The sequence below is a fragment of the Lepidochelys kempii genome, chromosome 10 (assembly GCF_965140285.1).
Source record: "Lepidochelys kempii isolate rLepKem1 chromosome 10, rLepKem1.hap1, whole genome shotgun sequence".
In the NCBI taxonomy this organism is placed as follows: Eukaryota; Metazoa; Chordata; order Testudines; family Cheloniidae; genus Lepidochelys; species Lepidochelys kempii.
Genome location: NC_136389.1, coordinates 32923327 through 32983890, shown reverse-complemented (window position 1 = coordinate 32983890; position 60564 = coordinate 32923327). Strand labels below are relative to the sequence as shown.

Genomic DNA, 60564 nt, shown 5'->3' with positions numbered 1-60564 from the left:
AATCAGGCAGAATTCACCGGTCAATCTGGTGCTCTCTTTATTGTATTAGGGTTTGTATTTTGGAGTTAGTGTAGCCCAAGGCTAAAAATACAAGTTAGGAAGTCCTGGGTTTTATGTAAAGATCATGGGGCAGACTTTGCTATCAGTTACACCTGCCTAAATCTGAGTAACTCTACTGACTCCACTGGAGTTACTCTACATTGGGCAACTCCAGTCAAGTCCATTGAGTGACTCGAGATTTACCCTGGGCTAACTGCTGGCAGAATCTGGCCCAGACATGTTCCTTGTAGTGGCTGTCATCCAGGAGAATCCCTGAACACGCCACGCCAGAGAGGGACCCTTTCACCCATCCTTGTAATGCAGCCAGCTCTGGGATGACCAGCTTTTCAAAGCAATTATTACAGGGAGGTGGGGACAGGAGAGTGCAGGAAAGAGGGGGTCTAGGTGGGAGTCAAGAAGGTGCATTGGGGAGGGATGTGGGAGCTTGAGGGGAGGGGGAAAGGGTGCCTGCCAATTAATTATTATTATGCCACCTAAGGGATCTGATGGCATCAGGATCCTATTGAGCCTGGGGCTCCTAGATGCTACAAAATAATAACCCGGGGAAAAAAGCTGGGGCTTGGCAATTCCCTGCATGGCTCAGGGGGGTCATCCTGCCAGATGGCAGCCCAGAGAGGCATGGCCCAAGGGACCCCCCGTTCTCAGCCAGCCTGTGACATTTTGCTGGCTCAGCTGGCCAGAAGCTCCCTCAGGTTGCCAGTCTGATGAGGGCTGCAGAAACCAGGACCAGCAAGCCGTTTCTATAGAAGTGACCGGGGTGCCAGGCAGGCCCTGAGAACAGAGACTTTCCTGGATGCCAGGAAGGTAGAATTACCCTGACGTGCCAAGGACAGAAAAGCAAGGAGCATCTTTTTCCAGCTGACATGATGAGGGTCAGCTTAGGCAGGTGCCATATAATCCTTCCCACTGGAATCTGGTCATGCTGCTGGGGCAAACACTCTTGCTCTAATGGAGGGCATCCCGGGGTGTTTTACACAGTCTAAGTCTCCTGCCAGAGTGGGGGGATTTGCCTTTGCCAGCGGTTTGTATTTCATCCTTAGGAGCCGAGTAAAATCCTGGGTGCAAGAGAGACAGGCACGGAATCTCAAGAAGAATCCCTCGGTAACCAGCCACAGTTACCTCACGCTCTCAACAACTGGGCTCTCCTGCTTCCAAGAGCACATTCCTTTACTCCTGTACCAGGTGTCACTGTGCTTCTGATTTGCCCTGGTCCATGGCCAAACAGCACAGTGACTCACCCCATTCATCACCATCTCGCCACGTTTCTTAAGTTGTCCATCTTCTTTCAGATCTCAGCACGTTCCTTGGTATCCTAGCAACCAGCAGAAACTTTCAGAGGAGAACTCAGACCAGACCGATGCTCCCATAAGCCAATCACATGCCCATGGCCTTGACTTATTAACTTTGAGCCTATCACGGTGTGTTATTGTGGATCCCTAGGACGACTGGTCCTGGGAACTAACCTCACTGTACCAAGGCCACCTCAGTGCTCACAGCTGCTGGTCTCCCAAGATCAGAGACTGAACGAAAAATGAGCTTCTCTGTTACGTTCGCGGAGCTGGTGAACATTGCGATTGGCACGCCTGAGCTTGGCAACGTCAACTTCAATGCCCTGCATGTCCTGCTACACGGCCTGCTGGAGCACCTCCAGATCCAGGATATCAAGAAGGAGATCTCCAAGGAGGAGAGGGATTTTCTCCAGGCTGCCCCTAGCTTTACAGCGGAAGGCCAGGTCCAGGAGCAGGTCCCCCTGGAGAGGAAATCCAGCTCGCTCTTTCACCAGCTTCAGGAGAGGCTGACAAGGGTTGAAAGTCAGCTGATCCATCTGAATAATCCCCCTACCACAGCACAGCTGCTGGCCCGGAGCCAGCCCTTCAACAAGCCTGCTGAGGAAATGTGGCAAATGATGCAGTTGAAGAAGAAGATGGAACTGAACGAGGAAGGAATGACTAAGGTGAGACAGCCCTGCTTTGGGAAAGTTTCTGCTTCCCTTCCCTCAGGTCTGTCAGGGCCAGATCCTCACCGGGTGTAAATCATACTGCCTACAGCTCCTGCCACTGACATACCCAGGGCAGTGTCCTGACAAAGCCAACTAGAGGGGGTGTCTGGTTCACAGGAGCCCAGAGAGTGCAGTTGGGAATCATTAGGCCATGGACTCTGTGGGGAAATGTCTCCTAGGAATCTGATCAGCACTAATGCAGGTTAGTAACCTCTGAGCAGGTTACAGCCCAGTTTGGTCCAGTTCATAGAGGAAGGATCAAACTGAGTTAAAGAGCACTGGTTTGATGTGGTCTATTTCATAGCATGGGCAGGATAGGACTCCCTCAGACTGCTGTTAATCCACTCCAGGAAGAAGATGGGACACCCAGACCTGGGTTTCAGTCCCTGCTCCCCTGGAATAGGCTCTCGCTATGCCTGTCCCAGCAATAACTCACTTGGGGGCTCCTCTTACGTCCTAAGAAGTCCATTTCAGTTTTGCTTTTGACTTCACTGGCCTGTAACCCCTGAGAAAGGTCCCTCCTAGACCTTCCCCAGAGCACATTTCAGTGTTGATAGGCCATTACTGCGATCCAAGGTCCTCTACCCATCAACACACCATGCCCCTGGTAAGGCTCTGCACTGGACAAGGAAACCAGAGAGCCCACTTCTCTGCTGCCCCAAATCTTGTGATATCATTGATAGCAGGGTAAGGTGTGTATAAAACGCCACTGAATCAGAATGGTCTCACATCCTTCTGCACTGGTGGGAATGACTGCTCAAGGTGCAAGGCGATGGGGAATCAGGTCCCAAGACACATCATCTCCTGGCCTGAGCTAAAGATTCATACCAAGGGCAAGAGTGCAGTGTTAGCTTCCCTGGGAAGTGGTGGTCCACCCACTGCAGAAGAGCAGTGCATTTGGTCTTGAGTGACAGGTCGAAGAGGAGACTTGAGCATGTAGTTAATTGGCAGCCCCTACGTGCTTTGAGTGACATTACTGAAGGCAGAGCTGGAAAAGAACTAGGAGAAAGACGGTTCCTCTGGCACCTTCTCTTTATCCATCACTACTGTGTTATTTCATTATTAAGTACTATCAGTTTGTCCTGTCCTTCACAGATGTAGAGGGAGTCAGACCCTGACCCCGGGAGCTTATCTGTCACTCTCCAGGCAAGGAGGGACATTCTGCGTTATCTAAAACCTGATCCTTTTTAATTCTGTTCTCTGATGTTAAATCGACGGGCTTAACCCTGGAAGACCTCAATCATGTTAAAAGCCCACATCGTACCTAGAATACGTGTTGCAATTGCACAGGGAATTTCAGTTTGCTCAGAACGCCGCTTATTTTGCTGTTAAAGTGCAGTATGTCACCCTGATATGTGACCAGATAAAAACAGCATCATCTTCTAGCCATGACTGCTTAGTGCTTTCCTCTCCCCTCCGTCTTGCAGAGCCAGCTCGGCTCTGGGAGGGGTTGGAGTCCACACCTCCTCCTGCATCATCATCAGAGCCTGCGAGGACATAATTTACCTGCAAAATCCTCACTACTGTTGCTTCTGATGTGCAGAAGGAAGGAGCCCACTGTCACTCTCGGAGCCCACGGGGAGGACACAGGACTGGCAGAAAAGAAAATCTTTGTAGTTGTAAACGGAGCCCACTTGATCTGGCAATTGGGACCCCATGACGTAATTGTCACTGCGTCCCTCCCCGGAGCAGAACCGCATGCTAAGTTCTTCATTTACTGGCTCAGGAAGGGAGTTTGAAAACACAAGAGTCTAAGAGTCCCAGCATAGTCAGAGGAACCCCCCCCCCCCCTCAGAGCTCTGCACAGACAGAAAGCAGCACAACTAGCTCAGCTGCCGCGGCCCAGCCAGAATCCTCCATTCCCCGTCCTCCCATGGTCCTCTTGGCTTTTCGTCCAGGTAGCGAGTGCTGGTGTCCTTTCACCATCTGAGCAGGCAGTTTACCCCCGACCAGCAGTGTTGTTCCAGGAATGTTGGTCTGAACAGACAGGTTTCAGAGTAGCGGCCGCGTTAGTCTGTCTTCGCAATAAGAAAAGGAGGACTTGTCTGAGAGACGAACCAATTGATCTGAGCGTGAGCTTTCGTGAGCTACAGCCCACGTCCTCGGATGCATAGTCTAGGTCCAGTCCAGTTGCCTGGTTAGGGTGTAGCTGAGGCCGTGAAACAAGGGAAAGTTGTGAGCTCTCTAAGCGCCATCTCCTTGTCCTGTTCCTGGTCAGATGGAGAGGGGCTTTCCTTGGCCTTCTGCACATGATCTTGCCAGATTAGCGGCCAGGTTAGCAGTGGTGGGGGTGTCTGCCTCTGAGCCAGGTTAGTGGGGGACGGAGTGCCGGTGCCCCCTCATCCCACCTACAGCCCTTGATGTAATCCTTGGTCTGTCTCTGCAGTTCCCCTTGAGTATCATTCATTTCCCTTTTGGGAAGGGGTTTGTGGGGGTTATCTGGGGGATGAATCTGGGCTTTCCCAGAGGAAATGCATAAGAATTGTCCTGTATTCCCAACCAGTCCCATGGCTCATGGGTTGCCATGCCCCTAGCAGGAGGGACAGGCTGGCTGTAATGGGCTGTTCTGATGTTTCCTCACATGGGTCCGATGTGCTGTTGCAGGGTCATTCTCCTGCCTCCTTTCTCCACTGGGGACAAGATTCACTTCTGTCCACTTCTTCTCTGCGTGCAGCAGCACCTCCATGACTCTAACTCAGCTGCGAGGGTTTAGAAACAGCGTGAGCAGGAGCACACAGACAGTTGTGCCCTGAGCAGGGGGAGGAAGGCCACCTGGTAAGGCCACCTTGGCAGAGCGTGCACTTCCTCCCCATGGCTGACAGGTGATGCTGCTGTGCCAGGTGGGGCGAGAGAAAGGAGTAAAACAATGGGGCAGTAGGAGAACAAATAGCGCAGACCTACACTCCCCCTGCATATGGTACCAAAGTGTCAGCATCGCAGTCTGGCAGCTGGCAGGTGTCCCTTGTACGGGCACATGCCAGGCAGCAAATCACATCAGTTAATTGTCCCTCTGAAGGGGCACACAGCCAGTACACCAGCAACCACATATCATGGTGCTAAACATACTGCAAGCCACAACACTAATAATACTCTGCACTTCCATAGCACCTTTCACCTGAGGGCCTTGCTGTGCTTCAAAAATGCTAACTGACTACAACTCACAATACCCCTGTGAGGCACTGAAGGATGTGGAGCAAGGACCTTACCCACCATAGAAATGTAACCACCTCTGGGGTGGAACGTGACAGCTGCTTAACATCACACAGTACTTTAGGATGGACAGGAAATTAGATTCATTTGAACCTATAGGGGGAATTTATGGAGGCCAGAATGTAATTGCCATATTTAGTCATCTTGCCTTTTAAAATGATTATCCCAGCGTAAGTCCGTGTTGAATTAGTGGTATACTGGCCTTGCTGGCTGACAAATGTTCAGCTGTGTCTGTCAAGCTCCAGCCAGTTAGAAACCCACTTCCTGAGACTTTACATTTTGTTTCACTAAATCTCCTGTCAGATCAATCAGATGTAGCATTCCCATTCCCGTCTTCTCATAAATTGTTGTGTGGCGATGCAGCTGGGTTCCTTCCCAGAAGTGGCTGCATTTCAGTGGTAGGTGCAGTGATTTACACGTACACCATACTAGAGTTGGCATATCACTGGAAAGGCATCCTTTAGGGCACTCTAGTCTAGAAACATCTGATATTATGATGTTTTTAAATAAACATTTCAAGGACAAAATGGAAGCATTTTTGATAGCAGCACTAGATCATAGAATCATAGGGCTAGGAGGGAGCTTGAGTGGTCATCTCGTCTATTCCCCATGCTAAGGCACGATCAAGTAAACCTAGCCCATCTCTGATAGATGTTTGTCTCTCTAACCTGTTCTTAAAAACCTTCAGTGACAAGGCAAGGATGCCATGACCTTCCCAGGTGACCTGTTGCAGTGCTTAGCTGGCCTCCCTTTGTTTGGTGCTTCTCCCTCCCAAGTTAGGAATATGAGAAAGTTGTTTCTGTGTAAACAAAGAGGTTACCCAGCTGCTGCCCAAGGATCGAACACGGCGATTGGCACAGGTGCACAGGGATTGCTGTTGTGTCAGTTCCTTATTTGGGACAATTCTGCTTGCTGATACACCAATTCTGCTTGCTGCCCCCCTTCTGTTGATGTGCCAGCCTGATCCTGTTGCTTGCCTGTGTGTGGCAGTAGGGGACAAGCAGCATCAGGGCAGAGAAGGTTAGCGAGCCCTTAGGATGGGTTAATGCAACAGGTTCAGTGCTGGCTTGGGGCAGGTGATTGCTCAGATTTCTTATTTAATTTGTTTGAATCAGACCTAGAGGAGAGGGATACGTTTCTGGCTTCCCCTTGCCTGGCCAGATGGGACATTTGGGAGGAAAGCTCTCTGTGTGAACGGCCAACTGTGCGGGGCAATCAGCTGCTGCGTGTTGGGGTGGAACCTGCTTGCCTGTAAGCTGTAAATGCATTATGGCACAGAGGCTGCTGTTGCTAGAAGCTCCCAGGCATGGGACAGTCTGATCTCTTGCAGCTGCTGATAATCTGGCGCTGGGCTAGCTGCCCTCGTTACTTTTGAGTGCAGCCAACCTGTGGCTTGATTCCAAGAAGCTGAACACCCGCAGAGCCTACAGAGTCAATGGCAGTTATGGTGCAAGGTCAGGTCCTGGTAACCTCTCACTCCTGCGGAACCAATGGACTTGAGAGGTAACTAGCGTGCTCCATGTTTGTCATGTTGTTACCATGGGAATGCCTGGTCCTGCCCCTCCCTGGCAGCCCCTCTGCTCAGGCTTGGGACAGGAGCTGATAAAAAATGTTGTTGTTTTTTTAACCAAAAAATGGGGGTTTGAAGATGACAAAACTCTCTGCAGAAAAATGTCATTTTTAATCAACAGCTCTTTGTTTTCCAATGAAATTTCAAAAGGAAAAATTTAAAACTGAAAAAAAAATCCAAATTTTTCTAAATGTTTTGGGTTGAAATGACGAAAATCCACATTTTACTCTTTTTTTAAAAATTTTTTTCCAGTGGAAGGAAGGAAGAAAGAAGGGGGAGGCGCAGGAGAGATTTTAAAAATAACAGCGCAATTTTCACTTCCAACAATAGTATTAAAACCTTTTTGAAAATGTTCTCAAGAAGCATCATTCGCAGCCAGCTCTAGCCGCAGTCTCTCGGAGCAGGCTGGCTGTTGTTTGGAAATGTGCTAGCTTGTCTGTTTGAGCAATTGCTACTGACACAGAACTTTGCACCTAGTCTAGGCAGGGCAAATTGAGTTTAATTATTATTGATTTGTATTCCCCTAGCACCTAGGACCCCTTGTCATAGGCTGGGGCCTCACTGTGCTGGGCGTAGAACAGAAAGCCAGTCTCTGCCAGTACAAGACAAGAAGTAACAAGTGAGGAAGACAGGGGAGCACAAGGAGACCATGTGGCAATGGTCTCAGCACTGTGACAGCTGGCTGGGGCCAATCCAGGCTCCTCCCAGGGTTGACCTGAGCAGGGGGCGTGTTTGAAAACATGGCCTGTTTTCTTAGTCTGGATGTGGCCTTAAAGGGCTCTGCAAAGCCTTCCAACTGCAGCTTGCTGGGATGTTGCAAGGGCCAGTGAGGGAGCCACCCCACAGCATTGGTAGCCCAAGGTCTGTCCCTTGATGGTGCCATGGGGCATATCCACCCCAAAAGGGCATTCCCCAATTCACAGGCCAGCTGCGCACTCCAGTAGAGTGGGGGCAGTCCCCAGCATGCAGGGAGTTCTAGGAGGGATTATTGCCCCCCGCCCCATTGTACTGTGGGGAAGCACAATCCCTAGCTTCCAGGGCTCTCCGTGGGATGGGGCAACTCTGCATTGCACACTCGTCCTGGTGGGGACGGGGGATTGCCAAGCAGCGTCAGAACTGCTTGTGCACACACACCTGCCCCCTCCCTAGCATTGCCAATTTTCATAGAATATCAGAGTTGGAAGGGACCTGAAAGCAGGACCAATCCCCAATTTTTGCCCCAGATCCCTAAATGGCCCCCTCAGGGATTGAACTCACAACCCTGGGTTTAGCAGGCCAATGCTCAAACCACTGAGCTATCCCTCCCCCCATATTCCTGGACGTTTTATCACATGACATAATCTGTAATTGAAGATTAACCTTTAATTCCTGCAGACTCCAGGACAATCCTGGAGGGTTGGCAACCCTACCTCTCCCTGTGGCGTTCCTGTCAGGGCCTGAGAGACACTGTGTCAAGTGCTAGTTAGGCGCACAAGCCTGGACATGTCAAGATTGGCGCATGCTCAGCAGCTCAGCTCGCGAGTCCTGCTGTGGGGGCTCTGTTAACAGTGAACGATCTCCCAGGCACCCTGGCCGAGTCCGAGTCCGACGTGCTCCATTGTGTAGGAAGCGCTGGAATGCAGCGGGCAGTGTCTGCCTCTTGGAGAGATGGGCATTCCCCAAAGTTAACTGCCCCTGGGATCGAGCACTGTGGTGGACCTGGCACTGGGCCCTCTGGACCTGGCAGGGCAGCAAAGCAGTGAACTCCCGGAGAGCGCTCGGTTCTTCCTGTTCCTGATGTTTACATCTACGACGCAGGAGCCACCCAGCCTGCTATGGGGTCTGACAGGTCAGAATCAGAGCCTTGAATTGCAATTGGAAGTGAAGAGCGAGCCAGGCTGTATGCCGCCCTTGCACTACAATCAGGGCAGCCCCACACCCTGCTGCCTGCTGCCTGCTGGGTCAATCCCTTGGGGCCGTTGCTAGCTTGCACAACTTAACACAGCCTCCAGGCTGCTCTAAGTTAGGCTGGGGACCAGACCGATGTCCAGCCAGCCCTGGGCTGAGCTGTGCTGTACCGTCCTTGGTCATAGCCGAGGACTGGGGCCAGAGACAGCCTTGCCTTTGGATTGCCTGGGCCTGATTCTGATCTCACGGGCACTGGTTTCGCACTGGGTTACTCTGGGAGAGTTACTCCTGATTTACACCAGCGTGAGAGAAGAATCAGATCCCTGCCTCTAGTCACTGAGGGCTTGTCTGCATGGGAAGTTTTACCAGTGAATCAGTCCGTTATACCAGTCTGATCCTACATGGAGCTGCTCTTACATGAGCAGCTTTTTCAGTTTCACTTTAATCCCTTCCCAAGCAACATCCATTGGGTGGTCACAATCCAGGCCCCACTTCCCCACTCCTTGCAGGGGGGCTCTGCCCTTTGTGGGCCTCCTTAAGTCTCTCCAGCTGGGGGATCACAAGGAAAGTCACAAACCCCACACACACTCTGGGGGTGGCAAATCTACAGTGCTGCCAACAATCCAGCACACGTGCGATGGCTCTGGCTGAATCTGGGAGACAGGCTCAGCCTGTCTGTCTTACCAGAGAGTCCTCTGTACTCTCCTTGGGGCAGAGGGAAGGTTTCCTGTCTGGCAGTTTCCTCCACAGCTTCAGGAGTCACTCCTAGGGCAACCCCACTCCTTCCCCGCACTGACTGCAGCTTCCTCCCTTTTAAAGGTCTCCTCTCCTGCCTGTCCTGTGTGATTGACAAGGCCAGAGGGGTGGAGGAGCCCTGCTCCTAGGACCTCTCTGGCCCCTTCCTCCGCTGCGTGGGGTCTCTGCACCGCCCCTCACAGCTCTGTTGTAAAGTATCCAGGACCTGATTCTCCTCTGACCTACAGCAGTTCATACTCACCGTAATGTATGGGGCTGGACTCTCCCCCATGGAGCCATTTACACCTGTGCCAACCAGGGGTAACAGCACGGAAGGGTCTCGCTTGGTAGCATTTTAGACCCACATTGCATGAGTGTAAATGATGTCACAGAGCCTCAGCAAGGCTCAGCCCTCTTTGTTCTAGCTCCAGCAGGCTGACGGAAGAGAGCAAATCCCTTCTGGAAACTAGATTTGGGGATTGTTTTTAGGCAAAGCCTTCTGCTGGGTATTCTGTACATGAGAGACTGCTCTGCATGGACTGAGTCCTGAGAGACTCCCCAGGGGAGAACAGCCAAGAGGCTGCCACATCCATATAATCAATATCACTACTGCCAGAGATGGCTAACACCTCTTAGGGCACAGCACTGCTCTCCTAGGTGTCCTGGAAGAAGATGTAGGGTCTGATTCTCATTTGCATGAAGACCACTTCACACTGCTCTGCGCATGGTAAGGCCCCTTACAGTGTGAGGAAACCAATGACTAGAGAGGAAATGAGAACTGGGCTCATAGGAGCTGAACTGAATCAACCTGAGCGATGGAATGGATGCTTGCCTGATCACAGCCCGGCACCCCCAGGATAAAACTGGAAGCCAGATTTCCATCAGGGAGGCATGGCTATTCCAGCTGTACCTGAGGAGAGAACAGGCTGTAACAGAGTCAGGAGAGCCCTGCGCTCATTGAACCACTCTTCATCACTCTCCAACAGTTCTCACCACCTGATAGGTGCTGTTTGTAATAAGTACGTGGTGCCAGGTAAAGAAGCAGACCATTCCCAGAAGCCCCCGAGGATGTATTCTGCCCCAGTTTAACTGTGGCCACGCTTTAATTTCTGCAGGATGGACAATGTGACCTGGGAGTCTCCCACAGAGTTTGCCCCAGTTGCCCTTTAACACAGAGGTGTAATCCATGGAAACTACAGATCCCAGCATCCAATGCTGCATCTTGATCCCAGGAGAGGCTACTTGGCTCCAGATAGAACATTGTTTTCTGGGCCCCTGGACTCTCCACAGCTGCTCTCTGGGTTAAAGAAAAGGTTGGTTGGCTGTAGTCGGCTCTGTCGGCAGCAAGTCGGGTATGGCCCTCTGGCGCCAGGGTGGGCAGAGTGTGGGCTCCTGCGTCGTGCCAGGCTGACTGTCCATGCAGAGCACTCTTGGCTTGTTTCCAGTCCTGCCTGGTCCGCTTCGAGCTGGTGCTGACTCCTTCATTTCCCTGTCCTCTTCGCTTCTTCAGGCCATGAACACGCTGCAGGATCTGCTCACTAACATCTACTCCCTGCAAAGCACCGTCAACAGCTTCCAGGAAGAGCTGGGGGTCTTGAAGGATAACTTCCAACAAGTACGTACATCTGCCCATGGCAAAGGGACGGCTGGGGGTGCTGCCCTTGGAGAGCTCTCTTGGCAAAGGGGCGCCCTGGTGACTCAGGAGCACTGCACTGGCCTGCAGGGAATCTGGCTTCCCTGCCTGTGCTCCTGCTCCCCATAGCAAAGAAAAATGATGGGGGTGGGGGTTGGAGTGAGACCTGGGTGCTCTGATGGGGGGACACAGGAACAACAAGCCTCCCCACTGGACAAAATTAAGTAGCCATGAAATCCTGAGTCCAAGCACAGCCCTGAGATCACTGGTGTGCGCACTCTTGCTGCAGTGCTACCGACATCCTTCCAGGGCTGCTCCACAGGCCTCCTTTTAGACTTTGGTCCATGCTCTTCCTTGTCGAGCCAAGGCACAAGGCCTGGTCCCCCTTGACAGAGCTGGGTGCTGACACACAGCCGGAGGCTGCCCCCTGCTGGAATTGTTTTACATTCTTATTGTCTTTCAAGCAAGCCAGTTCCCCTTTTCTGCCTAAGCCCCTCTGCTTTGTTCCCTGCGGGACCCTTCCCTCCAAGGCCCTGTCCCCCAGCTCCCGTCCATCCAACCAGTGAAGCCAGGATACAGTGTCCTTGGCCAAAGGCATTCCTGAATTACCCAGAGGGGACCCGCTGAGTCTTAGAGAAAACTGCCTCTCCGTCAGAGGAGCTGAGCTGTTAATGTGAAGAGGCCAAGACTGGGCTCCCTGCCTGGCTCAGCCCCAGTGCAGCCCTTTTCCAGCCCTCTCACACTGTGTGTAACCAGAGATCAGTGAGCCACAGCTAGCCCCGGGCACGAGGCTCATGTGCAGTTAGTCAGGTATTCCCTTGCCACTCCAGAGCCAGGGCACAGGCTGGAGTGCGGAGCTGGCAGGACGCCGCTGGCCACTCATTCCCTCTGCACATCGCGCCATAGAATATCAGCGTTGGAAGGGACCTCAGGAGGTCATCTAGTCCAACCCCCTGCTTTGAAAGCCCAATTTTTGCCCCAGATCCCTAAATGGCCCCCTCAAGGATTGAACTCACAACCCTGGGTTTAGCAGGCCAATGCTCAAACCATTGAGCTATCCCTCCTCCACCGATGTGGTTTGTTTAACAGGTCGGCATGGATGAAATGAGAGAGCGGCTCACGCAGCTGGATCAGGAAAGGCAGCTCATCCAAGCCATCCTGGACAGGCTGGTGAGTGGGGAGATTTTGGGAGTCAGAGAGAACCTGCTGGCAAAGGGCTTTGGAGAAGGCTCACACACTCAGAGAGCTTAGCCAGGAGGAGCCAGGCAGGGCTGCCACAGCCAGCGAAGGTGCAGCGGAGCCTGCTTCAGCCTTACCGTGGGCATTGGCCCCTTCGTTTGGGAACCTCGGGAGATAAGCTTTTCACAGCCTTGTGCAGAGTGCGAGCTGCCCAACTCCCCTGGCCACTCCGCTCAGCCTTGCAGAGCACAGGGCTTAGTGATGCCGCACTTTTAGTGCCCTTTGCATAGACACCAGAGCGTGGCCTTTCTGAAGGGTTAATTACGCCGCTGAGTTCCACACCATGTGGTGCAGGTGACCAGTCCCACAGCACTATCCGTGCCCAGCGCAAGGGAGCAGCTCACAAACAACCCAGGGCTGCAAAGTCAATCCAAAGCAATCTTTAGAAACAATGGGCCAGATCCTTAGCTGGTGTATAAGGGTTCCACTGACTCTGGTGGAACGAGGATGATTTATGCCAGTGGACAATCTAGACCAACAAGTTCACCTCCCCTGGTGGAATCCATCTCCATTCCCTAACCAGGCGAGTGGCTGTATTTGTGATAGCATCTGTAACAAACAGCTCAACTAAAGAGCAAGCTAGGTGCAGTGTATAATATACACAGTCCCATGGGGAAGTCTTTACGCCTGGTCAGTCCAGACGCGTAGATGTCGCCAACTCAGTAGCCATGTTACCTCTGCGCTCGTTGGATGGGAAGCCGGGCTCTGTGCGGGTGAGCAGCTGGCAGCACAGCCAGGCCTCCATACCAAAGGCTGCCTGGTCAACATTCATGCTGCTGCTTCACACCGCCCACTGGCAGTGGGGGAACTGACTTGTCTTCAAGGTGTTTGGACCTGCGAGCACTGGCCTGGGCCCCGCTGCTGCTGTGCTCCGAGGCACGGCAGGTGCAGCCCGAGAGGAGGGCTGCTTGCAGTATTGGTGCACCCAGCCTCTCCAGTGCAGGTAGCTGTAAGTAGGGTGCCCACAGGAAGGGTGACGGAGGCTCCTGCTGCCTTCACACTCAGTGGGTGAGTGTGCAGAGTGTATCCTGTCCTCACTCCACCCTCTGCTCCTGAGAACGGCTTTGGCCTGGGGCCCTGGCCGCTGATCATCTGCAGTAACGTCCCCTGCTGCTCACAGGCTGTAGCAGCCGTACTCAGTCCGTGGCCCGGGAGCCACAAACGCCTCTTCTGGGCCTCACATTCTGCTCAGAATTTAGCAGCTCAGATCAACTCTCGCTTTGCCTGGGGCTCGGGGGAGGGCAGTTGCATTCAGCACAGCATTGTTCCCTGCACAGCCCCATGCATGGCAGCGGGTGGTGGGCGATCGGCCTGCCGGTTGAGGAGGTGCCGGCTGGGGGAGTGCTTGGAGAACTATGCAACGGAGGCTGGCCCTAGAGCAGGCTAAGGGTGCGCCCTGCTGTGTGGGTGCTATGTCCCAGCATGCCTCTCTGGTGTGACCCCTGCTTGTGCTTCCAAGCAGTAATGACCCCTACACATACCGTGAAAGGGTCTCAGGTTCCCCTCCCACTCCTCTCTGATCCTCCAACCGCATCCCTGAGCAGTGACATGCACCTTGGCCTCTCCCTGCCCCCAATGGACCACCCTCAGGCACCTTACAAGACCACTGGTTCCTAGGGCCAGTCCTCTCTCCAAACCACTTAAACTTGCAAAATGGAGCTGACAATCTCCTGGGAGCAGGCTGCCTAATGAGATCCCCGGCAGACAGGCTCTATCATGGTACTTCTGCACTTCCAGTCCCAAGTGGAACCTGAACTCCATGGCCATGTGCAAGGGAAAGATACTGTGGGGATGATGCCATTGCTGAATCTGCTGAGACGTTTGGGTCTGGCAGGGGGCAGGATTGGGTTTGTTCCTGCACGCCCTGTCCCAGATTGCCCATCCCTCGCTCTGATATAAAGTGCAAGGCCATTCCCCTCTGATGTCCAGCTCCTTTTCTCTTCCTCTGAATGCAGGACAAGATGCAGGCACAGCTGAGTTCTTTCCCCGAGCAGGTGGACATAGTGCAGTGGAGCTCTCTCTTTGATTCGCTTGCTGACAAGGTAGGTGCAGATTCCCACCTGCCTGGTGGACCTTATCCCGAACTGAGGGCTCACTTGAGAGAGAATTGAGCGGAAGCATTTTGGGAGCAATGAGAATTGTGTTTCTGTGTCCATCACGACTCTTTGAATGGGGCAAGCCAGCTCCCTCTGGATTTGCTGTGGGTTATTGTTCACCATTTGATCAGATTTTAAGAGCCTGCAGGGTGAGGCAGGGCTACTGTACTGATTCATGCTAAGATCAAGATCATGTGGGTCTCATCACTGATCGGCTCCAATCCAGGGCACAAGAGGGTTGATGTCTCTCTCAGAGCGGGAAGAGAATGCTGCAAAGTTGAAGCCTCTGGACTCTCAGGGTGTGCTAGGTCACAGTAAACTCTTCTGCCATCACACACACTCACCCTGTAACCCAGCAATCTATGCCCTCTGCTGGGATCAGCTCACCCCTTGATGACCACTCCTCAGCACATCCAGTAATGCCCCCAGGGGATTATTGCAAGGGTTGGTTATAATCCCCAGCCAGTCGCTCTACTCCCTATGCTACTGGGCCTCTGAAATCTATGGGGGACCTCTAGCAGCCACAACCCTGCACCCTGGCGTGCAGCAACCAGCACCAGCCTGCATCCTCACTCAAGACACTCCTGAGCCCTCACACCAACAAGGTTAGCCCAGATACCTGGCTGATCTGAGCTCCATAATGCAGGGTGGTGTCATGATTGATGCTGTAAAGGGATGAGTGGGATCAGTGTCTGTATTAGACGACCCCTATGGTTTGGGGAGACCAGGTGAATAACTCCAGTGTGGGCACAGTTCTCAAAGGCAGAAGGAGGTTGCTGGACACTGGTTGCTGTTTTGTTCCTCCAATAGCGAGAACTTGGAATCTGCAAACATGACCCAACTGCCCCAGCCAGTCCCCTGCATCCCCCCACCCCAGCTCTGATCAGCACCCCTTTCTGAGCTGTCTGCAGGAACCAACCTGCCATAAAATCAGCGCGGGGGTGTTTTCTTTCAGAGCCCCTCAGACCCAGTGCCCAGCCTCGACTCAAAACGGGACATGGTCAGGGAGGCCCTTGGCAAGCTGTGCCAACTGCCGGAGAAGCATGAAGCCTTGGGAATCCGCATCAGCCTGCTGGAGAGTGAGCTCAAGCAGCAAGTGGATCACCTAGGTGAGGCCCCAGCATCCAGCTTCGCTCCCATCTCTGGGTTGGGCCTGTCTTCCAGGAGAAATCCGGGGCCTTAGAGGGCAGCAAGGGCCCAGACCTGACTGGGTGCAACCAGCTCCTTCCTACTGGGCAGTCAGAGCCACTGCCTGGAGGGACACAAGTGAGACTGGACAGCCTGCCAGTCCTGCAGAGTCCAGCCCGGCTCCAGGAGAGGGGACCCGGGGCAGGGGGGGTGTCTATCTGGCAGGGCCCAGCCCAGCTCCACAGGAGGGGAACTGGGATTTGTCCCTGCAGGGCCCAGACCAGTTCTGGGGGAGGGGAAGCCAACTCTCAGAGAGGCAGAGCAGGGGACTATCCCAGCTTGGGGCCTGGGTATTGTTCAGAATGCAGCATCTTTCTTCCTACTGGTGATGTTGGAAGCAGAGGGAGCCCAGCCCCAGGGAGCTCGTAGGGCTGGGAGTTGGGAAAAGCATCTTGCCTCCTGAAAAGTGAGGAGGTCGGGTCTGGACTCAGAGATGCAGTAAGTGCGGGAGCTAGGCTTGCCAGATGTCCCGTTTTCAACCAGCATGTCCGGTCAATACATCTAACAGGACACCAAAAGTCTGGTTACCATGGGCGGCGGGGGGAGGTGGGGGGTGGAGTGCTGGGTCATCAACCCACACCAGCCCCTGCTCAGCCAGGGCCACCTCCTACCTGCATCTCATGGGTAGGCAGGCAGCAGGTACCATGTCAGGCTGCAGCTCCCATCCCAGCCCTGGGACCCAGGGAGCCCAGCTAGGGAGGAAGCGGGTGGAGAGGATCGAGCTACGAGGAAGAGGGATGAGGGAGTGGGGGGAAGAGGAGTGAGTGGGGGTGTGGCCTCTAGGGAAGAGGCGGAGCAGGGATGGGATGGCGGGGCCTTGGGGGAAGAGGAGGAGCAGGGCCTTGGGAAAGAAGGGGGCAGGCGGTGAGGCCTCATGGGAAGAGGCGGGCTGGGGGGGGGTCCAGTTTTCAGAAATTAGAAAGTTGGCAAACCTAGCGGGAGACCCCTACACCAAGTCTACAGTCTGTCTTCAGAGCTGAGTTGCGCTTGACGACCTTCCCTAGAGCTGACTTGCCAGGGAAGCATTGTTCTTGCAGTGAGGCTGCTCTCGGCAGGAACACCCTGCCCTGGATGGGGGCTCTTAGAGGGAAGTCCGAGGGCAGGAGGACAAAGTGCTAAAGCATTGAGAAGTTCCTCCAGCTACCACTGATGGCCTCACTAGTACCTACAGCAGAGCTGGGAATGCAGCCTGAGCTGCCATGTCCTCTGGGGCTCACCCCATCCATCCCCATCACCCTTTATCCCACAGACGGTGACTTATCTCCAGTAGCTCTGTGAGGCATTGCCTGATCTTGAATTAGCTTTAAAGATGGGCTCCCACTATGAATCCAGATCTGAGTAGCCCCCAAAGGCTTCTCTGTAGTTCAAGCAAACCTTCCTTCCATGGTTCCTTTACTGCTTGAGCCATTCAGGACCCTGCCCCTATGAAGAACCATGTACATGCTATAATTGGGGGGGGCATTCTCTCACCTCAGCTCTAGCACACTGGTGCAGCTCACCTGGGACTGGCAATATTGGGAGCACTAGTGTAGACAGAGCTCCAGCATCTTCATCCCTGGATGTGCCCAGAGCAGCACTGGGTGAGCCAGGGGTAGAACCACTGGCAGCTGGACTACAAGACCATTGCTGGCAGGGATGGAGCTGCGCCTGTAAGGTGACAGTGGTGGGGGAATTCCCTGGAGCTCTCCGTGCAGACACAGCTTTGGTGTCTTTCATTTGGTTCCAGCCAAACTTGGGATCGCAGATGACGTAGCCGCAGATCTGGAGAGAATGAAAAACGAAATAAGCAGCCTACAAAGCAAAGAAGACAAGGTGATCTGGGTCCAGGGCTGTACGTGTTTGTCCCAAGATAGCGCTGTAGCTCAGAGCACATCTTATTTCTCTCATGGTCTCTTGCAATGGCTACAATCAGAGTGGGGAGGGACCTGGAGCAGAATGGGGCATAGATGCAGAAATGGGGTGATTGCAATGGTAGTTGTGTTCCCTTGCCTAAATGTGCATGCATGCCAAGGGCCCCGTGTAAGGGCGTTCTCTATTGCATGGGCACAGGGTGTGATATGCTAATGCTCCCATGTTACAGGGTTGCTGCCTCCTGTGCACCCACTTGTGGCTCGGGATGGCTATGCAGCTCCCTCAGTTTCCCCTCTTCAGGGCTCTGTATTAAACTTCACACAGGTTTTTTACCCAGTAATGCCCTTCCACTGGGGCCAGTTTATTGACACAAAACTCAAAACAAAACTCAGGCCTGGGGGCTTTTCTTCTCCTGCTTTTCCCCCAGGGTCTGCTCTGGGCAGCTCTTCCTTGCCTTGGCTGACCACTCTGGGTGGAGTCAGCTCTCCCTGGCCCTCAGCCTTCGTCAGCTGGCTTCCAGGCCCAAACCTTTCACCCCGGTTAAGGGTCTCCTGCAGGCGCCTCCTGCTTTCTGACGCCTCTGTCACAGCTTCCTCTCCCTGTTTCTTTTTGTCTTTTGTTTGGTTTTGATGCAGCAGCCATACAAGTCTAGGACCGCCACTTTCCTCATTCTTTTTTTGCCAGGGTATTTTTTTTTTATACCTTTGCACTGAGTCTAGTATCCTTGAGAAACCACAGTAGGGCTTTTGTTGCACTATTCCATTTTCCTGACAGTCTCGCTAGTTCCTTTGATTCCAAGCCAACTTAATAAGAAACTTACTTTCCATAGACAATTACCCACAATACCGGTGAACACAGTCAACAATTTCTTTGGTTTTGCAACATTACACAGCCCGTCTTTCTGTCTTTTTAATACGTTTAACTTATTATTTAAGGCACAAAGACATGTTAACCCTCTAAAAATGACTACTCCACTTTTTCTGCCATGACTGCGTAGAACTTCAGAGTTACGAACGCCAGAGCCAACCACACCCCTCATTTGGAACCGGAAATACGCAATCAGGCAGCAGCAGAGACCAAAAAAAAGAAGCAAAGACAGCACAGTACTGTGTTAAACTAAACTACTAAAAGAAAAAAGGGGGGGGGGGAAGCAGCATTTTTCTTCTGCATAGTAAAGTTTCAAAGCTGTATTAAGTCAATGTTCAGTTTTAATCTTTTGAAAGAACCACCGTAATGTTTTGTTCAGACTTACGAACAGCGTCCGTTCCCGAGGCGTTCGTAACTCTGAGGTTCTACTGTAGTATTCGCTTTGATTTTTGAGCCTACATCTTAGAACCTTCATCTTTTTGTTTCTTTAGTCCATAAGTCTCGCCATTCCTTTGTGAGCACCTTCATAACCGCACTCTTGTCTACATAAGGGTATTTTAATATCCACCTCGTTTTTTAGAGAATGCTTTGTTGCTTTAAGAAAAGGAGTACTTGTGGCACCTTAGAGACTAACCAATTTATTTGAGCATAAGCTTTCACGAGCTACAGCTCACTTCATCGGATGAATACTGTGGAAAGTACAGAAGACGTTTTTATACACACAAACCGTGAAAAAATGGGTGATTATCACTACAAAAGGTTTTCTCTCCCCCCACCCCACTCTCCTGCTGGTAATACCTGTGTCATCCATCTCATTTCCTGGTATTCCCATGTGCACCAGAATCCATGCCATTGTTACACAGAGAGCTAGAGCCCTGCGCAGATACAAAATTTTTATCCAGATCCGATCCGCAAACGTGGTCTGCAGCTATCCGCAGATATAAAGTGGATATCCTCAGATTTTCCGGGCTTTACAGGTAGCGCGCATTATTTCTGGAGTTAGGAACGTTACTTCACTGATTAGTCATTTCAGCTTTCTGAAGTTCCTGTTCTGATTGTCATTATGCCTGACAAGGAATCGGATAAAATTACAACTGTAGCCAGTCGCTCAGCTCTAATTCAAGTTAGTGCCAACATTACCCCATTAGTTCAGCTGTCAAAATGGCATATTATTCGATAGCCTTTTAGATATCTGGGTTCCAAGACTAGGAACACAGAAGACTGTTCCCACTGTACCCACGTTGTCATATTTTGATCTGTCTGTATAGACTTGGCAAAGCTGTCCCCATTTTCCATACGTAAATGCAGAAATGTCATTGGTCATAAAATGTTTGGTTTTTTTCTTCCCTCATTTTTTCTTTTTCATACAATTCCAAATCCACAAACGGGGGAATGATTGTCCAGCTATAATTGGACTTCCTATGACTAAAAAATTTTCATTCTTTCAATTTGTCTTTTGTACATGTCACCTTTACCCGTTTTTTGTCCCTGATAATATGAGGAAGTCTGTGGGATTCCATATTATTTTGTCTACTAAGCTCCCAGCAATCCTCATAAATCTGTACTTTTTATTTTCATGATTCCTTTTACCTTTGTCCAAAAGGTTAGATCTAATAGTTTCATCCTTAGATTTATAGGTGTTTCTCCAGTGGCTATTGGCAGCGCATACTCTAGTGGGGTTATCATTACACCACATGCCAAGCAGAGCTTGAGCCTGAGCTGTTCGAAATTTCTAAGAATTGTTTTTGAGGCTGAATCAAAAGCTTGGCATCTGTAGTCGAAAACTGGCATCCATAAAGCTCTCTATATCATCATCAGTATCTTATCTGTATTCCATTGGCTTCCAGCTACCCTTTTAAGTAAGTTCATCCAACTTTTACACTTCTGTATGATATTATCTATGGGACTTTTCCAAGTTAATTTATTATCAAACACTAGTCCAAGGAACATCAATTTTTGAACTATCTGAATTTTTTCACCATAAAAAAATAAGTCCCGTTCTTCCCAAATTTTCTTCCTGGTTAAAAGCATTCCCCTGGTTTTTGCACGTGAGAATTTCAATCCTGAATCATTTCCCCACTTGGAAATGCTCTGGAGTTTCTCATTTGTCTTTCTATGGTTACTTTACATCTTTTGTGCTTAGTCCGTAGAGCAGTCATCTGCGAAAAGGGATGTACCTATTCCCATCTGCACACTTTCTTGTTCCTCTCTGGCTCTTTATAGAGACTAGCTGCCCTCTACCAGGCCCCATTTGAAAGGCTGTTAATGGTGGGCTGGACCAATTCCCTCCTAAAGGGTCCCATCCACCCTGTGTCTCAGCTTTACTCTATGAAATCCAACCACTAGCCCCCAGCAAGGTCTTGTCTTTGCAAAGCTTCATGTTCACATTTGACCCATCTGGGCGTTTGGGGAATGACTGATGCTAGAGCATCTGAAAGCCGGGCGTTGGAGGGAAACCGCTTGGCAGCCTTAGCTCTAGAGGGCGTGAGGCGGCGATCGCTGTGCTGGGTGTCTGAGACGGCGCTGTGCCTTGCTCTCTGCAGGGGAGTGAGTTTCAGAGGGATTTGCAGGCCCAGGTGCAGAAGCTGAAGGAGCAGTACGAGAAGCTGCAGAAAGCCTCGGAGAGGCTGCTGAGCAGCATGGGGGATTTCCAGGTAAGAGCAAACCCACTGCAACCTTCCAGGCACCCCCCAGGGAGGGGTCAGGGGAAGGCAGCAGGGCGCAGGGCCCCTTGTGTGTGCCTGACCAGCCTTGCTGGGTGTAGCGCCTCCTGCACCACCATTGGGGAGGCCGGCGCCCACCAGGGCACCAGCAGGGACAGCCTTTGGCCTGCCCCCCGTGTGGGGGAAGCAAGGGGGGAAGGCTTCTTGTGCCTTTCTCCTCACACACGCATGCTAGAGCCAGCAACAATCTGGCACTAACCAGGGAAAATTCTGGGTCCCTAATCCCAGGGGCTTTTCCTCAGGAAACTGGCCTCTGGCTGCTTTGGGACCTCCTAGGGATCAGCGGGGGGAGGGGTTAAATAGTTTGTATGAGGTTTTCCCTTGGGCCCTTCATGACTCGTGGGATGCCACATGTGCTGTGTGCACCAGGCATGAAGGGAGAGCTGCCCGGATTTCCAGAAGGCACTGGGACAAACACAGTTAGGCAGCTTGGTGGGGCTGCAGCACAAACATGGCTGACGCGTGGTCGTGCGGTGAGAAAAACGGCAGTGCAGACGCAGCTCAGGCCGTGCTCCTTGTCATTGTGCCTGGTGGGAACGCCACAAACCCCGCTGGGCCAGGGGGTAGATGGGGCACAAGGTGCCCAGATGGGTGGGGAAGTGACATGGCCCAATTCTTGCCACTCATGGCCACAGACCGTGGGATGATTTGTGACCCTAGCATCTGCCACCACCCTGTGGCTTGGTTGGCCCTGAAGTTCTGTGCTGACTGTCCCTGCCCAGGACTGACACACAGGCAGCTTGACACGGCAGGAGAAGAATGAGGCAGAGCTTCAGGCAGTGACAGACTAAAGAAGCGCAGTCTGCTTATCTTAACAAAGAGAAGGTTAAAGAGTGACTTGATCATGGTCTCCAAGGGTTGACATGGGGAGGAGGGTTTCTGATCTAATCCAGCAGGCACAGGTAGAGTGAGAGAGACCCAGTGTCTTGAAGCCAAAACTAGACAAATTCAGCCTTTTTTTAAATGAGGGAATTACTATTGACACAACTTGCCCAGGGACCTGGTGAATTCTCCATCCCTTGAAGCTTTTAAATCATGATTGGACACATCTTTGTAAAACAGCTGCTCTCACTCAGCCCCTAGTTCCTGGGCTGGACGCAGGAAGGTGAGGTTCTCTGCCCTGGGTTATACAGACTAGGGGATCATACTGGCCCCTTCTGGCCTTAACATCTAGGAAATGCTTGACTACAACAGTGTGTTTTGCCTGCCCACAGAACCTGCGGATGATGGTTCAGCAGCTGGACCTGAATAAAGCAGACAAAGCCGTGCTGGAGCAGGAGATGAATGTGGTGAGTGGAGACACCCATGGCACCGATCTCAGGGCTAAGGGCTTATTCCCTCCTCCCCCATAATGTGTTTGGCTTTGCAGTACAGGGTCAAGCTCGGCGCTCACTGCACAAATGGCCCAGGCACAGAACACATTTCTCCCGATGGTGCTCTTGAACTTGCAGGGCACCAGTCTAGCACTTATCCCACCACATGTGGGCAGGTCCTGGAGCTTAGGAAAGAGAACAGAAAAGGATCCAGCAAAGGGAATAAATCCTGGCAGCTGCAAGCCCGGTGCCTGGACCTTAAATTCTGACCATGGTGCATAGAGTGGCCCAGCCTTTCCCTGGGGATCTCAGTTAGCCCCGGGTGCTGCTCTCCTTGCAGGCTCTGAGGGGGTGCTGCGACCACCTGATCTCAGAGCAGAAGGCGTTCCCTCTGCTATGGCTGAGATGAATTTCTCAGTATCTCTAATTCTCTCTCTCTCTCCTGCTGTGAATGGAGCTGGGTCCTTTGAAGTGTAGCCTAGTCACCTAGGAAGGAGGAGGAGGATAGGTATCTCTGTTGCTTTAGGACCAGGGCCTTAGTGCTAGGCATTTAACCCTTTCTGTTTCTTGCCTGGGTCAGGGTCACCACCCATCTCTGACTGAGCCCCAGGGATCTGCCCCTCTTTTCACCCTCCCAACCCTAGCCTTGCCCTGCCACCACTGCCTGTCTCCTGGGAAGTCCCATCCTCTCCATGATGGGATGGGAGCTCTCAGCACCGTGCAGGGATTGTGCAGCACCTGGTAGAACTGGGGCAAGAGAGATGGGATCCTGCAGTTGGTACCAAATCCAGGTCTCCCATTACATAAATCCTGCCTCCTCACCACCGGTCTGGGCCCCTGAGGCCTGAGGAACCTGGACCAGCCTTAAATTGTGGCAGAATTCCTCCAGAAACTGCTTCCTTTCAGTTCCTCAGCTCACACCCCTTACAATGCCTTTGCCCACATGCTAAACGCAACTCTGTCCTTAGCGATGCTGCACATGCAGCCTACACAGAGCTCAGCAACCTCTGCTGCCGAATTGCAGCCCCCACCCCTTGCACTGAGGGAAAGTCCTAGCTTGCAGGGTATCTTCTTTGTAGGCTTCAGCCATGTGGCAGGGGCAGTGGAATCCCAAACCCCACCAGGTCTGAGTCCCTGCATCACAGCCACTTAGGATGGGACCAGCCCTTTAAAATGCTGCTTCTTCACTAGAAAGCAGACAAGAGTGCGCTGGAGGCCATGGTGAACCATGGGGAGCTGCAAAGCGCCACTACTCAGCTGAACGAGATGATGCAGGATCTGCTGCAGAAGATGTCCCTGCAGGACAACGATTGGCAGAAGGCGCTGGAGAAGCTGTTCAGTGACGTGGACTCCAAGGTAGCAGCTTCACCGGGGAGGGAGGGAATGGTCAGCGCATGAAATCACTACACTCCAGAGCAAGTGGGTGCAGGGGCCTGGGGTACAAGCAGCAGTTGAATAGGGAGTAAAGCACCATCAGCCTGATCTTCCTTTCACACCGTGTAAATGGAAAGACTCCAGATTCTGCTGGAGTGAAACTGGTGTGAGACCAGGATCACTCTCCCTAGTGCCCCCCTTCCCTGCAGCCAGCTCCCTGGGTAAAAAGAATGCTGCTTGGGGACAGGCTGACCAGCCCCCCTCTGTGTGAGGGGCAGGGGATCAAGGGAGCATGTAGGCCAGGCCTGGTTCTGTTCCTCCCAGGTAAATGCAGTCACTCCCAATGGTAGCAGGATCTGGCCCACATACTCCCTTCTACCTCAGGGCTGCTTTGAGCTCTACTGCCCTGGCCCCAGGGCACTGATGTGGCAGGGGTCTCCCCACAGAGGGAGCATGCTGCCCCTGCTTCTGAGTCTTGTGCTGATGCTTCACTGAGGGATCCATTCAGCTGACACAGGGATGGAGAGGAAAGGGCACAGGCCTGGGCTCCATTCTCTAATCACTGCTGGCTGCACTATGCTCTGATGGGCTTATCTGCCCTGCCAGCAGCCGGAAGGGACTGATTCCATCTTTGCTTATTGTCTGTCCCAAAACCCTGATTTGGGGTAGGCAGAAATTGCACTTTTCCTTGTTCACCTTCAGTCCGGACTGACTGATTAGGCTCAGGACTTAGCTGAGGGTTTTGTCGTGTCCTTCCATTGAAGACCCACATATCAAAATACTGTCCATGGAAACTACAGCTCCATGTATGTTCAACAGTTCTGCTGTCCTTCTGTGAAAACATTCGGGTGCACTAGCAATCCCAAAAGGGAAACTTCATATGCAAAATTCCCCAAAGGGTGTGATAAATGTACTCAGTTTAGCACTTTCTTTGGCTAAAGGAATTTGCTAGAGTCCACTTGAGACATCCAGTTTGGAGAATATTGTAGCTCCTTTCACTTCAGGGGGGGGGAGGAAGTCATCCCATGTTGGGAGGATATATTTTTCTCTGACAACTGCTTCATTCAGTCTTTTCAGATCCACACAGATTCGTATCTTTCCATTTTTCTTTGTACCCAGTACCAGCGGGGCACACCATGCTGTTGGTTCAGACATTTTCTCGATGTGCCAATCCGCTCCATTCTCTATAACTCAGTTTCTACTTTATGAAGTAATGAGATAGGAAGCCTGCCTGTCGTAGGGTTTAGCATTGTCTCTTCAGGTGATTTATATTGGAGCTCCTTTCAAAAGTCCAATATCACAAAATATTCCAAGTTCTTCCGCCTTTCTCACTGGGCCCATCAAGGGTGCCACACTGCAACTGAGAAGGCTATTGGTCTGTGGTCCTTTGATCACATACATTCTGAATGCACGGCTTCTGTAAGTTGTTTCTGTGGTGAACTGGCCCTTGCAGTTCACAACACCTCCGGGGCTAGACAGAGTAGTGTCAGGTGACTTCAGCTCTGGAAGGGGTTCAAGGTGATTGTAAATCCCTTCTGAGATGACTGTCAGCTCCTGAGTCAATTTTAAAGCCAATAGTCTTGCCATGAATATTCAGTTTCACGCTCCAGGCAGATTCTGTATCATCACAAGTGATAGATCCCAGAAGCCATGGCCCTTGAGTCAACTCTTTGACTGCTTTTGTGCAGCAAACAGCTGCAAAGTGTCCATATTTTGTGCATGTATTACACTGTGAGCCTCTGGCTGGACATGCATCATTTCTTGGGATATGGCTTTTTCTACACTGTGTGTACGGAGGCTGGAATTTGACTCTCTTAGCCTGGGATTTCCATCTCCTTGTCCCAGGGGTTTCATGATAATGACTTTTAACAATCAACTGTGTGTTTATAGCTTCTAAGCTAGTTTCAGGTTTTTCAAGTTGCTCCTGTCTTTTGATTCTGCTGTTTGACTAGTTCAGACTGCTTTGTCATCTGTATAGCTGTAGCTACGGTTAAATCTGTCTTCAACTGTAGCTGCTATGAAAGATTTTATCTGTTAATCCAATAAAGAACCTGTCTCTGATATTTTCATGTTCTGCAATCCCAGTTTTCAGTTAATGCATGCAGAACTCTTATAAAAAATTCAACGTTTTCCCATGGTTGATGAATTCTCTGGTGAAAACATGCTCTTTCATAAACCACATTTCTCTGAGGTATAAAGTATGCATCAAACATAGCCAGAACCCTTTCCTAGTCATCTTTGTGCCTGTCTTCAGTAAACTGAAAGGATTTAAAGATATGCTTTGCCTGCTTCTCCATAGTATAAATTAAAGATGATAACTGTGTATCTCCAGTTAACTGGTGGAGCTTTGTAGTGATTTGAAATCTTGCAAAATACTGCTTCCAGTCTGTCCACTGTGAAGGTTTGTCAAAGCTGAAGTTCTCTAGGGCATTGAAGAGTGGCATGTGGACAAACTCCTGCAACCTTTGTTGCTTTGTTCCTTCTGTTTGTTCCCCTCTGGCACTAGCTTACTTCTGACACCATGTCATGTACTTCTTGTACATGATAGGTTGCAGGGCTGCTACTAGCACGTCAAGCTTCTGTATCAGATACGGACTGACTACAGAGCTTACTTCTCAGAGAGATGCACATCAGATGTGTTCACTATGAGATCCTTCAGTGCTCTGCCAGGTATGACTGAGGTTAGCTTAAATAAGGTCTTTTACAGACAGTGCCATCTAATGGCTGAACAGTATAATACAGTTTAGCATTCCATTACAGGGGGAGTAAAGTGCAGACTGACAGAGATGCCTGCTGCTGCTGGCAGGGCTCCTTTCTTGGTCACCTGGCTTCTCTCTCCCCCATCCCTATGCAGTTGGACCACATGGCCCTGGACCCTCTGCGGAAGCAGCTGGAGGAAGTGTGGAAGTTCATTAAGAAGTATTTGAGTGAGGGCCCCCGCTTTGATGCTGATAGTGCCGCTGGCTTTAAAAGGTGAGTGGGTGAGAGGCAGGGTCCTGAGAAGGGGAGCAGAGTATTGGGCCCTTCCTCTGGCTCTACCTTGGAGAGATCACAAAGGAACAGCTGGGCTGTGCCCCGCCAAGGACTGCGTGGGTAGACAGCCCAGAGTCGAGGGCTGCACTTTGCTGGGTAAAATGGAGCCAAAGGCAGCCACGCTCATAGAGATGCGTCCAAGAGAACTACTAGTCCCAGCAAGAAATGCTGCATCCTGCAGCTAGCCACCAAACTCCTTGCATCATGAGGGAGCCCCGATTGACTGCTGGGAGCTGTAATCTCATTGGGCACCTCCCTTGAAAGACAAGGGCAGCTGCAGGAGCATTGCAGACACAGAGGCTTACAGGCAGGACTTCACCAGCCCTGCCATGACCAATGCTCTGGATTCTAACAGGCTTGTCAGTATCATGTTTGATAGACTCTGGCTTTGTGCGCGGTCAGTCACAAACCCTTAGTCATGGGAGGTCCTGCTCTCTCCTGAAGCTCAGGATTTAACCTGGCAGCTTGCAAGGTTCTCAGTGAAACTGGAGCAGCTGCTCCACATCCCCTCCAGCAGCCCCCACACACAGGGCCCATAGTGTCAAAAGCTAAGCACAGGTTGGCCTCCTCAACATCTGCTGCAAATGCTCAGTCTCACCTAGAATGTTTGGAAAATGGAGTTAATAGTTCTCTTTCCTCTGTTACTCATGCCCAAGGCAAGAATGACTGACCTGAGTTCCTGGGGCAGATTCATAGAGTGGGCTTTAGAAAGCCAGGCTGGTCAGTGCACAGAGCACTGGGCTGGGACTCAGGTGAACTGGCTTCTGGTCTTGGCTCTGCTCCTGACCTGCTGCAGGACCTTGAATAAGTCACTTCCCCACTTTGGTTCCTCCTTCCCCTTTGTACAGTATAAGTTCTTCAGGGCAGGGACTGGCTCTCACTGTGCATGTCCAAGGTCCTGATCTCATTTGGGATCTCCAGGTGCTACCATAATACAAATCAAAAGAAATGTGTTTCTAAGCTACCGTCAATGCCACCTGTGAGCTTTGCGGTAGGCTACAGCTTAGCATGAGCATGGCATAAGGCGAGTCGCTGTGTCTGTTTCAGGCAGCTCTTTGAACGAGTGAAGTGCATTTCCTGTGACAGACCCGTGGCCATGATGACTGGGCCGTGAGTATCAAGCAATGCCCCATTTCCTGCAGTTCTGGCTGAGCCAGGCAAGCACAAGATGTTTCCCCTAGAGGGCACTGTTTGACTTTTTTTCATACCGTTACTTTTGTGCAGGCACCTGGTGACAGTCCGAAAAGCAAATCTGCTCTCACGGCCACGTCCGGCTAGTGCCAACGGTTACGAGTACCTGGCACTCAAGCAGCGAGCAAGGTGAGCAATTCCCCAGGGAGCTGCAGGTCCCCAGCATGGCTAAAACAGCCAGGAGGCTTCTCTCGTGTAGTTGCGTCTGATGAGGGACGTGCCATGTACCTGGCTGTTCCCGGGCCTGCATGGGGGACTCCTCACATGCCGCCTGTGTACTTCCCAGCCCTTTAATTCAGGTGCCCGGCTCACCACATGCAAGCACAGGCTGATCCATGCAGAGCCCTGCTCATCCGCTTTCCTCTGGGAGACTGGCTGATTCTTGGCTGGTCAAGGTCAGGGTTCTGCAGCGGACTGGCTGCTTTCTCCTTCCCCAGGGAGCAAGTTGTAGAGGGCAATGACGGGCGTGAAATGACTAGCCATGGGCAGCTCTCCTCCCAGCAGTGCTGGCAATGCCAGGCACATGCCGCCTACCCCATCAAGCGATTGTCCAAGGTGAAGGCTCTTACCACCATGTACCCCTACGGAGACCCGACAGTCCTCACCTACGATAACGTAAGCCAGCCCGTGTTGCCCTGTGTTTTCCCCTCCCATGCTAATCTCAGCACAGCACTTCCCTTTAGACCAGTTGGCTTGGGGCCACTTCTCCACTGGAGAGTCAGGCCAAGGGCCAGCATGGGGAGATGGGGCCACCAGAAGAACCTGCTGGAGGGGATTGATCTGACGGGGGGGCAGGGAGGGCAGTGGCTGTGGGTGAGAGGGAGGTGGGTGGCAGAGGGGAGAGGAAGAGATTAGCAGCGGGGAGGAAGTCAGGGCCCCTGGTGTGAGGAGAGCAGCATTCAGGTGAGATCTCCATGCACATTGTGTTCTTCCCTGCAGAGCGAAGTGGATATCCTGGGCATCAACGGAGTTCTCTACAAGGGTAGGGTGAGCTCACAGCTGGCAAACCGGAGTGTCTCTCTGGAGAAGGAGTTCTCAGGTTGGTTGGAGGGGCAGCTCCTCTGGCAGAGGGTGTGGGGCAGGGCGAGGGGTTCAGTCCACAGGCTAAACGCAGCTGGGGCTACTTGCGCTTTTAGAGTGGAGATGCGGAGATGACCCCACCCCCAGCATGCAATGGACTAGCTCCAGGCACTCGAGCTACTCAGCCCAAAATGGACATTGCATGCTGGGCTCTGTAGTCAGCATGGGTGGCCCTAAAGATGAAGGGGGCTGCTATCAGCTCCATTGTATAAATGTTCTATGTGGCCGTAGTGGGTTCCCCACAGCCGCCTGGGCTGGGCATTTTGGGCACCGCAGGGTAGCTGATGGACATACACCATGTGCCCAGCCCGACTGAGTGCGGCCATGAGGCATGAGCAGAGCCTGCTGTGGGGAGTGCCGTGTGGACAGCAACTCAGACATTCCTGTGGGGGCGTCACATGAATCCCTGGCCCCACCCCGTTCCATACACCCAGGGCCAGAGCGCAAGATGGCTGCTTGGGGGTGAGATCTCCTCCCGGTAGGCTTGCACCCCCAGTCTTGCTCTGTCCTGGGGCTGTCCCTGCTGGGCTGGCCCCCCCTCCCCCCGCACTCCCCGTACTGCTTGGACACGGATTTAGCCTCTTGCCACGCTAACTGGTCTCTTCCAATTCTTCTCTCTGCAGGAGCAAAGACCCCCCGGCCACCCTCCAAACATGGGATGGAAAGAACGCACTCCGCCACCTCCTATGGCAGCCACTATGTGTCACCCTATGCATGTGAGTGCTGGTGTCCCTGCAGGGTGGCATTCCCAGGGGCTGGTCAGGGCCTGCATCTGTTGCGCGTCTCCTGGCTCCAGAGCTCTGCTCTGAGTGCACAGTGAAATACGTGACTGTGATGGCAGGGGGAGTGCATCCAGCAGGCTCCTGACGTGGGGAACAGCCAGGGTCACACAGCGCAACAATATTCTTGTGTACTAGCCGCCACACAAGCTGTGCAGAGTCAGGGAATGCAGGTGGAGGGAGCAGGGCATGGGCAAGGGGCAGTGGGAAAGACGTCACGCGCGGGGGCGTGACACTCTATGGAGATCTGGTAGTGGCTGCAGTGCAGAAGGCTCTCGCACCAAGGGGGTGGGGGATTGTGGGGAGGGTTGTGCAGCGGCACAGGGTGGGTGGATGCTGGATGAGCAGAGGCAGTAGGGAGGAGACTAAAGCAAGGGGGGCAGGGTCTGGAGGCAGTCTGGAGCAAATTCAGGAGCGGGTCTGCAACTATGCAGGGTCGATCGGAGCTTCAGAGACTTGCAGGTGGTGGAGAGGAGAGTGAGCTGCTAGGCCAGGCAGCCGGCTTGCTGCCCTGGAGCAGCGCAGAGCTCAGCCGCCCTCCGCCAGTGGCCGGCAGACCCAACTGGGGACGTGGCTCTCCTAGGTGGACCTGGTGGCTGCTGTCCGTGTCGATGTCAGGGGGTGGGGTTGGCTAGACAGTGAAGGGCAGAGTCACACGACCATCACCAATCTGCCATCCATCACCAACCTGGTGCCAGGCAGCTCCTGGCGGTGAGAGTGGTGTGGCTGTGTCAGCCACATGCAAGGCTGCCAGACGAACCCCACTGAGGTCAGCGCTGGAGGGGGGCAGGAACTAGGCCCTGGCTCTAGCTCGCAACAGCCGTCACATCCCTGTGGGCTCTGGCCCACTCAGCTCATCATCCCATGGGCAGAGTCATGGCTGGGGGGGGGGGGGGGAGGCAGATCCCTGGAGCCTCCACACAGCACCCCCTGCAGACCAGCCCCAATCCCTACCCCAGGCTGCCAGGGATCTTGGCGGTGGGCAGGCTTCCCTGTCTCGCCCCCTTGAACTCCAGGGGTGGCTATAAAGCTGCCCCCTTGCCAGCTGGTGGCCACGACTCCCTGGGGCTGGGGCCACCTTGAGTCACCCAGCCTGTGGGCTAAGCGTGTTTTCTTCCCTCGGTGTGTTGCAGCCTCTGTTGTCCGGATGAGGGCCACGACCGCAGGGAGCAAGTCGCAGCCTGCCCAAGAGCTGCCGGCCTGCCTGGTGCGGGTGAAGACCGAGCTCCCCCCGGGGCAGCTGCCGAGCGAGGGGGGCGTGGCCAGCCTGTGAGCCGCAAGGGGCTGTGGCCGTTCCATGGGCCCCGCCCCCACCCCTTCCTTTACCCACCATTCCTTGTGTAAATACTGTGCTATGTCGCTGGGCGGGACGGCCATCCCCAGGCGTTCCTGCTGCACGTGGCCCCTGGACGGCATCGCCAGCGGGCCAGACCCACCGTCTCCCGTACAACCGGGCCAGCGAGCGGGGTTTCTTACTGGGCAGGGCACGCTCCATGCAGCAGGGACTCACCAGCCATCAGCTCCACCAGGAGCTCTAGTGGGGGCAGCCATGCGGGGGGGCAGGAGGGGGGCAGGGAGGGCTGCCCCTGACAGAATGTGTCACCTCATTATAAACCAGTCGCTCCCCCAGACCAACCAGTTCTGCCTTAACACAGAGTCACAGGCAGGATCCACGAGGCACAGAGGGACCCCTGGGGCGGAGCCGAGCCAACCGCCCACCAGCAGGATCCCCAGGCCATGGGAGCGTGTGATGAGTCCCAAAGGCTGCCCTGCTCAGGGGCCTGGGGCTAGCTTGGCTGCTGAATCGTTATAATGATCACCCAGGCCCAGGCGTGTTGCACTGAGGTCAGGGGAGCTCCTCTGGGTCTGCAGGGGGGAGATCTCTGGCCCTTACACAGTCGTCTAGCCTCCCTCCCTCCCCCTTACCTGGGTTCCCAGGAGAATTCCCTCCCTCTGTCCTGCCACCACCAGACCAGCAGGCTCCTGCTACTGTCGCCTCCAGGGCCCCATACGTCTCCAACAAACTGGGTCCCTCCACCAAGTGCAGCACTCCTGGCACATGAGGATCTGGACCTCCAGCAGGGTGCATCACTGCATGGATCACCTTGATCTGCGAGGCACCGAGGCCTGGGGTTCTGAACAAGAGCCCGAGCACGGCAGCACGTGCAGGCCTCCACCAGACAGCGCCAGATCGGATTGCTGTTCCTGGGCCTGTCCACACTCCAGACCCAGCAGGGGCCCTTTGGTTTGGCCTGCGAACACACTCCCCTTTTCCCTCACAGCGCTGGGCTTGGAAAGCAGGCACCCCAGAGCTGCTGCCCGCCCTCGCAGCTGTGCATTCACAACAGACTAACTTAAGGGACTCCATAAAGTTTTCACTTTTTTAAGCGGCTTTGGGTGGGATCGTTTCATGCTGGTGCCAAGGGGAGAACCCCACTGCAGGTGGTGAGAGGTTACTGATCACATGCTTGTTGAGGCCTGGGTGCTGGGCCACAGGGCATGAGGGATGGCTGGGAACATCCCCTCTTACCATGAGCAGCATCTTGCAGCCTATGCCTGCAGAGCTGTTGGGGCCAATGCTGACCCGGTTTATACCAGTGTAAATCTGGAGTAACCCCCCAAAATGACAGGAGTTACACCAGCGTGAGATCAGTGACCAGCCCTTTGCCTCGAGGTCAGAGTTTCTAATCCAGTCCAAGCATGAAAAGAGAAAAGCCGTTCCCACCTGGCAGCTTAGTGCTGGCCTCGGTCCATCTTGTAGTACTCAGTGTCACACCAGGCCAGCGAGGCCAAGGACAAGAGGGCCATGGCGGCAGAACAGTGAGGCACATTGGTGCTGTCCCTGTTTTGTGGCCTCAGGGGTAGCGTGTCAGTCCAGTGCCATATTCCCACACACACTGAGGAAGGTAGTTCGCTGGCTGCAGTGGTTTGAAATCACTAGACTCTGTCTCTTCTACCGGGGACTAGTTCTGCCTTTGCTCACACTCATGTACGCCAATTGTCCCTCCATTATGGGTAGGGGAGAAAAGGTGGAGAGAGGTGAAGTGACTTGCCCAGGACTGAAAGGAGGAATTGGTGGCAGCGGTAGGATTAGAATGCAGATGATCCTGGCTCCCAGGCATCTGCACAGCCCTGCACCTCTGAGAGAATGGCATGCTCTTGTCCACAAGTCAGGCCTGCAGTGTTGGTGCCGGTACTTGGGGAAAGCTAGCTGGGAAGGACTGAGAGCATCATGGAGCAGAGTCCGTGGGCAGTGCATTGGGCCACGAGAGCTGGTCCTGGAGCAATGCCTGCACCAATGCAGGTGCCAGAGCACTCAGCTGAGGCGCAGAAGCATTGATATTTAACAGTGGGCTCCCTCTGACAGAGCCACGCCACACGTTGTTCTGGGAACAGGTGTCCTTGTCAAGCAAACGCAGAGAGCAGAAGACAGCAGGACAGCCGTGTAGTGCGTCCCTGCCAGCCACTGTCAGCGTCAGGCCTACCCAGAGTGGGAATTGCATTTGTAAAATTCAGCCTGGCAAGTGGCTCCTGTTGTGCGAAGCGTGGGCACTGCCAGTGTCGCTTCTGGCTCAGCCAGAGCCTCTCTCAGGCACTGCGGCCTGGTGATTCGGGCACTGGCCTGGCGGAGCCCTGCACTGCCTGATTCTGAGTGGCCTAGGATAAAAAAAGTCTGCTCTGAGTCAGGCAGAGCAGGGCCTTGAAGCCGGCTCCCCCTCCCGCCTTCCTGGACATTTCAACACAATCCCGATCCGTTTCACAACAGAGCAAGGGGCTGGGGTTGGCCCAATGAGGAATGGAAACAAATGATGAAACCTATCAAAGTTGCCGTGAAGCAGACTGTCGTCTCCCGGTCAGTGCTAGTCACATGCTTAGCAATCTTCTGCCTGTGGCCAATGCTCTGGGCTCCATGCTGGCTGGTTTGGGCCCAGGCTGGAAGCCCTGGCAGCCTGCAATCCCAAGGACCGTGCCACGCAGCTAGATCAACCATGGACCCAGGCAGGACAGATGGGGCTGCGTGTCAATGGTTTGTTTCTCTCTGCAGTGAGAGACCCTAGTGGGTGCTTTGGCCAATTGCCCATCTGTCATGAGGGCTCTTGGGAGAGGAGACTGCAGGGGGTCGGGGTGCAGAGGTCCCATTTCCACGAGGCCCAGCAGGGGATAGTCTCTGCTTTCCCAGCATGTGGCTGAGGTTGGCACATGGACAAGAGCGAGCCAGCTCAGGCCCTGTCTGGACAAGGCCAGAATGATGCTTGTAGGTTTTGGATGGAGCCTGGGGAAATGGCGCAGCAGAGGAAGGTGGGGTTCCAGCCCTTTGTCCAGCCAGTCTGCACAGTGGGGAACTCCTCATTTGCTCCTGGCCCCATAAGGCAGTGGTTTTCAAACTGTGGGTCATGGCCCAGTACTGGGTCATGGAATACAGTATAAGGCACTGGGTCGTGGTGGTTATGATCAACATCGCTGACCTGGCTGTTAAAAGTCCCGGCAGTGGTGCTGCCCGGCTAAGACAGGCTAGTCCCTACCTATTCTGACACCGTGCTGCACCCTGGAAGCAGCCAGCAGCAGGTCCGGCTCCTAGACGTGGGGACCAGAGAGCTCCGCACACTGCCCCCGCCCTGAGCACCAACTCTGCTTTCCCATTGGCCGGCAGCTGCGGGGGGGGAGGGAGGTCTGTGGATGAGAGCCACACGGAGCCGCTTGTGCACCTCCACCTAGGAGTCAGACCTGCTGCTGGCTGCTTCCAGGGTGCCGCACGGTCCGTGCTGCCAGGACAGGCAGGAAGCCTGCCTTAACACCCCTGCTGCACCGCTGATCAGGAGCCGTCCAAGGTAAGACCATGCCCCAATCTCCTGCCCCAGCCCTGAGCTCCCCACAAACCCAGATCCCCTTCCTGCACCCCAAGCCCCTCATCCAAAGCCCCACCCCAGAGCCTGCACCCCCAGCCCAGAGCCAAGTAGTCACCAAGAAGGAGTTGGAAGAATCACAAAAGCCAGGTCCCATAAGCAAGAATCACGGTCAGAGTCAGGCCAGGGTTGGAGATCAGAAGCAATAAGAGGCTAGAATCAGGAGGCAAGGTCAGAGTCAGGCTGGAGTCAAAGACTGGAGATTAGGCAAAGTCTGGTGTTGCAGCAGGCCAAAGTCTGTGTGGTTGCCCAGACAACTTCAGGCAACCCCGTGGTTTAATATGGCAGTTGGCCAATCAGCAGGCTACAGGGTACCATCAAACTGGGTGTCTTGGGTGGTACTTCCTGTGGCACCTACTCTCCACAGTGCCCCCGGCTGTGCTTCCATCCGGTCTCCTGGTGGCACTGTGGGAACATCAGCTGTTCCAGGCTGTACAGACCCAGATTCTAGTCCCCTGATCCTTACATCACCTTCCTCTGGGTGGGCGCTGAGCTAGGTTTATCTGGGTGGCCTTGATTAAACCTTTCTACCAGGTCAGCAGCATGGACAGAAGGTTTCCAGGAGCACTCTTCAGGACCATTGCCCTTCCACTTGATTAGATAGTACAGTCTCTCCCTCTAAAGTCAAGGATAGTCCCTTTTCACATCTCCAAAGTGGTCCTTAAGCTCCTCCTGGATATGATGAATTCACTGGATCCAGTTGGCAGCTGCAGGGTTCAGGGAGACTGCTGGCAAGGCTGGGTGGAAGCGAGAGTGGAAACCATAATTGGCAAAGAAGGGACTCTGCATTGTTGTATGAGAACTCAGCATACAGAAGGAGTAAGAACCAGTTGTCTTTATGATAGTTGACAAAGCTTTTCAGGTATTGCTCTACTACTTGGTTTACCCTCTCTGGCTGCCCGTCTGTCTGGGGATGGTATGTGGAGCAGGTAAAAGCACGAATGTTGATTAGCCAGAGCACTTCATGTCAAAATCATGACATAAATTGCGGGCCTCAGTTTGAAGTGATACAGTCTGGAAACCCATGAAGGCAGACTACATGATCAGTTCATCTACAACAGTCAAGACCACTGTGTGGCCAACAGAGTCATGATGAAGTTCAGGGTGATTGAGGCCCAGGGTCTAGATAGGGTCTCCAGAGGTACTAGAGTGCCAAGGGGCTTAGCATGTGGCATCTTGGTGCATGCACACAGCTCACAAGAATTAGCAGTCCTGGACTGACTTCAGCTTGCATACATGGCCATCAGAAGAAATGGCTACCTTAAGACCTTCCACATGGCTTCCCAAAGTGGCCTGCCAATGGAGGTCATGACAGAGATGGAGCACTTCTAGCTGGGAGTGCCCCGGTGGAATGTATATGCACCCATTAAGGTAGGTTATCCCATCCTGTGTGGAGTGTTGCATCTTGGTTCTGGCTTTTGTTTGCTCAGACTGTTCTGTCACCTCCTAGGCTAATGGATTGCCCTGCAAAGCAGACCAGATTGGATCAAGCAAGTCTTGGTGTATTGTGACACTGAGAATGTTGCAAGGTTTTAGGAGACCTTAGGTTTTAGGGTGGTTCTTGGCTAGGCTCCTTGCCCTCTTGGTAGTATTCGCCCTTTCGGGATAAGGCATCAGCTTTCCCGTTCCTGGTTCCCAGGCAATAGGTGATGACAAAAATCAAACTGAGGGAAGAATAATGCCCACCTGAGCTGTCTTTGGTTCAAGGCTCATGCCTTCCACACATATGCAAGGTTCATATGGTACGAAAAGTATGGTACTTGCTCTGAGTGTCAGGCTCCCTTCAGGTGATAGTGCCATTCTTTGGAGGATGATTTGTTTGCAAGTAGTTCCTTATCCAATATTTCATAATTCCATTCAGCGGGGGTGAGTTTTCGGGAGTGGTAGGTGCAGGGGTGCAGGACTTGCTGTGGACCATGCCTCTGGGAGAATATCACCCCTATGGCTATGTTGAAGGCATCAGCTTCCACTATGAATGCCTGAGCTGCGTCCAGGCATGCTAGAATGGGAGAGGTGGTGAAAGCAGCCTTGTGTTGTTCGAAAGCACGGGGAGCTTCGGGTGTCCAAAAAAATTTGGTGGCCTTGCAGAGGAAGTTTGGAATGAAATTGTCAGTAAAAGTTCACAAAGCCCAGGAAGCACTGTAACTCCCAGCAGGACTTGGACATGGTCCAGCTACACATGGCTTCCACCTTCTGGGGCAGGGATCCATCTTGACACCCTCTGGGGAAAGGATGTAACCCAGGAATTCTGTAGAGGACTAGTCAAATTTTGTGGCCAGGCCATAAACACAAATATGTCATTGAGATAGATGACTACGTACTGGTCCAGGATGTCTCTAAATTTGTCAATCACAAAATGTTAAAAGGTTGCAGGAGCATTGGTCAGCCTGAATGGCATTACTAAATATTTGAAGTCCCCGTAGTGGGTTCAAAATGTGCTCTTCCATTCATCCCCTGCCCTGATGCACACAAGATTGTAAGCACCGCAGAGGTCCAGTTTGGTGAAGATTCTGACAGACTGCCCTTGATCTCAGAGTTACTAGATTGTGTGCAGAGGATACTGATAGTGTATTATTACTTGGTTTAGGGCCCAATAGTCTATGCAAAGGCATAGCATTCTGTCCTTTTTCTTGATGAAAAGGGATGGAATACTAGGTGAAGCCCTTGGCTAGGTTTTCCTGGATGTATTCATGAAGGACTGGCAGTTCAGGCTCGGACATCGCACAGATCCGTCCATCTAGGGACCTTCGCCCTGGATTGCAGATCTATAGGGCAGTCATAGTCTCAATGTGGAACTAGTGTGTCTACATTCTTTGCAAAAACATCTCCATAACCCCAGTACTTCTCAGGGAGATGGAGACTTAGGCTTGGGAGTGATTTCGTCTGGCTAACTGCCACTATCTGGAGTCCTCCCACTGGTGCTGTCATTTCTGATTGGCCTCAGCAGCCCAGGACCAGAAGATTGGGGCTGGCTGTGCGCAGGCAGACCCTTAGGTAGTATTTTGAGGGGAAGTTGCATGTCCTGGAGAGAAAAGAGGATTAAGGGTCACACTGCTCCAGCCAGATGACACCAAGAATTAGTGTGAAATGTGGGCAGTGGATCATATTAAACTGTAGCACTTCCCGATGGCCCTGGATTACAGCTTCTAGGGGAACTGTTTCTTGAGTCACTGGCCCTGAGGACAGGAGGGACCCATCTATTGTTTCTACGAGAACTGATGAGGGCTTTCAATTGAGGGGGAATTGTCGTGTTCGAGCGGCTTTAGCATCTGCGAAGTTATCAGTAATCAAGGAATCGATCAGGGCCCACTGGGGGGCGTTGGCTTGGTCCCATCCATGGTTCGTAACTCTAGTTGTACTTGGAAGTGTGGGGAGGACCCACATCTCCTAGATTGAGTTTCTCTTGAGGGCTGGGGGATAGTTCCAGAGCATAGTGCCCAGGCCAGCTCCCCCTACAGCCTGAGTGTGCTCATTTCCTGACTCCTTGAGGGTTGGGGTTCACAATGGGCATAAGGCGAGGGCGTGTCCTGGTGCTCTGCAATAAAAACATAGGTTATTGCACCATTGCTGTTCCTTTTCTTCGAGGGAAAAGTGTTGGTGGCCCAGATCAAACTGCATCGGTTTATGGTCGGGCCCTGGGGTTTTTGGTGTAGGGTGTGGGTGAAGTCATAGCAGGGTGCTCTTCCTCTCCTCCTTTTGCTCACGCAGCTGATGGTTGACACAGAGAGAGAGGTTGATAAACGCATCCAAGCAGTTTGGGGTCTCAATGCAGGCTAGCTCGTACTTTACCTCCTCACTGAGTCCACACCAAAAATGATGCAGGTGTGCTGCCTCGTTCCACTCAGCCGTGAGTTGCTGGAACCGGACAACATACGAGGCAGCTGGCTCCTGCCCTTGCTGGAGCTGTCACAGTGCAGCTTCCGCTGAGTGAGCTAGATGAGAGTTGTTAAAGATGGCGAACAATGCTCACAGGAAGGCATTCCAGTCTGTTAACACCAGGCTGCCCTGCTCCAGCACGGGGGAGGCCCAAACCAGTGCTTCTCCACTGAGCAAACTGATCACTACTCCCACCCTGACCTGGTCGGTTGGATACATTCAAGGGTGGAGCAGGAAAGGGAGACTGCATTGGTTCAAGAATCCCCTCATGGCTCCCATCAAAACATTCGCCAAGTGATACCATGGGGCTTGCATCAGAGGGTAGTGGCCCAAACCGGACCTGGAACACGGAATTTTCCTCCGGGAACCATGCTAGCTGCTTTCAGAGTGTCTGATTTTCTGCTAGGAGATGTGTCACTTGGGACTGCAGCAGATGGTTCCCAGGGCCGAGGTGGGGTGTGCAGAGGTTGGAGGAAACCTCAGGGTCTCTGGTGTGGGATCTTGGTGTGGGCACACACCTGGCAGGAAGTGACAAAAGTCTCTATTGTGAAGCTCATCCAGGGCCACCAGAAGTACCAGGACATCAGCTGGGTTATATAGCGGTCCAAGTGTCCTGCCAGGGTGGAGTTGTGGCATAGTTGAAGAACGCCAGTCTCGCAGGTCCTGGGGGGACAGAGATATGTTCCCATATGAATGTGATCCCCTCCCAGGTGTTGTGTGGTTTTCAGTCAATGGCCATCTCGGCGGATGGAATTCCAGAGATTAATTCCCCCTGGAATTAATAAAGTGGAATTGTTCAACTTCACCTGCATTCAGTGTCACAACATTATGAATGAACCAGGAACCCTTGGGTTCTGCCCAGATTCCAAGTGCATCCTGCCATCTACACTCCCCTGCAGTCTCTACTGGATAGAAGACAGTGTTGCTGTTTCTCTTTAACAGCTGTTGTGCAATCCCCCAGAGGTGGCTGAATTTCAGTGGTGGGTGAAGTGACTGATCTGTAGAGTGCTTTGGGGAGCTTTCATCCTAAAAAGTGGGCATATGGTGGGAGGGCCTTTCTCCAGCTGCGGGAGAGCTTCTGGACAGGATGCCCCATCTTCCAGAATCCTCTGGTGAACAGCTGCAGTACGTCCTGCTTGCTTGTCTCTAGAGGCTGGGCAGAAGGAAGACAGTAGGCGGCATGGGTGGTATTGTTGGTAGGGCCGGTGTTTATTTTAGCAACACACACACAAAAGGGATTGAATTATTAATGAGAGTCCACAACTGTTGTGGGAGCAGCATTGTTACAGCCCCCGGGGAGATGCTGTGGCAGGGCCCCTTGGAGTGACAGTACCCCCTGGGAGCAGGGAAAGAACCAGGGCTCAGGACAGGTGTGAAAGGAGGGGGCTGGGCATGCAACTAGTAAGTGAATCCAGACAGAAGGGGGAATCGGAAGATTCTCCCAGTGCTGCCGGCAGGGCAGAGCCAATGCTAGCCCATTGGGGGCCCCAAGAAGGAATATGTTTGTCCCTCCCCACACCCATCATCACATACTAAAAAAGCAAATAGAGGGCCCTCTTGAGCTGCTCGGGGCCCTAAGCCATTGCTAAGTCTGCTCATGCCTAGTGCTGGTTCTGTGGCAAGAAGTGGAGGCTGGACTGGAGCTGTGCATTCTGGGCCTAGTTCAGGGGGTACCCTACGCTGTAGGTGACATCCTGGGAGCTCCAGCACTGCCCACACCAGTAACGTGGCACTGACCTGGCTGTGTGCCCTCCCCAGGGGGAATGGAAACTGTGGGGTGCAGGTTGGGTTCAGCACAGGTAGGAAGCTGGGTCCTCCCACTAGACTGTCTTCTTGCCCTCCTCCAGCTGGAAGCCCGTCCCTTTCACGCTGCTCCTCTGCCTTGGAGACCTCCTGGCTGGCCCTGAGCACAAGAGAAGCCATGGCTTAGGGTTTCACTGTGCTGACTGCTGGCACCGAGACCAGAATGGGCGGGTTGGGCCACTCTAGTGGCCAGCCCGGGGAAGCATTACTGTGCCCTGGACCATGAAGGCAGAACTCTGGGGTGCTAACTAACCTGGAGACCCTGTGTGTGAAGTGGTCCAATCCTAGCACATCTGTATATGGCAGCCTGCTGCTGAGCCTGGACACCATCTCTACATCACATCCACTGATATCCAATGAAATCCACGAAGTGGCTAAGGAGGAGGCTTGGGGGTGCTCAGAGCAGCTGGCATTGACCTGCCAGCTTGCAAATCCACTGCCAGTGCAGCTGGGAATCTGCTTCCTGCACTGTGCAAGCCCCACCTAGCCTGGGCCCATTTTCTGTCACTAAGGGAACTAAAATGGGAGCACAAGCCCCTTCTTCCTGAGCCAGGTGCCACACTGCAGAGGGAGCATGGCTCTGAGGACATTGGGAGCAGAAGAAAGGCAGCAAGGACAGCATGGGAAAAGGGCCTTTGCTGGCTCCTTCCAAGGGCTGGGCGTGGAAGGACAGAGCTCAAAGATGTTGCATGGGCACAGAGCTTCCTCTGCTGGCCCTGCCAGCTCGTGTCAGGCATCAGGCATTGAAGAGGAATGTGCCTGCCCTTGTGGTGGTCTCACCCAACACACCAAAGCTGGTCACTCCTGCCGACGTGTCCCAGGATCACATAGGAAATGCCAGCACAGACCCTCCGTCGATTCCCCATCCCTGCATCCCGCAGGATGACCTTCCTGGGAGGGCTGCCAGCTGCTCGGGGTGGCACCAGAGGATGGCGGGACAGATGTGGCCCATGCCACGGACTGACCTTGCATGAGGGGGCATCATGAGAGACCATCCCACTCCTGCTGCACGTGAACACCTCTCCTCCTGACTGCCAGCCCTAGGACCCACACGGAGCTGACTGCAGGCTCTGCCCATGTGCAGACACACTGTCACCTCCCCACACCAATGCCCCACGAGTGAAATCTACTGAAATCCCTTCTGAGATCCCCTGCCACATGGGTCCACAGAAGGACAGACCCTACAGGAATGAACACAGCCAAAGGGCCGGGGTAGAGATCCACCAAAGCAGCCATGCATTGGGCTGCAGGCACAGAACTCCAAGGGCTGTATGGAGCCTGCAAGTGACCCCACAGGTGATTCTGGGTTGGGCCTCCCCCCATCCCTGCCCCGAGGCCTCTGTCTGGGCAACACCATCGTCTCCTTTCCAAGCCATTTTTGAGCTTCTCCCATGCACTCAACCCAGGTAACATGAGCAGCCTCTGGGCCAGCGCACCAACACCGAGCCCCCAATCAGCAGCGCCCCTCAGTCAGCTAGAACGGGCTTAAGTTCCTCGAGTCTCCGGCAGGCCAAGAAAGCTGCAGCAGCAATGCATTCTGGGTAGAGAAGTCCTGGTTTCAAGGGCTAACTCCAGGCCATTGTTGTGGGGGGGGCCATGCTGGGCACGAGTTGTGGTCCTGCCCAGGGAGCTGTGCCAGGCTGGTCTGTGCCACTGTCTGCTCCCCAGAGACCTGTCCTGCAGCCAGGACATGCCTCACGCTGAGCCTGCTGCTGGGGGGGAGCACTGAGAAAACCCAGCAGCATGCCCCCCTCTGCCGGGGGGTGTCGAAGCCCAGCCATACTTTGCTCGCCCATCAGCCCCCCGACATGCCAGCTCCAGCCCCTGTGGATATGCTTAGCTCATCCTGGGCTTCCAGCAGCCACAACACCTGGAGGGAACAGTGCACTGGCTACTGCCACAGCCAGAGTCCAGGTCCTGCTGCTCGCAACCCCGTACCTGTCCTCCTGCATCAGACCCACGGCGTGAGCGCTGAACAGGCCGTGCAGAGCCATGTCCCAGCAGTCCCCCCCGCCCGCCCCTCCACAGGACAGAGCACTAAGCAGCTCAGATAGCTGCCTCTCACTCACAGTCCCATGGGGTTCATTGTTCCAGCCACTCCACCTTTCACTCCTGGCCACCAGCCCGTTCTCTCCACCCCACTGACTGCTCCTCTCCAGGGCCTCAGCCAATGTCCGGACTGATGGATCGAGGGACGCCAAATGCCCGTGCTGCTCAGCGCTGGCTGGGCAGCGCCCTCGTACGAGGCACGCAAGCAGCTTTGGCTTGTGCTCCGCCTCTGGGCAGAGGATGCTGCCCCTGATGCCTGTGGCAGGTCCTGCCATAGCGAGGAGCGGGGTAGCTTTCCCAGCACGCTTTGCTTAGACACCAGCAGTCACTCAGACTAAGGAAAGCTTGGGGAGTTCTTAGCGGCACGGCCTCCGGATGGCTCCTCTCCTGCCACCTGTCTGACGTGTATGGAGCCTCTCTGTCTCTGGGCCACACAACTCTGGATTCCTCAGACATGGCTGCAGCAAAGCCCTTGGGAAATGTAGCTTTCAGTTACCTCAGCAGCCTGAGGGCTAGTTGCTTTCCTGCTCCCCTTTGGTGCAATTCCCCGCACATAGCACCTCACCCTCAAAGAGAAGCACCTCTTATGCCAGCAAAACCACCCCCCCACATGCAGCCACCTCTGGGGCAGAACGCAGCCACAGTATAACATTAGCGCAAGCCCACACAGGCAGCAAGGAGAAAGGGCACTCCAGCCAAGCTGCAGGGGTGATTTATGGAGGCAGTAGATGTCACCTCATCCCAACTCTCCTGGGTCTCCCTGTCAGGGGGGAGGAGAATCTCTTGCTCACCCCTGGTGAGGAGTTCAGCAGCCCCCGATTACCTCTGGGGACCCAGGGCTTCCCAGCCCGTCAAGCTTCCCCTCTCAGGTCTCTAGCCAATACAGTTGTGAGGCCAGGGTGAACGCTGCCCCATAGCCCAGCCCTGGGGCGAGTGGGGGAGGGCAGGGAGGAGGAAGCCCCACTCCCCTCCCACATCACTGCATCATAAAACAGAATCCCTTCCCTCATGAGCCCTGTCTGCGTGTGACTGCGTGCCTGGGCATGTGCCAGGAGGCGTGAGGTGAGGTCCCTGACCCCGGAAAAGGCATTCCCGCCTCCCCAGGCTGCTGAAAACGAAGCACGGACACTAGGGTTCAAAGCAGAAGAGCGTGTATTGCAAGCAGCCACTGAGGAATGCCCAGGCCTGGTGTCGCCAGAGCGTGTCCAAAGGGCCTTCCCACCGCAGGGAGCAAAGAACAGAGGGTGTCAAAGCAAGCCCAGCCTCCGTGGGGCATACGCTGAGTCATGCAAAGGGCGCTAGCCCCCCACCCCGGCAGCATGAGAGGAGACTGCCCAGCCAGCCTCACCCACACATCTCAATGGGAATCTGATCCCCCAGGCTCTGAGAGGGGGTGCAGGTCCCCGCTCTGGCGAAAGCAGAGAGCTTGGGTCATAGAAAACAAGTGGCTATATTTCTCCAAAGGAGACCCCGTTCCCCGCCCTCTCAGTACAAAGCAAGCTCAGTGCATGGGTTCGAGGCCTGCAGCTGAGCAGAAATGCCTTTTTCCCCTCCTTTTTTCTTTAAAAAACCCCCCATTCGGCAGGGTTGGGGGAGCCGTGTAGGGAGGGGGAGATGTGTATTACCCACAGTCCCGTTCTGCCTGGCAGTGGGACCCCTCCAGGTGCTAGGAGGGAGAAGTGGGTCATGAAGAAGGGATTTACTCCCCCCCCCAGTCACTTGCATGCAAAAATCCAGTGTCCCAACAGGAAAGATGGGAGGGGGGTCCCCTCATTGAGAGATTCCTACAAAGTCAGGCTCCGGGACGCAGAGGCCAGAGATGGCTCCTGCATCCAGCGTGGCCTCCCTGGGTCTTTGGGGAGCTCTGGTCAGCTCTAGGACAAGTAAAAACTACTTCAAACCAAACCCATGCAAGGTGGCTATTTGCTCGCGTGTCTGTCTGTCTCAGTGTGGTTGCCAGTCTCTGAGGCAACAAAGTTCCTCTCCTCCTCGGAAAGGGGGGGGAAATGAAAGCTGGGGCCATAGGGGGGCCCTCCCCACATCGTGTTCCTGCTCCCCTGTGGCCTCATCTCTCGGCCTCCATGGTCACGTTGGCCTTCTGTTCTGACGTGGCTTGTTGGGAGACTGTGGCGGGCCAGCCCGATGGCTGCGAGGGCGGGGGTGAAGTCCACATGCTCTGCTGCTGCTGGATGGAGGGGGGAGCCGCAGGCCAGGCTGGGTTGAAGCCCCCGGGCTGGGGGAGCGGTGGGGGTGGGGGAGGAGGGGAGGTTGCCATAGACGCCACAGGGCTGCTGCTGTGGAAGCTCTCGGAGGCCTTGAGGCGGGAGAACATGGTGAGGGCATCGGGGAAGTTGGGGGGCGTGGCGGGCGTGTTGGCAGGAGTGCACATCTGCAGGGGAACAAAGAGACAGAAGCTAGTCAGAGACACAGCCCCTCACCCTCAGGGCCAGAGAGTGCAGTGCGCAGCCAGTTCTGGGGTGGAGAGTGGGCACAGTGTAACAGCATGGAAACACCCCACCAGCCATGAGGGCGAGACCTACGTCCGAGGGAGGCTGCAGGGGCGGTTAGGGAGGCTGACTGCAGGACGCGGTTAATGATCCAAGGGCTCAGGGTCTCCCCCAAAAGTCAGCAGCCCAGGACCCCAAGCACCACACAGGGGCATCAGTTCTAACTCAGCAAGAGTGCCAGCAGCTGGATCGCCAGCGCGGTTCCCTGCCACACCTGGGCCTTTCTTCGGTGGTCTCTACCCAAACACTAGCCAGGCCCAGGCAGGCAGGGCTAGGGGAGAGCTGGTGCAGGCCAAGCAGCTGGAAGAGGGCACCAGGGGTGGAACATTTATCTATCTTTAAGGGCTCGTCTATGCAGTGAAATTCACCAGCATAATGAACCTCCGGTAATTATACCAGGGTAACTCTGGGAGCAACAGTGCCCCCCGGGGACTGCCGCCAGCAGAATTACGGCGGTACCGGTATGCTGGCACATTCCCCATGTAACCCAGCACTGAATCTGTGTGTCAGTTTGATGCCCATGGAAGCCAGGGCCTCGCAGCCCTAGCCAGAGCCGGCCATGGTACACGGTGCTGCTGGGCAAGCTCTGCTAGTGCCCCTCTATCCTAACCCGCAGCCCCCTGCAATTCCAGTCCTGGGCTCCCCCCACGCCCAGACACACACAAAGCTCTGCTGAGGTCCCTCAGGCCTGCTTTGCCTCAGCTGCTGCCCGCTGGAGTCAGCGGCTCTGCACTCTTCTCCCGCTCTACCTTCCCAGCAGCACTGGTCTTTGACAGAACCCGGAGCTGGCGAGGAGCCACCACAAGGTCAGGCGGGTTCCTGTGGCTTCCCCGTCACTGCGTTTGGGAAGACGTGGCCTCCACAACGCACAGCAGTAGCGGGAGGACACTGCAGGCCTCTGCCTCCCCACAGCCGGCACTGGCAGGGACCGTCCAGGGAGCGAGGGCCACTCGCAGAACTCGGAGCTGCTGCCTCCCTGACAAACTTGCCGGGAGCTGTCGTCTTCCCTTGCCACTGGGGCAAGGATGCGACTGATTTGTGTTAGCCCAACCTGGGCCAGAGAGGATCCCAGCATCCAACCCCTGGGCATGACAGGCAGCACCCCACCCCATAACTCTATGGCAAGCTGCAATTAGTAATAGCTATTGCTACCACAGCACCTCCCCTTCCAGGGCTTTAATGGAGTCTGCCAAGGTTGAGATATTCGGGGATCACATCACTCAGCAGTCAAATGCAGGGCGTGTAGCCCCGAGTGGCAAAGCAGCACCTCACCACAGTCTGGGCCGGGAAGTGAAGAGCACCGTACCCAATTGAAACTGCAGGGGGTGGATTTGGGGAGGAATTCAGTCCAAACGCTGACATGAACATTCACATTAACGCTTGCGCCGTCTGTGCAGAGCTTGTGAGCTGTGCTAGGTCCGTACCAAGCATTACACTGTTATTACTTGCGAAAACCGACTCTGAGCCTTACTCCACAAGGGTGCAGGGCAGCCATTTTATGTCTCATCCTAAAGCTCCCTGCAGGACAGCACCCACTAGCACCGCAGTGCACTCAGCACTCCCAGCAGAGAGCGCCCCCTACTGACCCATCCTGCTTGCTGCAGCACTACACCCTGTAATGCCCTGGGGTCCGCACGAGGAAGGGAAAGCGCCCCTAGCTCTGCATTGGGGACAGCATTGACTGCATAAGGAGAGCACTCCCTACTGAGCTCCCACCCTGCCCACCTACAGCACAGAGCCCCCAAGCAGTATGCTAGGCCATGGGGGTCAGCACTGAGAGGGTAGAGCGACCCCTACCGAGCCCCCATCCTGCTCCTTGTAGCACAGCGCCCCCTAGCACTGCACGGGGGCCAGTGCTGACTGAGAACCCCCCAGTACAGTGATTACATTACTCGCCATTCTGACCAGTGCCTGGGGGTGGCCAGGCGAGGCGCAGCAAGGTGCCCTGCACGCTGTGCTCAGGAGGGGCTGAGGCTCTGCTGGATCCTGGCATAGGGGCTCCAGTGGGGGCTGGGGTGGGCGACTGCACCTGCAGCCTCTCCCCCTCCTCAGATGGGGCAGTGCCCACAGCTGCAGCTTCCCTGCAGGTTCGTGCAGGCAGGTAAGCGGCTTGGAGCAGGCGCTCGGTGGGGGTGGGTATTGGAGCCAGCATGTCTGGGTGGCTCTGCCAGGCTGCCAGCTCCTATCAAGGCTGCTCCCTGCAAGAAGCAGTTATTTCAGGCCCCCGAGGACTAATCGTCTTTCAAGAGCTCATGTCAAACATCCCAGACAGGAGCGGTACATGGTACCCTTGAGATCCAGCCCCTTCCTGCACCCTCATCTCTCCAGGGAGAGACCCTTTGGGGGGAGGGGGTGCCCATGAGGGAATATGAATGGCGAAGCTACACTGGGAGGGAGGAAAGGGGAGGGGTAAGTGGGGGCCTCAGCCCCACTGTGGTTTATGACATATGCCAGGGGCCCTTCTGATGCATAGGAACTGGATCCCCAGTCCAGATGCCCTGGCCCCCTGGCGTATGCTCAGCCCCCCGTTACCCAGCTCATAGCAGGATCCCCCTCCCATCTAACCAACTGGGGACACATCACTCAGTTTGGGAAGGATGAGGGAGGGGGAGGTGGCCCCCCTGCCGGAGAGCCCCTGCTCTGGGATGGACTGGATTCCAAAGCCAGGGCTCCCGCTCTCCTGCGAGCTTGTGCCACCCCAAGAACCAGCTGGCCAGGACACCATCTCCACACAGCCAGCCCCTGCCCTGAGCTCACGGTTTGCAGCCCAATGGACTCCAGGGTGTCCAGCCCCATGCAACACTGTCTGTCCCCACCCCCTCGGCTGCCTGCGCTGGAGGCTGTTTGTAGCGTGGCTCTTTCTGGGTGCTTGCTCTGCATGCTCACTGCATGCTCCAAATCCCTGATTGCCCCAGAGAACGGTGGAGTCAAATGAGGACACGGCAGCCAGCAAATCCCAGGGACCCATCTGCACAGGCAGATTACAGGCTGCCCAGGCACGAGAGTTAAAGGGGCAGAGCATGGGGACCCAGGGGCTTCTGTGGGCAAGATATAACAAGGGAAAGTGTTGGGTGGAGAATAAGGGGGGGGTCACAGGCTGTCAAGAAGCAAATTGGCAGAGTGCTGGGCTGCTGGGAAGAGAGATTTAAAGGGAAATAGTGTGTGTGTGTGCGCCTATGACTGTGGTCTACGCCCGTGAGTGCGTGTGTAAGCAGACATTTGTGAGAGCACACATATATTTCTGCATGTCTCTGTGTGTCTGCTACGTTACAAGTGCAGGGCCCTTCTGTTCTCGCCTGTCACACCAAGAGAGCCTAGCTGCAGCTCCCAAGGAGGGGCAGGGTAGGCGTGGAGCAGACTGGTTTGCCATGGACTCAGAGTGGGACCAATGCCAGGGCCCACAAGGTCCTTTTCTAGGCTTCTCATCTCTGAGGGGGTCAGTTCCTCCTCCTGGACTCCATTCAGCCCACCTGCCCCAGGGGCGCTGGTGGGGGTAGGAGCTCCCCCGGAACTGAATGGCCCAACCAAGAAGCCAACCTGGCACTGCTGGGTTGTGCAGGACATGTGGACCCACTGCTGGGCTGCAGGTTAGGCCCAGGAAGCCAGGAGCCCGGCTCAGCAGGACAGGGAGCGTTAACCAGCCACTACCCCTCTGTCTGGGATGCCACTCGCCCACCCCTCACCTCACTCAGCACATGGCAGCCAAGTGCTGCTGGACCTGTGTGGGGGAGGCAGGGGTGGCCCTGCCAGGGCCAGGGGCTCTGGGGGAGGCTGCAAGAGCCCCGCCCACATGCACGCTGCACTGTTGTTCCTCAATCGGCCTCCAGGCAGTGCCCAAGAGCAGCGCAACCTCCCCCTGCCCTGGAGCCCGCTCACTGGGGCTCGGCTCTGCTGTGGCAACCCAGGAGACAGGCCAGGAGCCGCCACACGAGTCGCTGCCCCCATGCCGTTGGCCCAGGAGAGAAGCTGATGATGCTCAGGGCATCAGGGCTCCCCACGCCCACACACATTCCAGCCCTGTCGCCAGAGCCAGCCACCCTCTCTGCACTGCCTGGAGCAGGGCCCACCAGGCAGCGGCTCCCTCGACAGTCTGGGGTGACTGTTTGCGCCCAGGAGGTGAAATGGCCGAGCTGGCTTTGCCATCCCAAATCCCCGGCCCTGCCGCTGGGCTGTTCACCTGAGCCCTCCCGTGGCAGGGCAGATGGGATAGGTGTCATCGGCAGTGCAAAGAGCAGAGCGACGCGGAGCCTTGACCACCTGGCCCCTTCACACCATGGAGGCTGCAGGAGACATGAGAAGGGTCTCCAGGCCAGAGAGCATCACAGCTGCCTCCAGGGAACTGGCAGCTTCTCCAGGCACCGCTGGGAGCTCCTGTAACACTGCAGTTCTGTGCAGCCTTAGTGTCAGGGGTGCAGGCTGCACTGTGGACTCTCCTGGGACCCAAACTTCCCCAGCCAGCAACAGCAAGGGCCTGGCTGGCCGGCAGGTGCAGGGCAATGGGACTAGCATCAGCACACAGCAGGAGGGGCAGGAAATAGCTACATTCCTACTCTGCCTGCTCATTGCAGCACAGGAGCTCATGGGACATTCAGGGCCAGCACAAACAGCAGTGGGCCACCAACACCCACCTGTGGCCAGTGCACTGAACTACGCTGGACTCCATGGATGCATTCACCTCCAGCACCTCCCATAGATGGACTCTTGGGAGAAAGCTTCCCACTGGGCAGAGCAGGGTTCAGTTTCCTGTCAGGCACCTTCCTGGGCTGGGGGACTTGATGGAGCTAGCCAGCTTGCAGCTCTCAGGGAGGCTCTCACAGCTAGAGTCCCAGGAGCGGAAGGGCAGGGTGGTCCAGTAATGGGGATGAAGGGCCAAAGGGAATGAGTCTGGTTCAGCTCCAAGCCACTGGAGCTGAACCAAGCCCTGTTCCCGTCACCCTCTGCCTGCTTCTCCTGCACTCAGAGTACCAAGGATCAGCCTTCCGGATTACCCTGGCTTTGCTCTGAGTGCCCCCCTCTCAGCCCCTCCCTCTATGCCTGCCCCACATCTCTGCTCCCTCCCACCCACCAAGCCTGCCTGCCCCTCCTGCCGCAGTCTCTGCTTTGCATTATCGGACAGGTGCAAATTACAGCTTCTTCCTCCTCTCATTTCCCTATAGAGTGCTCCCCACAGTATAGGGCACACTGCATGCTACTGCACCCTGGCTTGCAGGCCTCATTTACCCTCACCCCAAATAAGGCACACTGCACGCACCAGCCTGGGGCCTTTGGCTCCCCCCATGGATGTTTCCAGAACACAGCCCACCCCCAGCTTCTCTCTCTTGGCAGGAAGCTTCCTGCCTCCCGCCCCGTGGCTTTGCTGTATATTTCTGCCCTCCCTCGTGGAGGAGTGGAACAGAGGCCTGGACATTAGCAACAGCAGCCCAGCTATGCAAGGCCAGCACTGCTGCTGCACCGGCTTAGCAAAGGGAAGGGTCAGGGAAGCACTTACCATTTGATGGTGATGGCTGTAGGGGATGTTTGTTTCTTGGAAAAAAGCACTGAGTGCAGTCTGCAAAAAAGGAAGGAAGAGATTTATCATTTGTCTGGGAACGAGGCACTCTTCCACCCGACTCTCTGGAGCACAAGCCTAGGGCTTGGTCTAGCTCCCTCATGCCCCAGAGTAGGGCTCCACTAGGGCACAGCTCCACTCTCGGCTCAGCATGGGTAGCTCTTGACTGCCAGCGTCCTGTTCTCTGTTGGTGGGTGGGGCTCCTGGAGCAGGCAGTGCAGCAGAGAAGAAGCCCACCTGTGTGCGCGAAAGCAAAATCGCCCCTCCGTTTGCCACCAAACTCTGGATCCTGTGTCACTTCCAGTCCACCTCATGTGATCAGAACCCTGCAACCACTCTGAAATAGCCCCTTTGGGCACTGGCCTCCATGCCATGCGAAAACATGCATGGCCCCCTTGGTCAGCACATGCCATGGCTCCAGAGAAACCCCCCCGAGACCGTCACGTCTTCTTTAAAAAAACAAACAACGCTGCATGCAGAACAGCTCCAAGGGCCTCTGCAGAGCGAACGGTGTTTGTCATTTAGTTTCACAGACAGATGCTACACATATGGACTTACTTCACTCACTGGTGAAATGCAGCCATTTCTGGGGTGGAGCCCAGTACTACATTATGCAGCCGTTTGGCACAGGAAGTGTAGAAGAATACCAAATCCAACTGGGGCTCTAGGGAGAATTTAGGGTAGTGGAATGTAATTACCGAAGCTTGAATTAGACAAGGAGACCAGGGCGAGTACTCCTACGCTCATGGAAAGTGCCACAGGATCTATAATGACCACAAGCAGTTAGGACCTTGCTTTTATGTCTCACCTCCAGCAGCACAGCATCCCCTAACACCAGCCTGAGGCACTGGCATAGAAATCCCCGTTTAACTGACATTCTGAGGAACATCCAAATCATTTGGGAGTTTGAGAGACTCCGGAGAATTAAACAATCAAACAGACCAGAGGGAGTGTTGGATGGAAGGGACTGGACACTCCTCTCCCACTGTGTAAATCTGGAGTAACTCCAGGTAAGTCAGTGGTTCACACTGTATAAGAACGGAGATGAGAGAAGAATCAGGTCTGTGGTGTTTTACTGTATGTCCCCAGTGCAATGTCTTTTCATCATATTGTTAACTGATTTCTATAGAAAGTTTTGCCACCCTCGCAGCATTTTACAGAGTCTCACACAATATCCCTGTAGGAATCAATTCGACCACCCCCCCAAAATGCAGCCACTTCTGGGGTAAACCACGGCAGCTGTTAACAGCTACTCTGCGGAATAGTTCAGGGGAGGAAGTGAAGAGTGTGCCATGCTCAGTTAGCGCAGAGGTGCCAATGTTTGCAATACTGAGGGCCGTGGTGGCATCTGCTTGGCTAGCTGCTTGTGTAAACCACAGGGTGGGGGGTAACAGGTGTGCCTCTCTCTGGGGGTGATATGGGAGGACAGAGGGCGGGTCCCTACCAGACAACAGAATAATATTCAGATGCTGCTCTCTGGCTCCCCCTATAGGCAAAGTGAGAAAGTTGAGGGTCTCTGTACCGCTGGCAGGTATAGTTTTCCTATACCTCTGGGGGTTCAATAGCATGCCCCAAACTGCGCAGTCTGGCCTCGTCCCAGCACAGCCTCGTTCCATGACTAATTGTGCAGGTTCTACATGGGTTTGTACAGCCGATGCTGAGAACACACAGCTGCAATTTCGCTGTCCTGGGACCTCACCTAGCTAGGTTAAAGCTAGTCTGGGTATGGCTACTCAAACTGTAATTATACCGTGATTATAAGGCAGACATCCCTTAAAACAGGGGCTGGAGCCCTGGCAAGAGGAACTGCAGAGGGTAGCTTATCGGTTGAGAGAAGTCACATGAGGTGGGGCGGGTGGCTGAGGTGGGGCTGGGAGCTCAGGTTTTATGGCAGCTGGCTACCAGCCAGTTGGTTGGTCTAGTAGTCATTTAGTTGGCTGGTTATATCCCCATAAATGTGAACAAAACTCAGAGAGGGGAAGGCAATTATTGCTAAAGGAGACCAGGGAGTTTAAGGGTTTTTTGTTTTTTTTTGGTCCCAAACCCTTGAGGGGGATATGGTTTTAGTTAAGGGCAGGCAGCCTCCATTGGCTGAGTTTCTGAGGCCCTACACTCCACTTAATGGCATTTGTCTGTTTGGATGTAAAGTGATAATTTTTAAATGCTAAATGTGATTAACTGCAAAATTCCAGGCAATGTTCTAGACCTCAATGGGCAGAAACCTATTGATCTGGGGGGAAAGTGGCAAACTGGGAGGAGGAAAATAGGGGACATACGGAGCCCTTGGCATTTGGTTGGCAGACCCCTCAGCTGTAATCAGGTCTGAAATTGTCGGTGGATCAAAGAACTGGTGGATGGAGCCATTAAAACCTTCTAGCAAAATAACCCACCTCACCTCTGCCCTTCCTCCCAAGGAGTTTAAAATTCTGACACCCAGGAAGAAAATAAGAATGGAGGGTGGGAAGAATGGTCGGCACAAAGAGTCTCTGGCATGGGGGAAAGGGTCAGTGGAGAGGGGCCCCCAGAGCCTCTGGGGGGGAGAGTGAATGGGGAGGAGCCCCCAGAGCCCCCGGTAGGGCTAAAAGCGGTCATCAGTTAACAATGGCTCTTTGCTCTCCCCGCTGAGCTGTCTCCCAGCAGCAGAGTGGGTGCTCAGCCAGCAGGGGAGTCGGAGGGCAAAGAGAGCGAAGCCGTTCACAGCCTGCCCAAAGCCTGCTCCAGGCTGGGGGTGGGAGGAAAGGACACCAGCTGCCCACCCCTCCCTTCTGTCCAGGGGGACGAAAGGTCCTTTGGAGCAGGAGAGAAAAAGGAGACAGCCCCTGGCATGGGGAGATTGGAGGGCCCAGAGCTCTTAGCATGTGGCAGAGGGGGCAACGGAGTGCCCCTGGAATGAGGGAGGAGATCGGGGTCTGTAGTATGTCCCTGCAATACCTGGGAGGTGGGAGGGTGGCCCACAGGGAGCCCCTGGTGTGTTCAAGGAGCGACACAGAAGCTAGAAGGGAGAGACTCCCCGGTTTCAGTTAATTTAAACAGGACTCCAGGCATTGTTTGATCCTGGTGCCCACTGCTACTAAAGGCACTTGGCAGACTACTAGTCTTCCTGCCTTTCACCAGAGAGGCCCAATAATTGCTCGATAGCTGTGTTCCCCAGCAACAGAATGGGAAGTAGATCAGATCAGCAGTTGGAGGACGAGCACGGGCTGCAGTTTCGGAGTCTGGGGGGAGAAGGGCAGCAGGATGTGGCTGCTGGGCAGGAGTGTGGTTTGCCCTGCCTTACAACAAAAAAGGAATGTAAGTGGGTGAAGTGGATGGCCCAGACATGAATCTAGGCAGGACACAGAAGTGTGTGCACACATGCAAAATGAAGCAACTAATCCTCTTCTCGTTCACTCCGGTTTCACCCTGGTGCAGCACCCCTGACTTCAGTGGTGTCTCTCTTCTTCCCCGCTGCTCCCCCGCATTTATAGCAGCAGAAGGGAATCGAGCCCTAGGAATTATTGCAAGCTCTTATATTTCACAAACAGCCCCATGTGTGCTCTGTAAATATCTCAGTGAAACCCTTTTCATGTCCTTCCACTGGCTGGGTGGAGTTACTGTTCCTGGCCCCCTCAATAACAGCCTAGCCCATGGGGAGAGTCACCCACCAGGAGTGGCTCCCGAACGCTCCCCCTCCCCGAGCCTTGGAAAGTCACCAGTCTAATCCAAGGATGGAACGCCTCCATCAGGAGGAGGGGCACATGGGAACAGCCAATCCCCTGGTGGCACACACCCAATCCCACCCCCTAAACAGTGGCAACAAAGTTGACATCATTGCAACAGCAGCAAACTTTAAAAAAAAAAAAAAAAAAAAAAAAAAAAAAAAAAAAAAGCACAGAGAGAAAAATCTGCCCTGGTTTCCGTATTCAAATGGGAGTGAATTTAGGGCTAGTGAAAGAGCCAGAGACGGAACCCTCAAAATACCCCCAACTCCCTGGAGCCACCCCATTTCCCAGAGACAGAAAATGTTCCTTCAAAATGAATGATTTCCTTCTCAGGCCTTTTTTAATGTGTTGCAGGCTGTGATCCTCTTACATGGATACAAACTAACAGTTTCCCAACCTCCCGCCCCACAAGCGTGTGTTGTCTTTGGTTATGTTTCCCTCCCCATTGATGTCGGATACCTCCTGGGAGCTCCTGGCCTGCTGGATCTGACAGGGCCGTATGGAGACTTGCAGGACATTGAGAGCATCATGTAACACGGCTGGGGCCCGGGCAGTGTTCTGACACCATGGCAGTGCACCGCAACACAGTACTCTTTGCATTGCACAAGGATGTCAATGTGTGGGTTTGTCCCAGAGGATGCATGATCTGAAGGTGCTTCACCTACCAACAGTTACCAATTGACAGGTAGGGCCAGGTTCTGCTCTCACGTACATTGGGATGAATCTGGAACAATTCAATAGACTTGAGTGAGTCTCCTCCTGAAGTACACCGCTATGATTGAGCAGATGGGATCCCTGCGATCTCGGCTTTGCTGACAACAGATTTAGCTTCACTCATTGGTAAATGCTGAATAAATCCCTTCTGGAGACCAGCCTCTGATCAGGCCAAAGTCAACACACATTTTACAGAGTAAATTACCAACAATCCCCAGCTCCAGTGAATCAAGAGCACCCAGCCCCTTGGTTTGTCTGTCAGCTTTTCCCTGAGACTGTCTGGGTTACCAGGTACCAAGGCTCTTATGGGACCGGAATTCTCCTCTGATGTGAATGGACAGATTTGGAAATTCCCAAACAGCCCAGAGAGGCTGGGTGGCAAAATGACAGGAGCCCAGAAATTCACTACTAACCCTTGCAATGCTGAGAAAGAGTGAAGCTCACCCCAAAGGAACTAAAGACAAGTGTGCTTGTCCTCAGAGACAAATGCCTCCTACAGCTCCCCCAAATGCTGATCCCTACCCCCTCCCATCAAGATTACCTTCCAATTCCCCTGCCCCAGAGCACAACAACTTGGCCTCCCCACCCACTGCTGGTTCCTTTCCCCACTGTGCACCCCAACCCTGCTGAAGGAAATGCCCCCTCATTATTATGATGTGCATATTACCACAGGGCCTAGAAACTTAGTCATGGAGTAGGACCACCATTGTGCTAGGCACTGTACAAACACAGACAGCCCTTGCCCCCAGAGAGTTTGCAATGTGTGTTCATGTGATCCTGTGCAACCCCCCTCCCAGTAGCTGGAAACACTTCTCACTCCCCAGATCCACTCCCTCCAGCCCTTAAATGAGCACAGCCCAAGTATCACACGCTTGGAAATAGCACAGCGATCAAAGGTTAAAGCATTACCCTGCTGCATGGAGCAGTCCGGAAGGGCTGTAAATGGGGCAGATTGTATGTATTTAAGGGCTTTGTCTAGATGGAGAAATTTACCAGCATAATTCTACCAGTGTAATGATACCACTCTAGTTAAACTGGTATAACCCCGGATGGAGATCCTTATTTTGGTATCAGAGTGTCCACACAAGGGGTGACACTGGTGTAACTAGACTGGTAGAATTATATTAGTAGAGTTATGCCAATAAACTTCTCCTCTAGACAAGCCCAAAGATGCAGCAGGAACAGCCAACTCCTGTTGCTTTGTCACTCATTTCAGCTTTGTTGTCAGGCAGTTTATTATCTTGAAATGTTAGTTTAAACGGGAATGGACCATCGTGCCCAAAGAGAGTGGGAGCATCAGCTGCCAGTGAAACACTAGTGGCTGGGCCGCGCTCTCTGTCCCTGGGCCACGGTGTGAAGCAGGAGAGGCACATAATAATGCTCATGGGATCATGGGTTACGGAGTTCTGAGTAACAGGAGCAATGTGGTCCCCCATGTGAAAGAGACAGTATGCATCAATACCCGCAGAGCGCGATTCTGCCACCTTTACACTGAGCAATTCCTTGATGCAGGAGTAATGCTTCTGAAACCAAGGAGACCACTCAGTGGACCAGCTCCTCAGCAGGGGTAAATTAGCACAGCTCCACTGAACTCCAGGGAGTCATACACACCGAGGAGCTGGTTCAGCCTGGAGAAGGGCATCCGTGAAAGGGGGTGGAGTAACAATACTCTGCAAACGCAGATCATGGGCTCAGACTGAGAGGGATTTGGAGTACCCGGAAGACAGTACTCCTAGAGCAGAGCTCTGAGAAGGGGGCATGCTCAGCAGCCATTTTGCAAAGGGAATTATCTGAGCATTTTGCACCAAAAGTGACTGGTAACTTGTCCCATTGGGTTGTTTACAGCTGAGCTTCCTCTGAGTCATGCAAGTGCCAAACCAGCATGGGAGACCCACGGCCAGCACACTGCTGTTTGCACTTGTGCAACTTGCCAAATAGTGGCAAATTTCTGGAAAATGTAATTGAAACAATAACTTTCTGTCGCAAGTTCCTACTCCCGGTGCTTCACATGTAAAAGGTGGCAGGGTCTGATCCTTCTCTCACACCTGTCTTACAATGTCCAGTAGAGCTCCTCTTCATTTACACTGGTGAACAGAAACTAGGTCATACTACACATGTAAATGTGTCCAATATTTCCTTTTGCAAAATCTGAAAATATACAGATGGGCTTGCCTTGTGGGTGCCTCTCTCGGTGTGCATAGTCAGTGCACAGAGAGAGCATGAGATATTCATCTGTTTGGATTTGTACACGCACACACACGACAGACAGTCTGATTTTGACCATCAGCCTCTGATTTTGCACCCAGAAAACCTATGAATACAGTATCTAGCTGTCTAAACTACCTGATCAAACCAGAAGCACAGGGAGTCAAGTGACTCCATGCTATAAAATGCACCCAGAATTGTTTCTTTTATAGTGCATATAGAACAAGGGATGCCCCAGCCATGCTAATGTGTGCAGTAGAAACCTCTTGCTCTCTACACTGACTCAAACCTCCTTCTGTGTCACAGAACAGACACGCTAATTACAACAGTGCCATTAGTGACAAAACCGTCACACTGAGCTGCAAAGAGCTGCTGGTGCTGCATGGAAAACATCTTGTTTGTAGCAGGCAGGGCTGTGTCCATCCCCTGAGCACGCACACACTCCCATTCTTTACCACCAGGGAGCTTTCTGGGACTACTGCGCTCGCACAGTCCGCCTGCATGTTCCCCACCTGAAGCTGCAATCCCGAGAGTGACATCACAGTCACTTCCCCAGCAATCACTGTCGATGTCACAGAGGATCCTGACTCCAGGCCAAAGGAATAAGCAGTTGGAGCCAATGAAGTTTTAACCAGCAAAACCTCTTCTCCTGGTGCTGCCTTAGGAATCAAACCCCAGGGGACAGGAACATAGGAAAGGCCAGACCGGGGCTCTTCAACCCACAGCCACTAAGGGGCATCATTCTGCCTGCAGGGAACAGGGGGAGGTGTTGCGGGAGTGCACATAAGGTCAGTTATTGCTATGTTCCCCCCAAGCGCCAAGTACAGGTGAGCTCAGAAAGACTGCCCTAGCAGTGCCAGAGCTCGCCCCAACACTTCTACCTCCTTTTAAAAGCAAATCCACTCCTGAGTGGGGCCCAGAAAGGGGTGGGTGGCCCCTGTGGATCTGCTATAGCCAGCCTCGGGAAACCCTGACCATCTGGGAGCAATGAAACACAGTCCCACTTTAATAACACAGGCAGAAGACAAGCACACCCCATACACAGACATACACCCCTGCTATATAGTACTCACACACTAGACATATATACACTCGTACACACACATCTAATACAAACAGGGCTGTACACATATACCCCATCCACGTACACATACACAATTCACACCAACATTAAAACAGCGCCGCAGTGACAGTACTGATGGCGGTCTTCTTTCCCAAGAATGGTCAGAGACAGAAAAGCCACCCCTGGCCTAGGGAGGCTGACCTGTATGGGCCTGACAAACAGCAGTACCATGACAGCATGGAGCGTTCCCCAGAAGCGGGTGTGCTGAACACACACACACGGCACACACGAATGTCTGTCAGGGCAGCGCAGAGATGCTGGCACAGGCGGTCGTATCCCAAACAACTCCCGGTCCCACCGCCCACTCCCTGAACTGTGGCAGTAGCCCCAGCTGTGGCACCTTCCAATCCGCCAGACCCTGGGGCACCCGCAGCAATTGGCGGCAGCTACGGCACGTTGGAGGTGCCCGGGATTAGCCTTCTGAGGGGCAGGATGGGGGCATATAGCACTGGGGCCTCTCAGGCTCCCCTCTCCCCACATTCACTCCATGGCAGCCCACTGGGGGCCGCTGTGAGTGCCCTGGGGCTTGCTCTGGACACAGCAGCCAGGTGGGCAGATCAGATGGCTTGGCTCACACCCTGGGCACAAGGCTTGCTCCGGACTGGCCCCCCAGCCCAGCACTGGGGCTCCTCTCCGCAGCGGCACTGCCCACGCCCTGGAGCCCCACGCCCGGGAGCTCCTGCCTCCACCGCCCCCTCAGGCTCAAGCCCCCGGCCCGCCCGAGGTGCCAGGCTGAGGCGCCAGAGGCACCGACCGGGGCTGGCCGCGCTGAGCTCCCCCCGCGGCGCGGGCTGTAGCACAGCGCCAGGAAACCCCTCCTGCCCCACCCGCGCCCTCCAGCTCGGCGGGGGTCTGCTCGCCAGCTGCCCCACGGCCGCCCCAGCCCTTCCGCGGCGCCCCAGGCTGCAGGGCCAGGCCAGCCGTGACCTCGCCGGTGCTGCAAATGGGCAGCGATCGCGGCCCCCCCGGCAGGGCGCCCCCGCCCAGCCAGCTCTGCCTCGCCCTGGGGGCTCACCTCGAACTGCCAATGCGCCGCCTGCAGCAGCTGCTTCGCCTGGTCGGCGGCGCAGCCCGCGGTCAGCACGAACTGGTTAATCATGACCTGGTGCTTCAGCTCGTCCATGTTCACCGACATGCCGCCTGCCGTGCCCTGGGGTCCCTGGGTCTGCGCCGCTCACAGCGCAGCCACCATTACAGAGCCGGCTCCTGCTAATACAAATATTTACTGGAGGCAGGGGACTGACTCACCCAGCCTGGCCTCCCTGACGGCACAGCCAGGGCGGGGCCGGGCGGGCAGGCTGGGAGCTGTAGTCCAGAGGCTGGGCTGGCTAGCTGCGGTGCCAGGCGGGTGGGGTAACAGCTGGCATTGAACCAGCCTCTGTTGGTGAGAGAGACAAGCTTTGGAGCGGACCCACCCCTGCACACAGGCAGGCTGGCAGAGCAAGTCCCCTCTGCGCGCCACAGAGCAACGGGTCCTTTGCAGGACTTGACCCCATGCACCGCTGCCATGGGCTCATGCGCTGGCCGGGCCTAGGCAAGGCTAGCGTGGGCTGCGTCAAGGCCGCAGTTGTTCGCGTTGGCCAAGGAGGTGGGACAACCCCGCCGCTGGTACACAGGCCATAGCGGTGTTGCTTCCTAGCGCCTCCTTTGCCTGGTCCAGTTTTAAAAGCAGAGAAAGCACCGCAGGGCTGCTCTGGGGGCTCCCCTCCGTCCCCACCGCGGAGACTCACCCTGCACAGGCTAGGAAATAGGCTGTGCCTAGGGTGCGTGGAGCTGTGTCTGGGAGCCAGGACAGGCGTGTAGCCACCCTGTCTGGCGAAGAACGCCTCCCTCCCACCGCTGCCCTGCCAGCCGCTCTCAGACCCAGCAGCGGGGCTCCCGTCACACGCCAGGAAAGTGGCTGACTCTGGTCAGCAGAGCCAGGGCTCTGCATAACCCGCCTGAGCCATGGCTTCAGATCTGGAGCAGCTCCAGGAGCCCCCTGTTAATTATAGCATGTATTGTGTGAGCAGGGGCCCCCAAAATATTCCTGCTTAAGGCCCCCCATGGGCTAGTACCAGCACTGCCAGGCAGTCAGTCCCCGCCCCGCACCAGGCTGAGCAGCCAGCAGGCACCCAGCTCCCAGGTAGGTAAGGTGCCCAGCACTACGTTTCCCAGGAGCCCATGGTTTGTTTGCATAGTTTTACAGGGGAGGCTGACGTCCGCTGAGTGACGTGTCAGGACAGCCAGTCATCGGCCATGCTGTGTTAGTACCTGACCATATAAGGTAAACAAATCTGGCGCCCCCAATGAGCACGCGAGAGAGG

General features: G+C 54.3%; 2 protein-coding genes across 2 annotated transcripts; one reads left to right on the top strand and one right to left on the bottom strand.

The window, feature by feature from the left end:
• The first annotated feature begins 1591 nt into the window (after window positions 1-1591).
• Window positions 1592-39497, top strand: C10H16orf96 (chromosome 10 C16orf96 homolog). Its single transcript, XM_073362749.2, has 16 exons — window positions 1592-2014; window positions 10972-11076; window positions 12184-12264; window positions 14289-14375; window positions 15385-15538; window positions 17344-17429; window positions 20879-20989; window positions 22273-22347; window positions 23563-23727; window positions 26600-26718; window positions 27826-27888; window positions 28003-28098; window positions 28407-28584; window positions 28909-29008; window positions 29673-29765; window positions 30962-39497. The coding sequence occupies exons 1-16, from the start codon at window positions 1592-1594 to the stop codon at window positions 31099-31101; spliced, it is 2076 nt and encodes a 691-aa protein (XP_073218850.1). The 3' UTR covers window positions 31102-39497.
• Window positions 39498-43594: 4097 nt separating this feature from the next.
• On the bottom strand, window positions 43595-59532 carry UBALD1 (UBA like domain containing 1). Its single transcript, XM_073362750.1, has 3 exons — window positions 59274-59532; window positions 50456-50515; window positions 43595-44849 (listed from the first exon to the last, which is right to left on the bottom strand). Exons 1-3 carry the CDS (start codon window positions 59391-59393, stop codon window positions 44526-44528), a joined length of 504 nt encoding a protein of 167 aa, XP_073218851.1. The 5' UTR covers window positions 59394-59532; the 3' UTR covers window positions 43595-44525.
• Between the last annotated feature and the right edge of the window lie 1032 nt (window positions 59533-60564).

Bases quoted from the DNA above. Each gene is read 5' to 3' on its own strand.
- C10H16orf96 (XM_073362749.2), top strand. From the start codon at position 1,592: ATGAGCTTCTCTGTTACGTTCGCGGAGCTGGTGAACATTGCGATTGGC. The intron at 11,077-12,183 runs GTACGTACATCT...TTTGTTTAACAG, and splicing joins TGAAGGATAACTTCCAACAA to GTCGGCATGGATGAAATGAG. The intron at 29,009-29,672 runs GTTGGTTGGAGG...TTCTCTCTGCAG, and splicing joins TCTGGAGAAGGAGTTCTCAG to GAGCAAAGACCCCCCGGCCA.
- UBALD1 (XM_073362750.1), bottom strand. From the start codon at position 59,393: ATGTCGGTGAACATGGACGAGCTGAAGCACCAGGTCATGATTAACCAG. The intron at 50,516-59,273 runs GTGAGCCCCCAG...CCTTTTTTGCAG, and splicing joins CGGCGCATTGGCAGTTCGAG to ACTGCACTCAGTGCTTTTTT. The intron at 44,850-50,455 runs GTAAGTGCTTCC...GTTCCCCTGCAG, and splicing joins ACAGCCATCACCATCAAATG to ATGTGCACTCCTGCCAACAC.